This window comes from Ranitomeya variabilis, chromosome 8 (genome assembly GCF_051348905.1).
Source record: "Ranitomeya variabilis isolate aRanVar5 chromosome 8, aRanVar5.hap1, whole genome shotgun sequence".
In the NCBI taxonomy this organism is placed as follows: domain Eukaryota; kingdom Metazoa; phylum Chordata; class Amphibia; order Anura; family Dendrobatidae; genus Ranitomeya; species Ranitomeya variabilis.
In genome coordinates this window covers 147005988-147078076 of record NC_135239.1, presented here as the reverse complement: position 1 = coordinate 147078076, position 72089 = coordinate 147005988, and the positions used below count along the sequence as shown (strand labels likewise).

At 44.7% G+C, this 72089-nt stretch overlaps 2 long non-coding RNA genes across 2 annotated transcripts; one reads left to right on the top strand and one right to left on the bottom strand.

Moving 5' to 3' along the window:
* Window positions 1-37319: 37319 nt before the first annotated feature.
* LOC143788733 (uncharacterized) lies at window positions 37320-45328 on the top strand. Its single transcript, XR_013218722.1, has 4 exons — window positions 37320-37391; window positions 38717-38860; window positions 44369-44531; window positions 45204-45328. It is a non-coding gene; the product is annotated as an uncharacterized LOC143788733 (long non-coding RNA).
* On the bottom strand, window positions 38379-45244 carry LOC143788734 (uncharacterized). Its single transcript, XR_013218723.1, has 3 exons — window positions 45085-45244; window positions 38669-38843; window positions 38379-38494 (listed from the first exon to the last, which is right to left on the bottom strand). It is a non-coding gene; the product is annotated as an uncharacterized LOC143788734 (long non-coding RNA).
* Window positions 45329-72089: the final 26761 nt, after the last annotated feature.

Here is a 72089-nt window from a genome sequence, read left to right as displayed (position 1 = left end):
AAATGGATGCTCAGCCAAACAGAGCATGCAAGTGTATGTTGTGGCCGAGGAGATATAACCAGCTATAACAGGTACACAGACTATGATCACTACAGGCAATTATTCCTCCATTTCCAGACCTTTCCAGCCACAATCACAGTGATTGTATGTGTATCAGGGCTGAATTAGCCGTGTCTGCCCTATGTGCCCAGAATGGACTGTGCATTACAGCCTATTTGTGTAGGCACTGGCAATGTCACTGTTTCTTTGTTTAGCAGGAAAGAGCACACAGCTGCTGCTCTGCCAATGGAAGGGGCTGGATAAAACCGGTTTCACCCGGCTCAGGCAATTTCGTCAGCTTAAACAGCCGCAGCAGACGGCCACAATATGTGGGGCAGACTGACTAGAAGCTGAAGTGGAATGGGACCGATGTGTAGCAAGGCCTGTAGTCTGCAGAAAACTCTGCTATGGATCCAGGACACATCATTGCTCTCCGACACAAATGATGTTATGTGAGAGAGAAAATGCCATACAGAAAGGCAAAACTACCAAACCATGACACCACTATACCAGAGCAGACTAATAGCTCCACAATGCTGCAGCAGCATGTTACAGAATTGCACACATAGCAGTTGCTTCATATAGAATAGTTTCAGAAAATATTCACTCCCGGCTGCAGTTCGATATAAAAAATGATCAGTCCTTTACTCACTGTCTCCAGGTTCAGCACTGAGTGTCTCGAGCTGCTCCCGATATCCTGTCCCGGTACCCACTGTCTGCCATTATTATCTATAACCGCCACACCATCTGCCCCTATAAACCAAGGCCTATACCACATACCTCCCAACCGTCCCGGATACAGTGGGGCTGTCCTGATTTTGACAGTCAGCCCCACGATCCCGGGCGAGACATTAGTTGTCCCGCAGTGGTTGGGAGGTGTGCTGCAATATCGGGTGGTCAGCCTCATCCCTGCACCCGCAGAGCTGCCTGAGCACAGCACACCACATATTGACTGCTTCATGGCCACAGGACCCGTGATGACGTCACAGGGGGAGGAGTCAGGGGTTACATGATTGGGACCTCGTGGATTGCAGGACTCGGCTCTGTGCTGGTTGCCAACTTGCCATGGTGCTGGATAAGGTAAGCTGCCGTTTGTGGGGTCAGGAGGTGTACAGTGTGGATGTAGTGGAGCTGTGTGTGTACGAGGTGTACGGAGCGGAGCGCGTGTGTGTACGAGGTGTATGGAGCGGAGCCGTGTGTGTACGAGGTGTATGGAGCGGAGCCGTGTGTGTACGAGGTGTACGGAGTGGAGCGCGTGTGTGTACGAGGTGTATGGAGCGGAGCCGTGTGTGTACAAGGTGTACGGAGCGGAGCCATGTGTATGAGGTGTACGGAGCGGAGTCGTGTGTGTATGAGGTGTATGGAGCAGAGCTAAATGTGTACGAGGTGTACGGAGCGGAGCAGGCTTGTGTACGAGGTGTATGGAGCGGAGCGCATGTGTACGGAGTGCAGCCGCATGTGTAGGACTAGCTATGTGTGGCCATTATACGGTACGAAGTATCATGTGCGGCCAATATACAGTATGGAGCATCATGTGTGGCCATTATACAGTATGGAGCATCATGTGCAGCCAATATACAGTATGGAGCATCATGTGGGGCCATTGTACAGTATGGAGCATCATGTGGGGCCATTATACAGAATGGAGCATCATGTGGGGCCATTATACAGTATGGAGCATCATGTGTGGCCATTATACAGTATGGAGCATCATGTGTGGCCATTATACAGTATGGAGCATCATGTGTGGCCATTATACAGTATGGAGCATCATGTGGGGCCATTATAGAGTACTAGATGGTGGCCCGATTCTAACGCATCGGGTATTCAAGAATATGCATGTCCATGTAGTATATTGCACAGTCCACGTAGTATATTGGTCAGACACGTAGTATATTGCCCAGTGACTTAGTATATTGCCCAGTGACGTAGTATATTGCCCAGTGACGTAGTATAGAGCACAGAGCCACGTAGTATATTGCCCAGTGACGTAGTATATTGCCCAGTGACGTAGTATACAGCACAGAGCCACGTAGTATATTGCCCAGTGACGTAGTATATTGCCCAGCGACGTAGTATATTGCCCAGTGACGTAGTGTATTGCCCAGCGACGTAGTATATTGCCCAGCCATGTAGTATATTGCCCAGCGACGTAGTATATTGCCCAGTGACGTAGTGTATTGCCCAGCGACGTAGTATATTGCCCAGCCATGTAGTATATTGCCCAGTGACGTAGTATATTGCCCAGCCACGTAGTATATTGCCCAGTGACGTAGTATATTGCCCAGCCACGTAGTATATTGCCCAGTGACGTAGTATATTGCTCAGTGACGTAGTATATTGCCCAGTGATGTAGTATATTGCCCAGCCACATAGTATATTGCCCAGCGACGTAGTATATTGCCCAGCAAAATAGTATATTGCCCAGCCATGTAGTATATTGCCCAGCCACGTAGTATATTGCCCAGTGACGTAGCATACAGCACAGAGCCACGCAGTATATTGCACAGCGATGTAGTATACAGCACAGAGCCACGTAGTATATTGCCCAGCTACATAGTATATTGCCTAGCCACGTACGTCACAGGTTAAAACATAAAAAATAAACATACTCACCTTCCGATCCGAGGGCCCCTTGTAGTTCTAACATAGTTCTGTCGCCTGTGCGAGGTACAGGCGGCAGCTTCCGGTCCCAGCCTGCTCGCGCAGGCGTGCAGGCCCTGTGATGACTTCACAGTCACATGACCATGACGTCATGGCAGGTCCTTCTGCCAGACCATCCGTGCCAACGGAACGTGGCGGTTGCATCGCGAGGAGCGGGAAAGGCGGCGTAGGTGAGTATATAATCATTTTTTATTTTTTTTAAATTATTTTTAACATTAGATGTTTTTATTATTGGCGCTGCATAGGCTGCGTCAATAGTAACACAGGGTTAATAGCACAGTGTGACACAGGGTTAATAGCAGCGGTAACGGAGTGCGTTACCCGCGGCATAACGCGGTCCGTTACCGCCGGCATTAACCCTGTGTGAGCGGTGAGCGGAGGGGTGTATGCGGGCGCCGGGCAGTGAGTGCGGGGAGTAAGGAGCTGCCATTTTCTTCCGGACTGTGCACATCGCTGATTAGTCGCGGCAGCCATGACAGGCAGCTGGCGAGACCAATCAGCGAACGAATAACCGTTACAGACAGAAGGACAGACGGAAGTGACCCTTAGACAATTATATAGTAGATGGAGCATCATGTGAGGCCATTATACAGTATGGAGCATCATGTGCAGTCATTATACAGTATGGAGCATCATGTGTGGCCATGAAACAGTATGGAGCACTGTGTGGCCATATTTTTTTGTTTATAATTATTCTTTATGAAACAGTGTGATCAGCAGTGCTAAATGGGTGTGGTTGGGACGTGGATATGGATGTGGCTAGTTATGAATGGGTGTGGTCAGAGGCGTGGCCTAAAATTTGCCGTGGCGTGCTTCGCGCGCCGCAAACTTTGTCCCTCTTTCCCATCTTCAAAAGTTGGGAGGTATGATACCATGGCTGTCCCCTCTCCACTGTTTTCCTTTACACTCTCTATAGCTCCACACTGTCCCACTGCCATGCTAGCCTATCTCCATACTGTGCCCCTATTTCAGGCTACCCCCTGTCCATATTCATACTGTGCCCGTTTTTCACACTATGTCCTCATCTTGCCCACCACACTGTCCTGTACAAACTGTACACCCTCCTCACATTGTCCTCTTACACAGTATGATTGTCACCACAGCCGCCCATACAGTATGATATCCACAACAGCCCCCAATATACATTATGAAGGCCATCACAGCCCCCATGCAGTTTGATGTACACCACAACCCCCATTATATAGTATATTATTATTATTTATTATTATTATAGCGCCATTTATTCCATGGCGCTTTACATGTGAGGAGGGGTATACATAATAAAAACAAGTTCAATAATCTTTAACAATACAAGTCATAACTGGTACAGGAGGAGAGGGGACCCTGCCCATGAGGGCTCACAATCTACAAGGGATGGGTGAGAATACAGTAGGCGAGGGTAGAGCTGGTAGTGCATCAGTTTGGTCGATCGGTGGTTACTGCAGGTTGTAGGCTTGTCGGAAGAGGTGGGTCTTCAGGCTCTTTTTGAAGGTTTTGATGGTAGGCGAGAGGCTAATATGTTGTGGTAGAGAGTTCCAGAGTAGGGGTGATGCGCAAGAGAAATCTTGTATGCGATTGTGGGAAGAGGAGATAAGAGGGGAGTAGAGAAGGAGATCTTGTGAGGATCGGAGGTTGCATACCGGGAGATGAGGTCACAGATGTATGGAGGAGACAGGTTGTGGATGGCTTTGTATGTAATGGTTAGGGTTTTGTACTGGAGTCTCTGGGCGGTGGGGAGCCAGTGGAGGGATTGACAGAGGAGAGAGGCTGGGGAATAGCGGGTGGACGGGTGGATTAGTCAGGCAGCAGAGTTTAGAATAGATTGGAGGGGTGCGAGAGTGTTCGAGGGGAGGCCACAGAGCAGGAGGTTGCAGTAGTCAAGGCGAGAGATGATGAGGGCATGGACTAGGGTTTTTGCAGATTCTTGGTTTAGGAATGTACTGATCCGTAAAATATTTTTGAGTTGAAGGCGGCAGGAAGTGGAAAGGGCTTGGATATGTGGTTTGAAGGAGAGATCAGTGTCAAGGATTACCCCAAGGCAGCGAGCCTGTGGGACTGGGGAGAGTGGGCAGCCGTGTACTATATGAGATGGGGGAAAGATGATGAATTCTGTTTTGTCCATGTTAAGTTTTGGAAATCTAGCTGAGAAGAAGGATGAAATAGCAGACAGACATTGAGGAATTCTGGTTAGTAGGATGGTGATATCTGGTCCAGAGATGTAGATCTGTGTGTCATCAGCATAGAGATGATACTGAATGCCGTGAGATTCTATGAGCTGTCCCAGGCCAAAGGTGTAAATAGAGAAGAGCAGGGGCCCTAGGACTGAACCTTGTGGGTCTCCGACAGATAGGGGGTGAAGTGAAGAGGTGGTGTGTGAGTGGGAGACGCTGAATGTCCGGTCTGTTAGGTATGACGAGATCCAGGATAGGGCCAAGTCTGTGATGCCAAGGGATGAGAGGGTCTGTAGTAATAGGGAATGGTCTACTGTGTCAAAGGCAGAGGACAGGTCCAGGAGGAGGAGGACAGAGTATTGTCGCTTGCTCTTGGCGGTTAATAGGTGATTGGTGACCTTAGCTGGGGCAGTTTCAGTAGAGTGGTGTGACCGGAAGCCAGATTGTAAGCAGTCGAAGAGGGAGCAAGAAGAGAGATGGGAGGACAATTCAAGATGGACGTGTTGTTCCAGTAGTTTGGAGGCATAGGGGAGAAGTGATAGAGGGCGAAAGCTAGATACAGAGGGTGGGTCAAGAAAGGGCTTTTTGAGGATAGGTGTGATTGAGGCATCTTTAAAGCTTGAGGGGAAAACACCAGTTGTTAGTGATAGGTTGAAGAGATGGGTTAGGGTTGGGATGAAGACTGTGGGAGGTTTGGGATGAAGTGGGATGGGATCGGGTCAAGTGCACAGGTGGTGAGATACAATCTTGAGAGTAGAGTGGAGAGTCAATCTTCTGTAATGATGGAGAAGTTGATTTTGGAGGTGGAGGGCTGGGAAGTTGGGAGGAAGGGCTCTGGGGGTTGTTGACCAAAACTGTCTCTGATGTTGTCAATCTTCTGCTTGAAAAATGAGGCAAAGTCTTCAGCTGAGATGAGTGGTGAGGGAGGAGGTGCTGGGGGACAGAGGAGAGAATTCAAGGTGTGGAATAACTGTTTAGGATTGTCAGACAGGGAGGATATGAGAGATGAGAAGTATGTTTGTTTAGCTGTGGCGAGTGTGGTCTTGAAAGTAGTGAGGGTCTGTTTGAATGTGATGAAGTGCTCGTTGGAGTGGGATCTTTTCCATCTCCGCTCAGCAGCCCTGGAAGCTTGCCTCAGTTCTTTGGTCTGGCTGGTGTGCCAGGGCTGTCTGTTGATTTTGCGAGCTTTGGTATGTGTGAGAGGGTACAACAGATTCCAAAGCTACAGCTATTGTGGTGTTATATAGAGTGACAGCGTCATCCGCATTGTGTAGGGAACTTATTTCTGTGAGAGGGAGGAGGGATTCAGAGAGTGAGTGTAGATCAAGATGTTTAAGATTTTGGCCAGGGTGTGCAAGTTTGTGGGGTGGGGATTGTAGATAAGGATTGGAGAGTGAAGAGAATGTGACTAGGTTATGGTCAGAAAGAGGAAGAGGTGACTTAGAGAGGTGAGATAGGGAGCAGAGGCGGGTGAAGATGAGGTCCAGTCTCTGACCATCATTGTGGGTGGCTGTAGAAGACCATTGATGGAGGCCAAAGGAGGAAGTGAGAGATAGAAGTTTAGTGACAGCTGAGGGGGAAGTGTCAATGGGGATATTGAAGTCACCCAAGATGATAATGGGGATGTCAGTGGAGAGGAAATGAAGTAGCCAGGTGGTGAAGTGGTCAAAGAAGGTGGTGACTGGCCCTGGGGGGTGCTAAATGACAGCCAGTTGGAGGGGGAGTAGATGCGCACAGAGTTCACCTCAAAGGAAGGGAGGGTAACAGAAGGAGGCAGTGGGATTGGGGTGAAGGAGCAGTTATCTGACAGGAGAAAACCAACTCCTCCGCCATGCTTGGTGCTGGGGCAGGGTATGTGAGAAAGGTGGAAGCCACCATACGACAGTGCAGCAGGAGAGGCTGTGTCAGAAGGGGTGAGCCAGGTTTCGGTGATGGCGAAGGAAAGTTTGGTAGTAGCAAAAAGATCATGGATGTAGGAAAGCTTGTTGCAGACAGAGCGAGCGTTCCACAGAGCAGAGCTCCTGTTATTGGGACAGGGGAAGCGGGGGCTGGGCAAATGGGTATAAGGTTAGAGAGTTTACAGAAGTTTGTGATAGAGCGTGGATGGGAGGTAGAAATGACTGTGGGGATGTGATGAGAAGGACCAGGATTTGGAGAGATATCACAAGCAATGAGAAGGAGCAGAGAAATTGTTAGCAGGTGGGAGCAGGAGAGGGCATAAGGTGGCTGTCTGTGCTTGGAGACAGAGGATTGTATGTTGAGGAACAGTTCAGAGGAGGAGGTGAGATGGATAGGGAGGATTGAAGAGATGAACAGTTCCTTACTAGGAGTAGGGATTAGGGGAGTTAGCAGAAAGTGAAGGATTATAGGGGTAAGAGTGAAAACTAACAGAAACATTGTTTACAGTGACTGTGTCCAGTTACCCTCAGTTCCCTTCTGGTTCAATTCTAGTTTTAATTCTACAGTAATCTTCACACTTCTATGACACACTTTTATAGGATACACACTGCAGACTAAAGTCTTTGCAGACTTGAGCTATGCAACATATGTGCTACAAAGTGCATTCAGGTGTGAAACAGAGAGGAGTGGTCTCAGTTCATATATGTATATAGTATATGATACAGTATTATGCCCTCCCTGTCACTGATCCAGAATAATTTCCCGACAGTTTCGTATATTCAGTATAATGTTCCCACAACATCCCACACAGGCTCCAACATACAGTATAATGTCCTACACAGCCCCCTTTACATTATGGTCACCACAGCCCCCAATATAAGATCCCTAATAGCACCCAAAACAGTATGGTCACCCTGATCTTATGTCCCCACAGCCCCTCTTATAATATCCTCATAGCCAGCCCCCTCTTGTAATGTCCCTACAGCCAGCCCCTCTTGAAATGGGCCCACAGTCCCTAGGTATAATAGCCTCCATTCATTAGGAAAATAATAGAATAAAACTAAAAAAAGCTGGCGTCAAGTCTGTGCATCTGAGTTCCCGGCAGAGCAGGGAATTGATTTTAGCTCCCCTGCTCCTGTCCCAGGTGGCAACAACATCATTTATATTTGCGTCTTTCAGACACAAATACAAATGAGTGTTGGGAATGAGTGATGGCTGGGGTGCAGACAGAGAGAGAGGCGAGTGACGTCAGTGACCGACACTGCTCACGTGTGCCCAAGCCCCGGCCATCACTGTGCTAAATGCCTATGGAAGGTGAAAGCAGCCGCAGGCATTCAGCAATGTCAGGGTTTTATTTTCTCTGAAATGTGCCCTCTTCCGGTAGGCATAAGGTAGCACCCTAAGCAGGTGCCTACAAAGCCTACCTCTTGTCCTGACACGGCTGATAATAAATCTGCAGTACATACCACTGATAATACTATAGTAATGAAGATAAATATACTGGTCTGCACCATAGCATGGAAAATTAGGGTGGTCACCTTCGCCAACTCATCCTGCTCCTGATGTCTAAATTAATTTGGGTAAAAAAAAAGGTCTTGTAAATGATATTCATTAGGATGTCTGAAAGCTTTCCTAATGCATGTTTACAATGGGGAAACTTGGCAAAATATTTCATAAAATTAGTATACATTACTAATGGTGCTAGTAATGTTAAATCCAAGTTTATAGTGTTTCTGTTAATAAAAATCCAATGTTTCTCTTTGCAGAGAGTGACATGTCAAACCTAACATGCCAAGGTCAGGAGACTTTTAGGCCTTGCAATCCTCCTCTGGGAAATATGCAGTCTGTCATAAGTTTGTCGATAGTGCAAAGGATGTACTTGAGCCGTCTTCTGAACTTTGGTCATGCGTAAGTGTGCCTTTGAAGTTGGGACGCGTACACCTAGCTTTGGAGGTGCAAATGACGCTGACAAATAGAGCCGCACGAGATTTGCAGACAGCTGTCATTAACCCCGGCTTTTGCAAATAATCTTATTACACCGACAGGAGCGCGATAACATGCAAAGAGGGACGACTAGTCTGATGAAACTAATGCCCTATTGACTATTCAAAGGCCTAATTAGCAAAAGAAAATCGGAGGTTATAAATACTTTTTTAAAACATGGCTTTAACCCCTTCACCCCCAAGGGTGGTTTGCACGTTAATGACCGGGCCAATTTTTACAATTCTGACCACTGTCCCTTTATGAGGTTATAACTCTGGAACGCTTCAACGGATCTTGGCGATTCTGACACTGTTTTCTCGTGACATATTGTACTTCATGATAGTGGTAAAATTTCTTTGATATTACCTGCGTTTATTTGCCAAAAAAATGGAAATTTGGCGAAAATTTTGAAAATTTTGCAATTTTCCAACTTTGAATTTTTATGCCCTTAAATCACAGAGATATGTCACACAAAATAATTAATAAGTAACATTTCCCACATGTCTACTTTACATCAGCACAATTTTGGAACCAAAATGTTTTTTTGTTAGGGAGTTATAAGGGTTAAAAGTTGACCAGCAATTTCTCATTTTTACAACACCATTTTTTTTTAGGGACCACATCTCATTTGAAGTCATTTTGAGGGGTCTATATGATAGAAAATACCCAAGTGTGACACCATTCTAAAAACTGCACCCCTCAAGGTGCTCAAAACCACATTCAAGAAGTTTATTAACCCTTCTGGTGCTTCACAGGAATTTTTGGAATGTTTAAATAAAAATGAACATTTAACTTTTTTTCACAAAAAATTTACTTCAGCTCCAATTTGTTTTATTTTACCAAGGGTAACAGGAGAAAATGGACCCCAAAAGTTGTTGTACAATTTGTCCTGAGTACGCCGATACCCCATATGTGGGGGTAAACCACTGTTTGGGCGCATGACAGAGCTCGGAAGCAAAGGAGCGCCATTTGACTTTTCAATGCAAAATTGACTGGAATTGAGATGGGACGCCATGTTGCGTTTGGGGAGCCCCTGATGTGCCTAAACATTGAAACCCCCCACAAGTGACACCATTTTGGAAAGTAGACCCCCTAAGGAACTTATCTAGAGGTGTGGTGAGCACTTTGACCCACCAAGTGCTTCACAGAAGTTTATAATGCAGAACCGTAAAAATAAAAAATCATATTTTTTCACAAAAATTATTTTTCGCCCCCAATTTTTTATTTTTCCAAGGGTAAGAGAAGAAATTGGACCCCAAAAGTTGTTGTACAATTTGTCCTGAGTACGCTGATACCCCACATGTGGGGATAAACCACTGTTTGGGCGCATGGGAGACCTCGGAAGGGAAGGAGCGCCGTTTGACTTTTCAATGCAAAATTGACTGGAATTGAGATGGGACGCCATGTTGCGTTTGGGGAGCCCCTGATGTGCCTAAACATTGAAACCTCCCACAAGTGACACCATTTTGGAAAGTAGACCCCCTAAGGAACTTATCTAGAGGTGTGGTGAGCACTTTGACCCACCAAGTGCTTCACAGAAGTTTATAATGCAGAACCGTAAAAATAAAAAATCATATTTTTTCACAAAAATTATTTTTCGCCCCCAATTTTTTATTTTCCCAAGGGTAAGAGAAGAAATTGGACCCCAAAAGTTGTTGTACAATTTGTCCTGAGTACGCTGATACCCCATATGTGGGGATAAACCACTGTTTGGGCGCATGGGAGACCTCGGAAGGGAAGGAGCGCCGTTTGACTTTTCAATGCAAAATTGACAGGAATTGAGATGGGACGTCATGTTGCGTTTGGAGAGCCCCTGATGTGCGTAAACATTGAAACCCCCCACAAGTGACACCATTTTGGAAAGTAGACCCCCTAAGGAACTTATCTAGAGGTGTGGTGAGCACTTTGACCCACCAAGTGCTTCACAGAAGTTTATAATGCAGAACCGTAAAAATAAAAAATCATATTTTTTCACAAAAATTATCTTTTCACCCCCAATTTTATATTTTCCCAAGGGTAAGAGAAGAAATTGGACCCCAAAAGTTGTTGTACAATTTGTCCTGAGTACGCTGATACCCGATATGTGGGGGTAAACCACTGTTTGGGCGCATGGGAGAGCTCGGAAGGGAAGTAGCACCGTTTGACTTTTCAATGCAAAATTGACAGGAATTGAGATGGGACGCCATGTTGCGTTTGGAGAGCCACTGATGTGCCTAAACATTGAAACCCCCCACAAGTGACACCATTTTGGAAAGTAGACCCCCTAAGGAACTTATCTAGATGTGTTTTGAGCGCTTTGACCCACCAAGGGCTTCACAGAAGTTAATAATGCAGAGCCGTAAAAATAAAACAAAAATTTTTTCCCACAAAAATTATTTTTCAGCCCCCAGTTTTGTATTTTCCCGAGGGTAACAGGAGAAATTGGACCCCAAAATTTGTTGTCCAATTTGTCCTGAGTGCGCTGATACCCCATATGTGGGGGGAACCACCGTTTGGACGCATGGAAGGGCTCGGAAGTGAAGGAGCGCCATTTGGAATGCAGACTTAGATGGAATGGTCTGCAGGCATCACATTGCGTTTGCAGAGCCCCTAATGTACCTAAACAGTAGAAACCCCCCAGAAGTGACACCATGTTGGAAAGTAGACCCCCTAAGGAACTTATCTAGATGTGTGGTGAGTGCTTTGACCCACCAAGGGCTTCACAGAAGTTTATAATGCAGAGCCGTAAAAATAAAACAAAAATTTTTTCCCACAAAAATTATTTTTCAGCCCCCAGTTTTGTATTTTCCTGAGGGTAACAGGAGAAATTGGACCCCAAAAGTTGTTGTCCAATTTGTCCTGAGTGCGCTGATACCCCATATGTGGGGGGAACCACCGTTTGGACGCATGGAAGGGCTCGGAAGTGAAGGAGCGCCATTTGGAATGCAGACTTAGATGGAATGGTCTGCAGGCGTCACATTGCGTTTGCAGAGCCCCTAATGTACCTAAACAGTAGAAACCTCCCACAAGTGACACCATGTTGGAAAGTAGACCCCCTAAGGAACTTATCTAGATGTGTGGTGAGTGCTTTGACCCACCAAGGGCTTCACAGAAGTTTATAATGCAGAGCCGTAAAAATAAAACAAAAATTTTTTCCCACAAAAATTATTTTTCAACCCCCAGTTTTGTATTTTCCCGAGGGTAACAGGAGAAATTGGACCCCAAAAGTTGTTGTCCAATTTGTCCTGAGTGCGCTGATACCCCATATGTGGGGGAAACCACCGTTTGGATGCATGGGAGGGCTCGGAAGGGAAGGAGCGCCATTTGGAATGCAGACTTAGATGGAATGGTCTGCAGGCGTCACATTGCTTTTGCAGAGCCCCTAATGTACCTAAACAGTAGAAGCCCCGCACAAGTGACCCCATTTTGGAAACTAGACCCCCCAAGGAACCAAGGAACTTATCTAGATGTGTTGTAAGAACTTTGAACCCCCAAGTGTTTCACTACAGTTTAGAACGCAGAGCCGTGAAAATAAAAAATCTTTTTTTTTCCCACAAAAATTATTTTTTAGCCCCCAGTTTTGTATTTTCCCAGGGGTAACAGGAGAAATTGGACCCCAAAGGTTGTTGTCCTATTTGTCCTGAGTACGCTGATACCCCATATGTTGGGGTAAACCCCTGTTTGGGCACACGGGAGAGCTCGGAAGGGAAGGAGCACTGTTTTACTTTTTCAACGCAGAATTGGCTGGAATTGAGATCGACGCCATGTCGCGTTTGGAGAGCCCCTGATGTGCCGAAACAGTGGAAACCCCCCAATTATAACTGAAACCCTAATCCAAACACACCCCTAACCCTAATCCCAACAGTAACCCTAACCACACCTCTAACCCTGACACACACCCTAACCCTAATCCCAACCCTATTCCCAACCGTAAATGTAATCTAAACCCTAACCGTAACTTTAGCCCCAACCCTAACCCTAACTTTAGCCCCAACCCTAACTGTAGCCTTAACCCTAGCCCCAACCCTAGCCCTAACCCTAATGGGAAAATGGAAATACATTTTTTTTATTTTTCCCTAACTAAGGGGGTGATGAAGGGGGGTTTGATTTACTTTTATAGCGAGTTTTTTAGCGGATTTTTATGATTGGCAGCCGTCACACACTGAAAGACGCTTTTTATTGCAAAAAAATATTTTTTGCGTTACCACATTTTGAGAGCTATAAATTTTCCATATTTTGGTCCACAGAGTCATGTGAGGTCTTGTTTTTTGTGGGACGAGTTGACGTTTTTATTGGTAACTTTTTGGGCACGTCACATTTTTTGATCGCTTTTTATTCCGATTTTTGTGACGCAGAATGACCAAAAACCAGCTATTCATGAATTTCTTTTGGGAGAGGCGTTTATACTGTTCCGTGTTTGGTAAAATTGATAAAGCAGTTTTATTCTTCGGGTCAGTACGATTACAGCGATACCTCATTTATATTATTTTTTTATGTTTTGGCGCTTTTATACGATAAAAACTATTTTATGGAAAAAATTATTATTTTTGCATCGCTTTATTCTCAGGACTATAACTTTTTTATTTTTTTGCTGATCATGCTGTATGGCAGCTCGTTATTTGCGGGACAAGATGACGCTTTCAGCGGTACCATGGTTATTTATATCTGTATTTTTGATCGCGTGTTATTCCACTTTTTGTTCGGCGGTATGATAATAAAGCGTTGTTTTTTGCATCGTTTTTTTTTTTTTTTCTTACGGTGTTTACTGAAGGGGTTAACTAGTGGGCCAGTTTTATAGGTCGGGTCGTTACGGACGCGGCGATACTAAATATGTGTACTTTTATTGTTTTTTTTTTTTTTTATTTAGATAAAGAAATGTATTTATGGGAATATTTTTTTTTTTTTTTCATTATTTTGGAAAAATTTTTTTTTACTTTTTTACTTTGCCCCAGGGGGGGACAATACAGATCGGTGATCTGCCAGTTTGCATAGCACTCTGACAGATCACCGATCTGAGAGAAGTGCAGGCTGCTTCACAGTGCCTGCTCTGAGCAGGCTTCTGTGAAGCCACCTCCCTCCCTGCAGGACCCGGATCCGCGGCCATCTTGGATCCGGGTCTGGAGCAGGCAGGGAGGGAGGTAAGACCCTCGCAGCAACGCGATCACATCGCGTTGCTGCGGGGGGCTCAGGGAAGCCCGCAGGGAGCCCCCTCCCTGCGCGATGCTTCCCTGCACCGCCGGCACATCGCGATCATGTTTGATCGCGGTGTGCCGGGGGTTAATGTGCCGAGAGCAGTCCGTGACCGCTCCTGGCACATAGTGCCGGATGTCAGCTGCGATAGGCAGCTGACACCCGGACGCGATCGGCCGCGCTCCCCCCGTGAGCGCCGCCGATCGCGCTGGACGTACTATCCCGTCGGCGGTCATACGGGCCCACCCCACCTCCACGGGATAGTACGTCGGATGTCAGGAAGGGGTTAAGTGAATAACATTATATAGTGTAGATTGTAAGCCTTCACAAGCAGGGTCATCTTATTTTGCTTTAATTATTGTATTGTTAACGTTGTTACTTATGACTGTTGTGTTTGAAACTGTTAAACTGTAAAGCGCTGTGGAATATGTTGGCACTATATAAATAAAGATTATTATTATTATTATAGTGCTGGTTAGGCAGGGAATTTAGTAATACATATGTTTATGCTGCTAGGTTGGAGGGCATGGGGGACCTGACAGGTACTCTTTAATGCAGGGGTGTCAAACTGCATTCCTCAAGGGCTGCAAACAGGTCATGTTTTCAGGATTTCCTTGTATTGCACAGGTGATCATTTAATCACCTGCACAGAATGATTCCAGCACCTTGTGCAATGAGAAGGAAATCTTGAAAACATGCATGGTTTGAGGCCCTCGAGGAATGCAGTTTGACACCCCTGCTTTAATGCCAGTTTCCTTGATTATGCAGTGAAGTGAAGGAGTTAGTTAGTGTGATGCAGTGATAGAGGAGTTAATGTCAGTTTCCGAATTTATTTGGGCTAGAAGTTAATACTTGATACCCTGTGGTCTAGAGGAGTAGAAGGTTTAATATGTGTTTTCCCGGTGGTTTAACACCTTCACAACCTTACACGTATCCATATGTTTGATAGTGACTGACAACAACCACTCCCATCATCTCTTTACTATTGTTAAGAACATACTGGGAGTTGTAGGTTCATGAAATACTAATAAATATGGGCCTGACTTGACATTACAATTGATTGCTTTACTAAACATGGTGATGTATTCTTGTACTGATGGTGATTCTGGTGATGTATTCATGTACTGGGCATACCTCACTGGGCACTACAATGTAAGAGCACTACAATATGCAACAACTCTGCCTGCATCACTGCATGGCCTCCCATCCCCGACCTGCATTACACATCAACTTACTCACTACTCCGGGCCATGCTGTGAGTTCGGTCTGCTGCCAGCTCCATGCTGTGTGCCTCATGTCTCCTGCTTGCTCTATGCATGCTTCCTTGCTGTGTACTTAGGGCGGCGGCACTTCCTGATACGTGTAGTGTCAGTGTGCACCTTCCTAAGGTGTCTCCAGCCAATTGCCAAGAGGCCTCAAGTACTTAAGGCATTCCCACCCCTGGGGGAATGCCTGAGCAACTTACTTCCTCAGTCAGTGTCTTGCTGCTGAGGTGCCAGGCCCTGTCCCGCTATTACTCTTGTGTCAGCCACCCAAGGGGGCTTTGTACTCTGGCCTGTACCTGTGTCTCTTGTGTCAGCCACCCAGTGTGGCTTAGTACCCTGGTCTGAGTCCTTGTTCCTTTCCTTATTCTGTTCCCTGTCTGTACTTAGTCCTATTCCTGTGTCCGTTCGTATCCCTGTCAGTAGCCTTTCCTATTCCGCTGTGTTTTCCCTTGTGTTCATTCCTTCCTGCTCTGCCCTGTTCTGCTCTGCTGCTCACCTTGCAGCTCTGCTCTCGCTCTGCAGCTCCGCTCTGCTCTTTGCTCTGCTCCCTGTGGCTCTGTTGTGCTCTTTGCTCCGCAGCTTTGCTCTTCTCTTAGCTCTGCACTCTGTGGCTCTGCTCTGCTCTCTTTGTTCCGCTCCCTGTGTCTCTGCTCTGCACTTTGCTCTGCACTCTGTGACTTTGTTCTGCTCTCTGCTTTGCACTCTGGCTCTGCTCTCTGCGGCTTTGCTCTGCTCTTGGTTTCGCATTTTTACAGCTCTGCTCAGCCATTTGCTCTGCTCTTTTCTCCGCACCCTGCGGCTCTGCTCAGCTTTTTGCTACACACCCTGCGACTCTGCTCCGCACCCTGCGGCTCTGCTCAGCTCTTTGCTCCGCACCCTGCGGCTCTGCTCAGCCATTTGCAACCCCACCAAGGACAACATCTGCAAAGGGTTTGTATGTTCTCTCCGTGTTTGCGTGGGTTTCCTCTGGGTACTCCGGTTTCCTCCCACATTCCAAAGACATACTGATAGGGAATTTAGATTGTGAGCCCCAATGGGGACAGCGATGATAATGTGTGCAACCTGTAAAGCGCTGCGGAATATGTTAGCGCTATATAAAAATAAAGATTATTATTATTATTATTTGCTCTGCACCCTGTGGCTCTGCTCAGCCCTTTGCTCCGCACCCTGTGGCTCTGCTCAGTCCTTTGCTCTGCACCCTGCGGCTCTGCTCTCTGCTTCGCACTCTGCGGCTTTGCTCTGCTCTTTGCTCCACACCCTGCGGCTCTACTCAGCTCTTTGCTCCACACCCTGCGGCTCTGCTCAGCTCCTTGCTCTGCACACGGCGGCTCTGCTCAGCTCTTGGCTCCGCACCCTGTGGCTCTGCTCAGCTCTTTGCTCCGCACCCTGCAGCTCTGCTCTGCCATTTGCTATGCACCCTGCAGCTCTGCTCAGCCCTTTGCTCCGCACCCTGCGGCTCTGCTCAGCTCTTTCTCCACACTCTGCTGCTCTGCTCAGCTCTTTGTTCATCCAGTCTGAACAGGTTCTTACTTGTTTCCATATATCACTCATACCTGTCCGTGTTCCTGTCCCCCCTGAATCAGTCGGCTCCCACAACCTGAACAGGTCCCTACCTGTTCTCATATATCATTCACACCTGACTGTGTTCCTGTGCCTTCCGAGTCAGTTCCTGTCCCTTCTGTCTCAGCCGTGCCTGCCAGTGTCTCAGCTGTGCCCGCATGCCAGTGTCTCAGCCATTCCCCCCCTGCCTGCCGGTGTCTCGGCCATACCCGCCTGCCTGTCGGTGTCTCTGCCGTGCCCACCTGCCATTGTCTGGGCCATGCCTGCCGGTGTCTCGGCTGTGCCTGCCAGTGTCTCAGCGCCCACCTGCCTGCCAATGTTCCATCCCCCAGTGGGATCAGCAGCCACAGCCAGACACCACCCTGGAGTAATACCTGGCAGCTACCTGCCGCACAAGCCTGACTTCACCATCAGAGGCTCCAGTGAACACCAAGGTAGCTGCTTAGTCATGCCCCTTCCAGGGTAGTCTGGTTTGTGGCACAGTGGGACCACACCCCTATGCTCGCACCACCCAGTCAAGGTGCGAGCGTGACAGTTTGCTCAGGCCATGGTTCCCGCTGAGTCAAATGTACTTTCGCTCCCGGAGCAAGATGCACCTGTGACGCCCCAGGGTCCTGATCATCACAGTGGCATTGCTTTCCTCACAGGGAGAGTGAGGTCACGCTTGGAAGCGATGAAGGATATCTTTCACCAGGTAATCACATACACACAACACGTTCATACTCCAGGTCAGAAGGGGGAGCTCTAAACCTGGTTTAGGGTGAAAGGGAACCTGTCACCCCCTCAGGCATTTGTAACTAAAAGAGCCACCTTGTGCAGCAAAAATGCTGCATTCTGTTCTGACAAGGTGGCTCTTTTAGTTATGCTCCCTGCCCACGCTGAAATAAACGTTTATAAAATGTGCCCCCTCATACCCTGAAATCGCCAGGGAGGCAGGTCTTTCCTTCCTATGGCTACTTTCACACATCAGGTTTTTTGTTTCAGGCACAATCCGGCAATTTTGGCGAAAAACGGATCTGTTTTTTTTTTACGCCGGATCCGTTCTTTTCCCATAGAGTTGTATAAGCGCCGGATTGTGCCTGATGGCCAGACGTTTCATCCGTTTTTTTCCAGATCCGTCCAAATAGTCGTTTTCGGCGGACGGAGAAAACGTCCACTGCAACGTTTTTTTGTCCAGCGGAAAAAAACGAACAGTGACAGAATCGTCCAAAAACACATGAAACGGAGGAGTGAAACAATGAATCCGGCACCCGGATCCGGTTTTCAAAGCATTTCCCATACAAATCATGCAGTTTTCCCTGTTCTGGGGTCTCTCTCTCTCTCTCTCTCTCTCTCCCCGGAACCAGGAAGTCAAAAAATCCATGCACATTAAAGAACACCGGATCCAGCTAAAGAACGGATCTGGCGCATCAGTTTTTCACAATTTACGTCGGATCCGTTTTTTAAAAAATTAGCCGGATTTAGCCTGAAAACAAAAAACTGATGTGTGAAACTAGCCTTAGCCAGACGCCTCCCAGCCATCACTCCGGGCCTGTGCGCGCCGGGCGCCACCTCCTCTAGCTTCATTATCGTCCCCGGCGCCTGCGCATTAAGTTTTTTTCGGGCATGCGCACTTGCGCTGCCCTTTGTACTTACAACGCAGGTGCCGGAGACAATAATGAAGCAAGAGGAGGCGGGGTCCGGCGCGCACAGGCCCGGAGTGACCGCTGGGAGGCATCTGGCTTAGGAAGGAAAGATCTGCCTCCCTGGCGATTTCATTGGGTGCGAGGAAAACACAGGAGACACAGGTTTGGTTATGACTTGCTTGTATTACTTCATACAAGTATGCCACAGAGAATAAAAAAGTCGGCAAAACGCCGTAGCCAGCTCACCAAACGAACCATCAGGAATTGAGCACGGAGATTCGTCCTGACTAAGACGCCAAGCAGCTGCAATCCATAAAAACGTAGATACTCCAGCTCCAATAAAATGGTAAATTTCTTTATTAGTCCAACTTGTAAAAAACGGACAATCCTTACATCAATAAGTAGACAGGTGATTATGTGGATGAAGGCAACGCGTTTCGATCACGCAGGATCTTATTCATGCCTATATGGTTTCACTACTCCAATGTTTCATTTATAGCAACCCCGGACCAATCAAAGAGAAATCAGAAAATCACATGACATCTTGAAAGGTCCTGAGGTGTCAAATGCACAACAATTTTGTGAAACATAGAGTGAAACTCAGAGAATATTACTTAAAATTACATTGCATATACTATTAAAATATCAACAAAATTGATTAGCAATAATGAAAAATTTCATTCCATTTGTTTAGACCTGAGGGGAAACAAGTATTCAAATTATACATCCAGAACGCCTCTCGGGTGAGTAGATGCCTTTTTGTGTCTCCCCCACGTTTATTATGATAGACTCTCTCAATACCCTGGACTTTTAGAGTTGCGATATCACCATTGTGTATTAGACTGAAATGTTTAGAAACCATGGAGATATTTCTATTTGTAATATTATGGTTATTGGCGTCCCTAATGTGTTCCGTGATACGTGTTTTTAATTTGCGTGTTGTACAGCCTACATATGACAAATTGCAAGCTGTACAGTCCACCTTATAAATTACATTTTTTGTGTGACAATTTATAAAGCTTTTGATATTATAGTTCTTATTTTCTTCTGAATTTGAAAAAACATTGCCCAATTTAGAGTGTGCACACGTACTACAAGCTGTTGTACCGCACTTAAAAAAAGCTTTGTATTGTAGCCATGTGTTTGTATTTGATTTGGGTATGTTTGTATTAGGGGCTATAATATCTCCTTATGGACATTTTAAAAGATGGAATAAATATAGTGGCAAGAAGGGCACAAACCATTGGAGATATTATAGTGCAGCGCCCCAGAGTCCTGGTCGTTGCAGTACTGTGGCTCTGCCACTAAGGGGAGCCATGGTACGTCTGATGGCACTGAAGGAGTTCATCTGAGCAGGTATCACAGACACCAATACATTTCACCGCCGGGCCTCCAGGGGAGAGCTAAGGGTTCTATTTACTAGGCCACTCTCCACAACACTGGTAAAACTGGGGGTCAGGCAGGAAGTTAGACAGAAAGCTGACTGGGTTGGAGCCAGGCAACACCTTGTGGCAGAGGGTGTTGCAGGAGAAGATTCAGTAGGGTCCCTGTCAGGGGTGGGATCCTGACAGAGGCTTGGCAACTTGAGCGAACGTAACGGGACCGTGCCTGCTCAGTATAGCGGCGGTGCCCAAGGAGGGATTGGAAGCGAGATAGATTGTGCTGAGTGAGAAACGAGATCAAAGCAACAAGGAGAATACCAGTAGGGGTCATGCTGTAAGACCGAGGCAACATCCTACTGAGGCGCAAACAACCCGGTGGCCGGAACGCCGAAGGAAGTATTTCTATATACAGCTTCAGGCAATACTTCGAACCTACGGCAGGACAGTCAGTCTCAGGCGGGCTGTCTCACCTAAATCACCTATGCAGTCTTGGGGGGCAACTTGTGGAGAGGGGCGACTCTAGGGTCCCGGAAGAGCTCCGAGCCTACCCGTCAAACGGGTGCCGTCCTAACCGTAACATCAGGGAGGGACGGAGGATTAGCAGAACATCATCTAATCGTGTTGTGAGGGAACTTAAGAAACAGACACAACAGTTGTGGGGACTTTCCGTAAGCACAGCAGGGAAGGACCGCAACACATAGCGCTAGAAGGAAGGCACAGATTTCCACCTGTAAAGAGAACTCTGGAGGTGCCATTGGACCGGCCGGACTTGCGCAGCTTGGTTATCCAGATTCCGGACTGATGACCCAGAGATCTTCAGTAAAGAGGTAAAGAGACTGCAACCTGGTGTCCTCGTTATTTATTGCACCGCACCACCACCACTATCATCATATCTATCACTGTACGCCCCTCAGCAGGGTCACGGACCGGGCCTAGCCACCGTGACAACCCCAGAGCAGAGACTCAGAGGCCCGGTACCGGGTAACCCTTGGCCCTGCGGCAGTGGGGGCGCTACAATAGCCCCTAATACAAACATACCCAAATCAAATACAAACACATGGCTACAATACAAAGGTTTTTTTAAGTGCGGTACAACAGCTTGTAGTACGTGTGCACACTCTAAATTGAGCAATGTTTTTTCAAATTCAGAAGAAAATAAGAACTATAATATCAAAAGCTTTATAAATTGTCACACAAAAAATGTAATTTATAAGGTGGACTGTACAGCTTGCAATTTGTCATATGTAGGCTGTACAACACGCAAATTAAAAACACGTATCACGGAACACATTAGGGATGCCAATAACCATAATATTACAAATAGAAATATCTCCATGGTTTCTAAACATTTCAGTCTAATACACAATGGTGATATCGCAACTCTAAAAGTCCAGGGTATTGAGAGAGTCTATCATAATAAACGTGGGGGAGACACAAAAAGGCGTCTACTCACCCGAGAGGCGTTCTGGATGTATAATTTGAATACTTGTTTCCCCTCAGGTCTAAACAAAAGGAATGAAATTTTATATCATTATTGCTAATCAATTTTGTTGATATTTTAATAGTATATGCAATGTAGTTTTAAGTAATATTCTCTGAGTTTCACTCTATGTTTCACGAAATTGTTGTGCATTTGACACCTCAGGACCTTTCAAGATGTCATGTGATTTTCTGATTTCTCTTTGATTGGTCCGGGGTTGCTATAAATGAAACATTGGAGTAGTGAAACCATATAGGCATGAATAAGATCCTGCGTGATCGAAACGCGTTGCCTTCATCCACATAATCACCTGTCTACTTATTGATGTAAGGATTGTCCGTTTTTTACAAGCTGGACTAATAAAGAAATTTACCATTTTATTGGAGCTGGAGTATCTACGTTTTTATGGATTGCAGATGCCACAGAGAAAAAGGTTTTACACAATAGCAGGTACAGAAGCAGGAGACACGGCTGGCGACACAGCAGGCCAGAGTAACCTTATGTTCAGCAATAAGCATAAAACAGGTTTAGAGTCTCTCCCTCTCTGTGTTACGTCCCTTGCAAATTTTGATTAGCACGCATCAGGGTTCCAGTGTCCACAAGTGTCCCAGAGATCCACAGTAGGAGATGGATGGAATACTAAGGCTAGTTTCACATTTGCGTTAGAATCCGCAGCGTTTAATCCGAATCCGCAAGTGCAGGAAAAAACGCATAGAAACACGTACAAACGTGGCATTTTTTAGTCGCATGCGGTTAAAAAAATGCCACGTTTGCACGCTTTTCCATGCGTTCTTTTCTGCGTTTGCGTTTTTGGTGCGCATGGTGACAAATTTTACTGGAGAAAAATCTAGATAACCAGACACCGCCAATGTGACTACAGAGGGCATGTATTATGGGATATCTTTATATAGACCCTTGAACAGCTGAAATCTTTAGATTTTGCTCCTGTATCCTGTGTCATGATGGATCTTCGCATGGAGAACTTTTATTTCAACCTGGATTTAAGCATCAAGCTGTTTCTTGCCTGTGCGTTTGCTTGGGAGCAAGACAGAAATCGCGAAAGATGGAGAAGGAGACGGCGTAGGCGTTTTTGGAGACACCCCATTATTGAACTACGTGAGAGCAGTGGAGCCTATCACACGCTGTATGGCAAGCTTAATGCCAACCCGGACAAATTCCCGGAATATACAAGGATGTCACAAGACTCGTTCCGGGATTTGCTTGCTCGTGTCCAAGGAGCCATATGGAGACAGGACACCCAGCTCCGTAAAGCAATTCCACCAGAGGAACGTCTGCTGGTTACATTAAGGTACGTAACAAATCTAAACAAATGCCAGTGCTAATTTGGGGTGTTCTGACATGTATTTTTTTGGTATTTTCCTTTATGACTTTAGCATAACAACACCATACATAGAATTGATTTTATTTTTTTTATTTATTTATTTTTCTTCCAGATTTCTGGCAACTGGAGAGAGTTTATCATCCGTCCACTTCCAATACCGGCTTGGAATTTCCACCCTGTCTGGAATAGTTGCGGACACCTGCCGGGCTTTGTGGTATGTTCTTCGGGATGAGTTTATACCCCTACCCACCGTGGACAGGTGGATGGCAATTGCTGAAAAATTCTGGAGTGTGTGTGATTTCCCCAACTGTTTGGGAGTGGTGGATGGAAAGCACATACGCATTATCAAATCAGCCAGAACAGGATCAGAGTACTTCAATTATAAAAAAATATTTTTCTGTTGTACTCATGGCAATAGCAGATGCGGACTGTCACTTCATCGCCGTGGACATTGGAGCTTTTGGTCGTGGCAACGATTCCCAGACTTTTAAAAACTCGGATATGGGCTACCGTTTGTATGGCAAAAATTTTAGTTTTCCACGGCCACGACCTCTCCCCAACACTCAAGGTCCACCAATGCCATTTGTTATGGTTGCGGATGAGGCCTTTCAGATGTGTGAAAACCTACTGAAGCCATATTCCAGTCGGGACTTGAACCACACTAAAAGGATCTTTAACTACAGACTGACCAGGGCCCAAAGAACTGTAGAGTGTACGTTTGGGATTCTAGTCTCAAAATGTCGCATTCTTGCATCTTACTGATTTTATAGGGTTCAATGTACTTATGTCCCAATTTGGATGATGGGATTCTCAATTTAAGATTTGTAGTTGATAGTCAGACCAAGTCACCTACCTTGAAAGGTGGTGCAGGTTTAAGAAACTTATCTGCTGCTCTCTTATACTTTTCCTGAGCCAATTCCAGATTTTCCATTAGAAAATCAATATTCCGTTGTAAAGACGTGATTCTTTCAGCCACAGCCGGCAAGAGTGTATCTATGGGAAATCGAGGAAGAATGTTAGGATGATAACCTAGATTGGCGTAAAAAGGAGACTGCTTAGTGGAAGCGTTCTGAGAGTTATTATAGGAAAACTCGGCTAGTGGAAGTAAATCCACTCAATCATTCTGTAGGTGGCAGATAAAGCAGCTGAGATACTGCTCCAGGGTCTGATTGGTCAATTCTGTTTGTCCATTAGTCTGGGGATGAAAAGCAGAAGAAAGGTTTACTTTAATGTCTAATGCGGCACAGAAATTCTGCCAAATCCTTGAAGTAAATTGCACCCCTAGATAAGAAATAACCTCAACTGGTACTCCATGCAAGCAAATCACATTTTGAATAATTAAATCTGATGTTTGTTTTGCAGTGGGTAAGCCGACACGGAATAAAATGAGCTGCCTTTGTTAACCGATTCACCACAACTAGAATGGTGCTCTTCCCTTGAGAGGTTGGAAACTCCACAAAGAAATCCATGGAAATGGATCCCAATGGACGGGATGAAATGGCATAGTTTACAATGTCCTTTCTGTAAGTGGGCCACCAAAAGAAAGGAGAAAGAAGTTCTTGTGTCTTTAGAACTCCTCTATGCCCAGCTATCTTAGAATCGTGGATGAGTTCCAATACTATAAATCTAACCATTTCAGGTATATACAGGCCTTGCCCCTGAAACCACACACCATTCTTATAGATAATACTTACATCCCTAGGAGGTTGTGCCAGCAAAGAATCCGAATGGTATGCTTCCTTGATGTCCATAAGTAGGTCTTGATTATGAATCACTCCCAGAAATCTAGAATCGGGAAGAATAGTCTTAGGAGGAGTAGATGGACGGGTCTCCGTTGAATGGATCCTAGAGAGTGCATCAGCCTTTTCATTGCATGAACCTGGCCTATAAGAGATTACAAAATTAAATTGGTTTAAAAAAAAGATTCCAACGAGCCTGGCGAGGAGTCAGGCACTTAGCCGACCTGATAAATTGCGGTGGTCAGTTAGAACTATTTGCTGTGTAGCACCCTGAAGAAGATGTCTCCATTCCTTGAATGAAGCAATAATGGCTAACAATTCTCTATTACGCACATCATAGTTCCTCTCAGCCGAAGATAACTGCCTTGAAAAGAAAGCACAGGGATGCAAGACATTCTTCTCACCTGTTCTCTGAGAGAGTATAGCTCCAATGGCACAGTCTGAGGCATCCACCCCTATTATAAAGGCAAGTTCAGGGTTGGGATGCACTAGGATAGGGGCTGTGGTAAATTTATCCTTCAGACTGGAAAATGCTTCTTGGGCTTGAGGTGTCCAAGTGAAGCTAGACTCTTTCCGGGTAAGTTGTGTGATAGGTGACACTACCTCCGAAAAATTTCTAATACAGCGCCTGTAGAAATTGGCAAACCTGATGAAGCGCTGCACTTCCATCACATTCTTAGGAACTGGCCAATTCTTGATGGCTTGGGTCTTGCTTCCATCCATACTAATTCTTTGTGTAGACATTACATACCCAAGAAATTGAATTTCAGTCTGATGGAATTCGCTCTTCTCAAGTTTAATGTAAAGATGGTTCTGTCTTAGGTGTTCTAAGACCATTCTCACATGTCCATGATGTTCCTCTGTGGAGTTAGAAAAAAGCGTAGTTACTCACCGATAACGGTGTTTCTCAGAGCCCATAACAGCACTACCAGAGAGAGGGGATCCGCCCTTCAGGGACAGGAAACCTACAGGATAAAAGGACGGTACCTCTCCCCTGCATCAGTTTTGTTTACAGAGCATCGGAGGTCCTCCAGGTTAATCACAACAACAAAAAAATATACAACTTTATCATATTGCTTAATAAGTGAACACCGTGTCTATATAGAAAAAAACACATTTTATACAAAAGAATGTGCTCACCGCACGCGATGAGGGGGGGAATAAGCAGGTGCTGTCATGGGCTCTGAGAAACACCGTTATCTGTGAGTAACTACGCTTTTCTCAGTCGCCCATGACAGCACTACCAGAGAGAATTGCAGAGATTATTGCTTAGGGAGGGAACACAGCCTGCAGAACCCTTCTTCCGAAGGTTAAGTCAGATGAAGAGGCTAGGTCTAAGCGGTAGTGTCTAAAAAAGGTTGAAGGTGATGACCAGGTGGCCAAATTTGATCTAATGGTACCTCCGACCTTTCGGCCCAGGAGGTCGCCATAGCCCTTGTAGAGTGGGCCTTCAGACCCTCTGGAACTGCGTTCCCGGTAGACGAGTACGCCAAGGCTATCGCATCTGTTATCCAACGTGCTATAGTGCCTTTAGAGGCTCTGAGTCCTTTCCTGGGTCCCTGGAAGCAGATAAAAAGAGACCCTTCCTTCCTATGCTGCTGGGTGGAATTTATATACTGAACTAGACACCTTCTCACATCTAGTGTGTGGAATTTTTCTTCTTTCTTCTTTCTAGGGTCTGGACAGAAGGAAGGAAGGATTATTTCCTGAGACCTATGGAATGTTGACTCAATTTTTGGTAGATAGGCAGGGTCTATTTTTAGTACAACCTTATCATCCAGGATTTGTGTAAAGGGAGGGTTTGCAGACAAGGCTTGGAGATCACTTATTCTGCGGGCCGATGTTAGGGCTATCAGGAGGGCCGTTTTAAGTGATAGAATCCTAAGGGATATTGATTCTATAGGCTCAAATGGGGATTCTGTTAAAGCTGACAAGACTAGGTTCAAATCCCAGGTTTGTAATCTATGTATAGTTACAGGTTTAGACCTTGCGGCTGCTCTGACAAACCGTATTACCCCCTAAGATAAACGGAGAAGTGGGAACCCCAATTACAAAAGTGAGCTTTCACAAAGATCACTCACCAATCTGATGCAGCCACAGGTACCGGTTCTGGAGGAGGGGTAGGATCCTGAAATGTGAGATCCTTAGGTGGTAGCTGGTTCACCACGCTGGAGCTCTTGCTTTGCTGCGTGGAATGGCTACCAGACCGAGAACTCCGGGTGCCAGCAGAAGTTCGTTTCTTCTGTGCGTCCGGTTTCGGTCGCTGGTGGTGGTGCTGCTGCTGCTGTGGCGGCTGGAGCTGCTGATCGCTGTCTTCGATGGTACTACCTTGGGATGGCATGCAGCAAGGAGCTTCCATATCCACCCTCTTTTTAAAGCTTGGCGCTTATTATCAGCCCCTCCCCCTATGGCTGCATTATTGAGGAAGCGCTCATCATTTTTTTTTTTTTAAATCTACTGCGCATGCGCGCGCTGTCAGGGACCCGGAAATGAAGAATTCCGGTTCCGGGGCAGCGCCATCTTGGTGCACCTCATTCACTGCGCTGCCCCTGAACCGGAAGTACCCTTACCACTTCCGGTGCAGCGCCATCTTGGAATGCAGGAGTCCTCTGCGCAGCAGAATGCCGGAAGCCCCTAACTCCTATCCGGAGTGGCGGTTGCGCTTCCCCCCACTCACGCTCCGGACCCATCGGTCGCAGCCGTGGCGGCCTCGGACACTGCACCAGCTGCAGCAGGGGCCTCCCCACTGCCAGAACTCGGACTGGCCGGCTCCGGATTACTCGGTCGTCTTCAGATTCTGGTCTTCGGCTTTAGCAGTTACCGTCCTAGAAGGTTCCCCGTCAGGGACAGGAAACCAAACTGATGCAGGGGAGAGGTACCGCCCTTTTATCCTGTAGGTTTCCTGTCCCTGAAGGGCGGATCCCCCCTCTCTGGTAATGCTGTAATGGGCGACTGAGAAAATTAAAATATCATCCAGATAAATCACCATGAATCTATCTAAGGCTACGTTCACATTTGCGTTGTGCGCCGCAGCGTCGGCGCCGCAACGCACAACGCAAACAAAAACGCAGCAAAACGCATGCACAACGCTGCGTTTTGCTCCGCATGCGTCCTTTTTTTCATTGATTTTGGACGCAGCAAAAATGCAACTTGCTGCGTCCTCTGCGCCCGGACGCGGGCGCCGCAGGGACGCATGCGGCGCAAAACGCAAGTGCGACGCATGTCCATGCGCCCCCATGTTAAATATAGGGGCGCATGACGCATGCGGCGACGCTGCGGCGCCCGACGCTGCGGCGCCGACCGCAAATGTGAACGTAGCTTAAGAGATCCCTCAAAATGTCATTCACTAAGTGTTGGAAAGCGGCTGGGGCATTACACAGACCAAATGGCATAACTAGATATTCAAAGTGTCCGTAGCTTGACCTGAATGCAGTCTTCCATTCATCCCCAGGCCTAATACGGACCAAATTATAGGCTCCACGGAGATCCAGTTTAGAAAAATTCTTGGCATGCCGTACGCTCTCCAATAACTCCGGGATCAATGGCAATGGATAACGGTTTCTAATAGTAACCTTACTGAGTTCTCGATAATCTATGCAGGGTCTAAGAGATCCTTCTTTTTTCTTCACAAAGAAGATGGGTGCGCCCACAGGAGATGAAGAGTGGCATATGAAGCCCTTGGCTAGATTTTCGTCAATATAGTCCTTCAAAGCCTTTAGTTCGGGCCCTGCCATAGGGTAGATCTTACCAAAGCGTATTCCTGCTCCGGGCAATAATTTGATCGGTCAATCGTATGGACGGTGAGGGGGAGGTTGGTCAGCATTCCTCTTATCACATACATCTGCATACTCCTGGTATACTGTATAGCTGGTAGTTCAGAGACTGACATGGGTCCCTTAGGAACTGAACAAGCTGAAACTTCTGGGCCTATCTGTTTCTCTGGAAAGTGCAGCTCCTTGGTCTCCCAGTTAATTGTAGGGTTCTGAGCCTGCAGCCATGGTAGCCCTAGAAAAATGGGGTAGTAGGGAGAAGAGATAAGCATAAAAGACAGTCTCTCCTGATGATCTTTACCCATAAGGACCTTCAAAGGCTCCTTTTCCTGATCCACTGGTCCAGAGTTTAGTAGGGAACGATCCACTGTCTCCATCTGTACAGGAGTAGCTTTCTTCACAAAACATATCTGGAGCGCCCCCACTGCCGCAGGGCCGAGGGGCACCCGGTACCGGACCTCTGTGTCTCAGTTCTGGGGTTGTCATGGTGGCTAGGCCCAGTCCATGACCCTGCTGAGGGGCGTCCAGTAAAAGTTGAGAATGTGATGATGTTGTGGTGTGGTGTAGGTCGCGGTGAATAACGAGGACACCAGGTTGCAGTCTCTTTACCTCTTTACTGAAGGCTTCAGGATCCTCAGTCCGGAATACGGTTAACCGGGCTGCCTGAGTCCGGCCGGTCCGATGGCACCAGAGTTCCCTTTGCAGGTGGAAATCTGTGCCTACCTTCTAGCGCTTGTGTGTTGTAGTCCTTCCCTGCTGTGCTTATGGGATAGTCCTCACAACTGTTGTCTGTTTCTGAAGTTCCCTCACAACTCGATGATGATGTTCTTCTTCGTCCCCCCAGATGATATGGCTAGGACGCACCCGTATGTTGGGTAGGCTCGGAGATCTTCCGGGACCCTAGAGTCGCCCCTCTCCAAATATTACCCCCTGTGTCTGCTTAGGTGATTTTGGGTGAGACAGCCCGCCTAGAACTGACTGTCCTGCAGTAGGTTTGAAGTAAGGCCTGGAGCTCAATACTTCCTCAGCGTTCCCAGCCACCGGCTGCGCGCCTCAGTAGGATGTTGCCTCGTCTTACAGCACGACTCCTACTGGTGTTTCTCCTTGTTTCGTTGATCTCGTTTCTCACTCAGCACAATAAACCTCGCTTCTTGTCCTTTCTTGGGGTACCGCCGCGATGAAGTGCAGGCTCGGTCCCGTAATGTTCTTTCTGTTCGCTAGGCCTCTGTCAGGATCCCACCCCTGACAGGGACCCCCTGAATCTTCCCCTGCAACACCCTCTGCCACAGATTACCAGATTGTGAGGAGTGGCCTAATACATAGCACCCTTAGCTGCCCCTGGAGGCCAGACTGTGAAGTGTATTGGTGTATGTGATACCTGGTCAGGTGAACTCCTTCAGTGCCATCAGAAGTACCATAGCCCCCCTTAGCGGCGGAGCATCAGTACTGCAACGACCAGGACTCTGGGGCGCTGCATATCCCATGTTTCTGAGCAAAGGAGAAGTCCATAAAATTGCCGCTTGCCCCTGAGTCAATCATAGCAGAGCTAGACACCCAGACCGAGTCAACCCGAAAAGTACAAAGTCACCTGCGATGATTACAGATTACAAAAAAGATTTTTTGTAGACCTGTGTAATCGGTGGCGGCGTTGGCATATTTTTTTGAGCAATGACCTGTGGAAAATGTGGTAGATTTTAAGAGTTATAGGAAGCTCAAGATAAAAGGCCACATGATTAATTACAGTAACCATCTTGTAAGGACCAATGAAACTAGGGTCTAATTTCAAGGAAGGAATTTTCAGTTTCATATTTCTGGTAGACAGCCATACTAAATCATTTACACCAAGGTCCCAAAATGACAATCCTTTCTTATCAGCCTTGCATTTGTATCTGTCCCCTATGATTTTTAAGTTGTTCCGAACTCCTTGCCTTACAGATGAGAGTGATGAAGAAAATTGTTCCTCCCTAGGAGCCCATGAAGACTACTCCTTACTGAAGGTACAGAACTGAGGATGAAAGCCATATGCACCAAAACATGGCGACTTACCAGTGGACTCATTGGGACAATTGTTTAAGCAAACTCAGCTAATGGTAGATAAGATAACCAATCCCCCTGGTTATCTGACACAAACACCTGATGTATGTCTCCAGACTTTGGTTAGCTGTTCAGTCAGACCATTAGTTTGTGGATGAAACACAGAAGAAAAAGGATAGATGGACCCTAGGCGAGAACAAAATGCCCTCCAGAATTTACATATAAACTGGGTCTCCCAAACTGACAGCACATCAGAGGGAATCCCATGAAGCTTCATGATCTCATTGACAAACACCTTAGCCAAGGTCTTAGCGTTAGGGAGAGCAGGCAAAGTAATATAGTGCGCCATTTTACTGAACCTATCCACCACAACTAAGATAACAGTCTTACCAGAGGAGGAAGGAAGATCTGTAATAAAATGCATGTATAAATGTGTCCGTAGCCAGTCGGGCATAATTAATGGTAGCAGAGCCCAAGACAGACGAGTATGCGGAGTCTTAAAATGCACACAGACATTATAAGAAGACACAAATTCGACTACATCCCTATGCAATCTTGGCCACCAAAAATGACAAGAAAGGACGTCCGAGGTTGCTTTACTACCTACATGACCAGTGAGAGCCGAACTATGATGTGCCCCTAAAACTTTGAGATGCAGACGCAATGGTACAAATAATTTTGCTGAAGAACAAGCAGGGGCATCCCCGTGAGCCTTCAATAACTCTCCCTCTAGCTCAGAACACACAGCAGAGACACCTATCCCTTCCTGCAAACTAGGGACAGAGTCATCCAAGCTACCACTCCCAGGGAGACTTCGAGACAAAGCATCATCTTTGACTTTCTTAATCTCAGGAGAGTAAGAGACAATAAAATTAAACTTGATAAAAACAAAAAGACTTAGCTTGTCTAAGATTGTGTAGGATTAAGAAGTGTAGCAGGTCCGAGGAACAACAGATTTTTATGATCAGTAATGACAGTGACAGGGTGGACTGCCCCTTCCAAAAAGTGAAGCCACTTCTCAAAAGCCAATTTGATGGCCAAAGGATCTCTATTGCCTACATCATAGTTTCTTTTTTAGAGAAGAAAGCAGATGGATACCACTTACCAGGGAATGACCCTTAAGGCAACACAGCCCCGACCTCCACCTCAGATGCATCAACCTCAACAATAAATGGTTAGGAAACATTGGGTTGAATGAGTACAAGCACAGTGGAAAAGCATTATTGCAAAGAAGAAAATGTCTGATGGGCACAGTGGGACCACCTCGAGAAGACCGTACCTTTCTTTGTCATGTCAGTGAGGGTTTTGACAATCGACGAGAAGTTTTTGATAAACTTACAATAGTACAGTAGTTACCAAACCCCAAAAACCATTGCAAAGCTTTCAGATTTTCACAGCAATGCGAAGTAAAATGGCCCCACAGTATGCATATCTTTTCATGGCCAAGCTTGAAAGCGACTTTTTGTCCTCATGTCCACTGGCCTACTACCGCTACATTGATGATATTTTAATCATCTGGACAGAGTCTGAGCCACAGCTAAAGATGTTCCATGAACAGTTTAATCAATTTCATCCCACCATCAACTTAATGCTCAAATACTCCAGCATTGAAATTAACTTTTTGGACACCATTATTAAGCTGTAGAACAATGAAATAGAGACATCCCTGTATCAGAAGTCAATCGACCACCCAACATACCTCAAATGGGACAGTTTCCATCCAAAACACATAAAAGACTCTATTGTCTACAGCCAAGCAATCAGATACAATTATATACTGTATGTTCCGTTCCAACCCCATGGATAGAGATGAACACAGGGCCGGCTCCAGGTTTTCATGGGCCCTGGACGAAAGAGTCCCAGTGGGCCCCTTTAACACATACCACAATTCATAATGCACCGATATGGCAGAGAAATATAGGTATAGTACACTGCCAAAGATTTCACTTACTTCTTACATTACATGAGTGATATCTATTGTACATTACATTCTACATTAGCTCAGAAACTGGACAGTATAGTTCTCTATACAGAATAATGAGCCCCATATATTGCTCCAAACAGAATATTGAGCCCCATATATTGCCCCATACAGTATAATGGCCCCATATAGTGCTCCATACAGTATAATTGGCACCACATAGTCCTCTATACAGAATAATGAGCCCCATATATTGCTCCAAACAGAATAATGAGCCCAATATTATGCTCCAAACAGAATAATGAGCCTCATATAATACTCCATACAGTATAATAGACACCACTGAGTTCTCCATACAGAATGAGCCTCATATATTGCTCCATACGGAATTGACCCCATATAATGCTCCATACAGTATAGTGAGCCACATATAATTCTACATATAGTATATGATGGGCCCCATCTATTGCTCCATATATAATGGGCCTCATATAATGCTCCATACAGTATATGATCGGCCCCATACAGCATACTGAGTCCCATATATTGCTCCATACGGAATGGGCCCCATATGATGCTCCATACAGAATAGGCCCCATATAATGCTCCTTACAGAACGGGCCCCATATGATGCTCCATACAGAATGGGCCCCATATAATGCTCCAAAAATAATTGGCCCCATAAGATGCTCCATGTATAATGGGCCCCATATAATGCTCCATATATAATTGGCCATATAAAATGCTCCATATATAATTAGTCCCATGAGAGGCTTCATATATTATTGGCCCCATATACTGCTCCATAGGTAATTGGCCCCATATACTGCTCCACATTGAATTGGCCCCATAAGATGCTCCATATTAAATTGGCCCCATAAGATGCTCCCTATAGAATTGGCTTCATAAGATGCTCCCTATATTATTGGCCCCATAAGATGCTCCATATAGAATTAGCCCCATATAATGCTCCATATATGGGCCCCTTCTGATGGTCCCCGTATATTGCTCCAAATATTAAAAAAAAATGAAATACTCACCTCTCGTTGCTTGACACTGCTCTGCTCTGGACTCCTCACCGTTGGTGTCTTCCTGCTCTCTGTGCTGCGACTGCTCAGGCAGAGAGTGCGCACAGGTGATGTCATCGCGCCCTCTGACCTGAACATCACAGTCAGAGGATGGAAGACGCTACAGCGCTGGAGAGGTAAGTATCGCAAGTGCCGGAGCCCGGAGCAGGTGGGGGGTCAACTCGCGGGGGCCGGCACTGTAGCGTGCAAGTGTCCCCGACGGCGAGTGGGCCCCCTGCCTGCTCAGGGCCCCGGCACTTGCCCGAGTGCACCGGGAGATGACGCCGGCCATGGATGAACACCTTGGTCACCTCAGAAAGACCTTTTTGAATCAGGGCTACCATCCAAGAACAATGCAAATCCAAATTACAAGAGCAACTAGAATATCAAGGAATCACCTGCTACATTACAAAGCTAAAGAAGAAAACAACAGGGTGCCTCTAGTAGTCACCTGCAATCCAAATCTGGAGGTGCTAAGGGGAGCTGCACGGAAATTACAACCTTTACTACTAAAAGATGCCTGCTCACAATCCATTTTTTCCAGACCCCTCACTACTTCTTTTTAGGCAGCCCCCAAATCTAAGAAATATCATTGTCAGAAGCTCCCTGTCCTCTCCAACAGCTGCAGGAACCTTTCCTTGCAACCAGAAAAAATGTACAACCTGTCCATTTATAATGATTACGGACAAGATAAAGATCCCCAACTCATATCAGGACTACAAGATCCTAGGTACTTTCAGCTGCATCACATCTAATGTGGTGTACCTAATTATTTGTACCAAATGTCCAACTGGGGGTCTGTATGTAGAGGAGATAGGGCAAAAGCTTAGAACAAGAATGAATTCTCATCGCCACACAATAAGAGAAAAAAGAATGGATCTACCTGTGGCAATACATTTTTGTTTCCCGGATCACAGCATTATGGACATGAAATTACTTGTATTAAAAGGTAATTTCAAATCTCAGAGAGACAGAAGAGTCTGGGAATATAAGCTGATGATGACCTTTGACACACTCAAAGGAATGAATGTGTGGCATGGATTTATGTCTTTTTACATCAATTAAGGAACTTGCTCCTCAGACCATGTGTGGGTCATCATAACAGAGAACCAGACCCATTCAGAGTACCATAAAACATTCAGACTCCTTATCTATGAACTGTTCCAATATTTCTGGACATAAACATTTTAGTTCTGCTTCACGTCACCTGTCTTATCAATGGCATTTTTTTCTGGGCTGTATTGTGCATAAATATGTGTTTTTTTCATAATTTGTATTAGCCTGATGAAGAGACCGGCGTAGTCTTGAAAGCTTGCAATTTGTTACCATCTTTTCAGTTAGTCATTAAAAGGTATCAACCACCAAGGACTCTTTTTTCAAAATATTTTTCTATCTTCTGGCTAACACGGTACCAAGATATATATCTTTCCTGTCACAGAATACAACAAATTTAACCAGTCCCCAAGAAAACCTATTTGGGAGGGCCACCTTGGGTTCCGATTTAGCCTGATTGCCCGCCAGACCAACAGTCTGCTGCTATGAGACCCTAGATTTAGCACACAGCACAGGAAGAAGAGTCTTTAGTCGGCAGCGATAAGAAGGTCTGACCAGTTTTTATAGTAAATGGTAATGACCAGATCAGAAGCAGCTGAAATGGAGCTGCATGTTTCATATCAGCGTAGAAGGGGTTGTTAACCTCTTCAGCACCAGAAGAAACTAAATCAATTTAATATGGGACACAAATCACACCATCTCTAAAGAAGACCTGCGATTTATTACCCGATGTGACTGTCTAACTCCAGATCTTAGAGGGGTACGTGTCACCCTTGTGACAGCTTCAGTTCCTGTGAAGCACTTGAAAGTTTAATAAACTTTTTGAATGTGACTTCAAATACCTAGAGGGGTGCAATTTTTAGAATGGTGTAAATTTGGGGTATTTTGTGTCATATAGGCCCCTCAAAGTTACTTCAAATATGATGTGGTCCCTAAAAAATAGTTTTGTACATTTTGTTGGAAAAATAAGAAATCCATGGTCAACTTTTAACCTCTTCTAACTTCCTAACAAAAATAATTGTGTTTAAAAAAGTGTGCTGATGTAAAGTAGACATGTGGAAAATGTAATTTATATACTATTTTGTGTGACATAACTTTCTGGTTTAACTGCATAAAAATTAAAAGTTTCAAAAATCGTGACATTTTCAATTTTTTTTACAAATTTCCATTTTTTTCACAAATAAACGCAAGTCCTATCGAACAAATGTTGCCACTGTTATGAAGTAAAATATGTCACGAAAAAACATTCTCAGAATCAGGGGGATCCGTTGAAGAGTTCTAGAGTTATAACCTCATAAAGTGACACTGGTCAGAATTGTAAGATTTGGCTTGGTCATGAACGTGAAAACAGGCTTGGGGGGTGAAGGGGTTAAGGTATTGGAGGAGTTAATGCCTTGTTTTCACTAGCTAATTGCCTTCACAGACATCAGCCTTTCCAATACCCTGTCTCTTGAAAAAGATAGATGTCATGTATTTATCACATTAAGTTTTCAATTCCAGCCCTGTACTGATTAATCACATTTTCTTCTTTCTAAAAGAAGCACCTTGTAGTAGGTATTTTTCAAAGCCATAATAACTCCTAGACTCTTTGCTTCCCACTCGTGGAGTATTTTTCTGAAAGAATATTGCATCACAATGGTCAGATCACCGCCGCTGCCCCTGCTGCGCGCTTATACTTACCATTCTACGGCGTTCCGGTGCGCTCCTGTTCTCCCTCCAGCGCCGGCTCCTCTGCTCGCACCTCCGGCTCCTGCTTCCTGTCAGGCGCGCGCGCACTAGGTTTCACTGCGCACACGCACACTGTCTTCTATGATCTGCCGCTCCTTCCGCTGTTCTCTATGCCCCTGGAGGACCTTGACCCAGAAGGTACGCTGCCGCTCTGCATATCAGGCCGCCTCTTCCTTTTGGCTGTGCCTGATTGTCATTTGTTTTCCTAGCAAGTGTCTCTGACCCTCACGCTTCTCTGCGTGCTCTGCATTTTCTCTGTGGCCTAGTCTTCCGTCTCTAGCTACCGTTTCCTGTGCTTAACCATTTTGTGTTTTTCCTTGTTCCCTTTCAGCTCCAGCCCTCCTGTGTCTCCGTTTCCCCGGTGCTCCTGTTCCTCAGTTTGTTCCTGCTGCCGTCGCCCTCCCCGCTCGTCCGTTGTCCTGTTTCCTCATCTATTCCTCTGGTTTGTCTCCCGTCTGTCTTTTGTCAGTCTCCCGTTTCCACGTCCCGTCCTCTTTCATGTTTTGTTTCCCGTCGTCCCTGTCTAGTCGTTTACCTTCCCTCCTTCGTTTGGTACCAGCTGCCGTACAGTAGTCTCCCCTGGGCCTGCTCCTAACGCTCCCTGTATTGGGGGTGGTCTACCTGGTCCACTCATCCTGGGGAGGTTCGCTGTCGCGGTCCAGAGGGTTCACCAATTTAGTTCTCTTAGCCCAAAATCGTAACAACAATAAAAAGCAAGATACAGGATATTAATGTGGTATGTTTCAATTATAAGGGAATGTATAGTTAGAAACTCATTTTTTTATTTACTTCCCATTATAATAAAAAATCTTTATTTTTATATAGTGCTAACATATTCCGCAGCGCTTTACACACATTATCATCGCTGTCCCCAATGGGGCTCACAATCTATTCCCTCCTATCAGTAGGTCTTTGGAATGTGGGAGGAAACCGGAGTGCCCGAAGGAAACCCACGCAAACACAGAGAGAACATACAAACTCTTTGCAGATGTTGTCCTTGGTGGGATTTGAACCCAGGACTCCAGCGCTGCAAGGCTGCTATGCTATCCACTGCGCCACCGTGCTGCCCATTATATAGCTTTATTATATTTTGCAGAAATTGTCACCATTAACCTCAGTCCCTGTCCCCATGGTGTTCACATTCTAATTTCCCTCAGACATTCAAGACAATTTTATCAAAAACAGGTCACATTTCGACCCATAGCCCCATTCCTGATGGGAAACAATGCAAACCACTGCTTCCAACCATATCACAGAGCAGAGCAGACATCAGTCTGCTATTTTTGGTGAATGGTTCATGTGATCCATGGTGCTTACTTACTTTTTGGTGGACCGGAATAAATATTGTGAAGGCCTGTTTCTAGATTTAAAACTTGTATATAATTTTATATATTTTTATTTAACATCTATTCCTTTCCTAATATGTACAGCAGATGGGTGGAGGAGAGGCTCATAGACTTTCCAAGTCCTGAGACTAGAGATGTCCTGCATGTTTGGAAGGTACTAAATGGTAAATAAATACGGTAATTATACTACAGATATGTCAGACATGTTTAGCATCACCATTTTATGGAGTTCTTTAGATTAAAAGAAGCTTCTTGATCTGATTTATACATGTATCTATTTATTACAATAACAACGTCTGTGCTGCTAAAACAATTGGCAACAATCAATAAAAATCCCCTTTTTTTTTTTTTTTAAATATCATTATTTTCTATCTGGCAGATTAAATTTATAGGACATCAGTTTACAGTTAAAAGATCAAAACTATTTTGAAATGATTATTATTCATTGGAAAAAAAGTTTGTTATGTCGATGTCTGGCCCGATAACTTATCAGCCAGACCTTTATTAAAAGGGAATCTGTCCACAGGTTTTTGCTATGTAATCTGAGGACAGCATGAGGTAGGGGTTAAAACACTAAACTCAATGATGTCCAGCTGTGTGGTGTCCAGTAATTATCAAACTCTGCCCCTCCTGTGATAAGCAGCTCACTGTCTATAGACATTATATATATAGCAGGTTTTCAGCTCTGCTGCATTGCGAAATCTAAAACCTCTGATTGTGTCACAACTGTCGTTGGATTCAGGGTCTCTTCACCAACATCATGCTGCTGATGGATTCCCTTTAAAGTTAACATATTTTGCTAAAATGTTGAAGTCTGGTTTGGATATTTTTATATGTTTATATTTAATTTTATTATTTTAATTATGAAAAAAAATTGTTTATAGAAAAAAATACTTGAATTTTGTCAGAACATTTTGCAAATTGGGAGCATCAATGCAAATTATGTTGTCCTACCGTATTTTTCACTTTGTAAGACGCACTTTTTTTCCCATCAAATTTTGGGGGGAAATGGGGGTGCGTCTTACAATGCAGATATACCTTATCTGTGCTGCTGCGGCGGGTGTCCGGTGCTTGCCGCCACGCTCTGTCCCCGGTGTATCTCCCGAGATCTCAGTGCCAAGATCTTCATCTGTGCATGCGCCGCCTCCCGGCGGCCATTTTCCCAGAAGGAATCCACCGCACATGCACAGGAAAGCATGGATGGAATGGCAGAGCCCCCCACACTGCACAGGACACTTTTTCCACCTTTAATGTCACCTATAAATTTCACAAATCCAATAAGAAACAAATTGAAATAATTTTGATGAGGAAAATAAAAATAACAAAACTATAATAATGTGCTGCATAAGTGTGGACTCCTTCTTTATAATAGGGGAAGTGACTGTATTAAGAATTACTTTGCACAAGAAAGTAGAAAAATGCGGCACTCACCCAGGTTGCAAAGTGAATATCTTTAATCTGTCTTTAATCCATGTACAGACTTTGCATAGAAGACAAGCGGAGACGTCGAGGGTGCGGGGAGAGTGAGCTGGATGACGGCCGTTTCACACAATTAGTGCTTCCATGGGTCAGGTTCGCTCATCCCTAATTATATGCCGCCTACATCCTTAAAAGAAAGAGAAGGTAGGTGCAGAACAGATACAGCAAGGAGATAAACCCTAGCTGGAATTTCATTGACTGGCTATAAACTACAATAGAATGGCTGAACATCCACATGAAACTATCACCAGCAGGGGAAAAGAATATAAAGCTGCACCCGAATGGGGATAGGGCAGACAAATGAAAACTCCTATGTTATGCTAAACAGACTGTAGCCAGAATAACAGAACCTACACCCAGAGAAAAGGTGTGTCTGCTGTGGCTAGGCAGATACAGAAGCTGACCACAAAATACAGGTTCAAGGGTTCAAACCTAGGAACATGACAGATGGTACTGTGTCTCAGGTTTCTTTGGATCACTAAAATCAATATCAAACACCTGTAATAATTAGTTTGCCAAGTGATGTAAATTAAAGGAAAACAAATTACTTAAAGCGGTTGTCTACCACTAGGACAACCCCTTCATGATCTGAATGTTTGGTGTCAATAAAATAAAAACGCTTATACGCACCTTCCATGCCAGCTCTGTTCGAACAGTGTCAGAAATTGCGTTCCTGGGCATCACATGAGGTTGTTGTGATGCTGGAGTCCAGTGCCCAATTTGTGCTAGCATAACTGTCTCCCCCTTGGTGGAGGAAGTGAAGGAGGAAGCAACATGGACAGTGAAACGTCCAGCAATTCTGTGTTGGTAGGTCGCCTTCTGCCTCTGTTCCAACCACCACTACATTTACCCCATAAACAGTTAGGGAAATGTAATGTCCCTGGCCATGCTCACTGGTCCACGTATGAGTGGCTATGTGAAACCTTGCCACTGATGCAGTTGAAGCAATCGCGTTCCTGGGGACCACATGAGGTTGCTATGACGCTTGAGTCATGTGTCCAATTAGTGCTAGCATAACTGTCTCCGCCTTTGGACAAATTGAACATCGGGAAATCAGGGCTATGGTTGCTCTCTGACTTGTTCTTAATGTTCAATTTATCCAAAAGTGGGAACAGTGACAACCCACAAGTTATAACAACCCCTCGAGATTTCCAGAAACGTGATTGCTGACATCTCACTCGCCAGCATGAAAGGTGATTATATGTGTTTTTATTTATTGGGGTTGTCCTAGTAGTGGACAAGTCCTTTAAGAAATATGTTCCACATTATTAAGCAGCCACAGGTTTCAAGGAATATGAAAAAGAAAAAGGATCCCTCTACTGCCTAAAAGTATCAAATAGTGGCATGCCTTAGACAAGGTATGAAAATATTAGATAGTTCACAAAAATTTGAGCGTGATCATCTCACTGTGAAGATATGTGTGCCCGATACACAGTTCAGATGGGTTCTTGCAGATAAAGGTGTAATGAGGAAGATTTCTACCAGACAAATTCATTTGATTAAGAGATCAGCTGCTATAGTATCTTACAAAGCAGCAAACAGGTATTTGAACCTGCTGGTGCCTCTGGAGTCCTGCAAACCTCAAGATGTAGGATCCTCCAGAGTCTTTCAGTTGTGCATAAATCTACAATTAATAAATAGTACTCACAAGCAGAAATGGTTTCAGTAGATCCAGACATAAACAACTCATTTTAAAACAGGCTTGTTTACTGATGAGTGCCACCATGCAATCATGAATGGTCCAGATGGATAGAGTAGTGAATGGTTGGTGGATGGCCATCATGTCCCAACAAGCCTGCGACATAAGCTAGGAAATGGCGGAGCCATGTTTTCTGCTGCAGTCATGGGGAGAAAGCTTGAAGGCTCCTTTAGGGACCCTGAAGGTATGAATATGATCTCAGCAAATTATATAGAGTTTCTGAATTACCACCACTTTCTTTTGTGGTACAAATAGAAGAACCATACAATCCATAGCAAAATCATCCTCATACAAACATGACAATGCACCATCTCATGTTGCAAAGAATATCTCTTGAGTTATTGGCTGCTATGGCCATAAAAGGAGAGAAACTCATAGGTAGCCACCATCCTCCCCTAACCTCAACTCTAATGAGAACCTTTGGAGTATCATCAAGCAAAAGATCTATAAAGATGGGTGACAGTTCACATCAAATCAGCAGCTCTGGGGAACTATTCTGACATTCTGAAAATATATTCAAGCAGAAACTATCCAAAAACTCAAGTGAAAGTGAAATCAAAGGAGTCCTATGTTAACATCAGGGCTGGACTGGGACTAAAATTCAGCCCTGGCATTTAAAGTTACACAGGCCCACTTCTCACATGGTGACTGTATAATATCTTTGTACTCTTGTAGGTTACAAGAAGTGAGGGGAGTGTAACACGACTATATAACATATAATTACAGCTGTATCCAGCATTACAGCTCGGTCCTATTTATTGCTTTTAGTTGCAGTACCAAGAAAAGCTGCTACTTTACCTACATAACTGGATCTTGTAGATAATGAAGGGATTGAGACGACCAAAGGCTGTGGAACTTCATTCTGATGCTCCATAAACTTTGCATACAGCCACTTTTGATTCAGCTGCGTAGCACGAGACACGGTGACTCTGAAGAGCGGTGACATCAGTAACGTCACCGCTCTTCAGATATTCCGGGTCTTGCGATGAGCTCGGCAATTGTGAAGAGCGGTATTATTACTACCGTCACCGCTCTTCAGAGTCGCTGGATCTCGCCAGGTCTGGGCTAGTAGTGGGGATATCTGATAAACACCTCTTCATTACTTACACCACGGATTGATAGCAGCTGACATTACGCAGCTGACATCAACCCTAAAAATCATTACACATACCAGAATTAAATGATTTGGCAGCTGGGAAAAGCATTAGAGTTAGCGCTATTCCCAGGCTCTGGGAGCTAACTACAACTGTCATCATCCTTGCTTGGTCTCCCTGCGAAGCATTTCTGCTGTATTTACATGCGCTGATCTCAGGCCACTAAACGAGTGTGATGACAATACTGAAGTCGTTCGCTTGTTTCCCGGCCTCTTTACACCAACTGAGAAAGAATGAAGGGAACAGAACAATCACAATTGATCAATCTGTCCCCATACAGGATCATGTTATCAACAGCACAACTACAGTTTACACCGGCGATGTGTTGCTGAGAACAAGGATTTCTGTTCCCACATAAACAATCCAATCACTCGATGAATAGGCAGCGTTTTGCTTGTTTAGTATAATACACACCATAGTCCTCCATATATTATAATGTGCACCTCAGTCCTCCATATAGTATAATACACTCCTCAGTCCTCCATATAGTATAATACACTCCTCAGTCCTCCATCTACTATATAATTGTCTAAGGGGTACTTCCGTCTTTCTGTCTGTCCTTCTGTCTGTAGCCCCCAGAGAATGTAATACAGCCCCCCATAGAATGTAATACAGCCTTCCCACATAGAATGTAATACAGCCCTCCCCCATAGAATGTAATACAGCCCTCCCCCACAGAATGCAATACAGCCCCCCATAGAATTTAATGCAGCCAGCCCTCATAGAATGTAATGCAGCCAGCCCCCATTGGAAAAAATGCATGAAAAACCAGATTCGGAGGCCGGATTTATCAATTCACATCTCAGTTTCATTTTCGCCAGATCCGTCGCTGTGCGTTTCTTTGCCGGACAGAAAAACCGTTCTTCTGTACGTTTTCTCCGTCCACTGGAAACAGCTTTTCTGACGGATCCGGTAAAAAATGGATGAAACGTGTGGCCATCAGGCGCAATCCGGTGCTAATACAACTCTATGAGAAAAAACGGATCCGGCGGGAAAAAAAAACAGATCAGTTTTTTCAAAACTCGCCGGATTGGACCTGACGGCAAAAATCTGATGTGTGAAAGTAGCCACATAGATATATGGATAGATATATCTATGTATAAATATATCTATAGATAGATATAGGCATGGTTATCCATCCATAGATATATCCATAGTTATATCTATACATATATCTATACATATATTCATAGATATATAATAGCAAGGCCTATTTTTCTTAAAGAACGTTTAATTTAAAAAAAAAAAAAAAAAAAAGGAAAAAAATGGCGTGGGCTCCCGCTCAATTTTCTGGGCCAGAGGGGGAAAGCCGATGGCCGGGGGCCAGTATTTGTAGCCTGGGAAGGAGGAGTTAATACCCATGGCCCCTCTCAGGCTATGAATATTAGCCCGCAGCTGTCTGCGTAGCCTTTACTGGCTGTTAATATAGGGGGACCCCCCCAAAAAAAATGACGTGGGGTCCCCCTATATTTTATAACCAGAAAGGCTATGCAGACAGCTGCGGGCTGATATTCATAGCCTAGAGATGGGCCATGGATATTGGCCCCCCCGGCTACAAATACCCACCCACAGCCGCCCCAGAAATGGCGCATCTGTAACATGCACCACTTCCGGCACTTAGCCCCTCTCTTCCCACTCCCGAGTAGCGGTGGGATATGGGGTAATAAGGGGTTAATGTCACCTTGCTAATGTAAGGTGACATTAAGCCCGGTTAATAATGGAGAGGCGTCAATAAGACACCTATCCATTATTAATCCAATAGTAGTGAAAGAGTTAAAAAAGAAATAAAGACAGCCAGAAAAAAGTATTTTATTATTCTTAATTTAACCATACTTACCATACTCGAGCGCCTGCAAAAAATTAAAAATAATAAACCGTTTACTCCCCATCCGATGCAGTCCAATTAATAACAAGTGTCCCACGACGATCTCCCCTATAGGACAGTGACATTGGTGATGTAACTGCTCTATAGACCTTCAGTGACACACTGACAGGAGACTATGGCTCCTGCAGTGCATCACTGAAGAGGTTACCTGAGTTCAGAGTCTCACTTTATAACAATGCTGAGTGGGAAATTTCTCACACAGCAGTGCCACAAGTGAGACTAGGGACTATTTTTTACAGTGGCGAAGGAATACAGTACGGAAGGATACCTTGTATTCCTGGAGCCCCTGGAGAGCGGTCGCATCAGTTGATGCTGCTGCTCTCCACAGGAGATCATCATGTAACCTTTCTACACATGTGCTTACACCAGTTCAAATAACAGTATTACAAAAAGGCCTAACTTTCTCCCCTTCACATCATTTAGATGCATTTACATCTGTGAAAGATGTCCATTTGTTTGCCAGAAAATTGGTACTAAAAAAGTTGCATTCCAAAAATCAAGATTATGACCCTTCACTTAGCCTGGTGGATAGAGAAATTCTGGATAATTTGATGGCTTTGGAGGAGGAAAATAATCTGGCAGAGGTTAGTACCATCCCTCCAAAACTTTTTTCCAAATCCAAAAAATTCCCTCCCCTTAGTATATGTCCATCAGTTGACACTTTTGTCAAATTGGTATCAAGAGACATTGAAGAACTAGCCAAAACTCAAAAAAGTGCTTCTAATCTAACCAAGTTAGAACGCCAAGCCATACAAGAACTCAGGGAGTGGTCAGACGTAGTATATAAGCCGGCCGACAAAGGTGGCAATTTAGTCATCTGGCCCAAAGAGCAATACGAGAGACAAGCTTACAAGCTACTCAATGATACATCTTGTTATAAACGGCTTACTTTTAATCCTTTGTCTTCTTTCCAGAAAACCTTACTGGACATCATTGACCAGGCTTTTATACAAGGAATTGTTTCTAAGAAATTGGTTGATAAGATACGGCTAAACTATCCCAAACTACCTACTTTTTACCTGATCCCCAAGCTTCACAAGAATGCTTTAGATCCACCCGGTCGACCTATAGTATCAGGTAATGATGGGCCGTGTGAATTAATTGCAAATATTGTGGATCATTTCTTGAAACCCTTGGTTACAAATTTACCCTCCTACATCAGGGATACCACGTCGGCCTTACAAAGATTAGATCAAATATACCTGGATGAGGGTATGATCATCGTAACGGCCGACGTGGAATCATTGTACACGTCTATCCGCCATCATGATGGCTTGAGGGCGGCTAAACGATTCCTCTCTTCAAGTTCTCTTGATGATAGGCTGATTGAATTTATTTTGGTACTTTTGGAGTTTTTATTAACCCATAATACCTTTATTTTCAATACTCACATATACCTACAATTGCAGGGCACTGCGATGGGGGCCTCTTGTGCCCCCTCGTATGCCAATTTGTTTTTGGGATCCTGGGAGATGGACATCTTCCATGATGACCTCATCCAGGGTATGTCCAAGGTTCATAACTGGATGAGGTACATCGATGATGTCCTGTTCCTATGGGATGCTACACCTGATGAATTAAATATCCTGATGAGCCAATTGAATGATAATAACTTGAACATAAAACTTACCTTTAAATCAGGGAGAGAAATGGAGTTTTTGGATATCAAGATGTGTGTTGATACAGATGGGCGAATTAATACGGATATATTTAGGAAGCCCACTTCTACGAACTCTTTTTTGTCCGCAGATTCATCGCATCCTCCATCAATTATTCGTGGGATCCCCATTGGTCAGTATCTTCGAGCTAAACGCATCTGTTCAAATGAGAAAAATTTTAATAAACAAGCCATTGACCTGACGGGTAGATTTCTGGACAGAGGCTATAGCAAAAGAGCCATAAAAAGAGGCTATCAATGAGCTGTTAAAGCATCCAGAGATCAACTATTATATCGGACGTCAAGATCTACAACTAGAGTGGATGGTAACCAAGTTCGGTTCATTTCAACATTTAATAAAGAATGGAAAAATTTGAAAGATATCGTTTATAAGCACTGGGAGGTACTAATGGTGGACCCAATCCTTAGAGGAATACTCCCATCACAACCATCAATTGTGGCTAGAAGATCCGCCAACTTAAAGGACCTATTGGTCCACAGCCACTATGAGTCTACGAGGACAGCTAATAAACAGGTGAATCTGAATGGATTGCCAGGCTTCTTTCCCTGTGGCTTTTGTAAGGGTTGTTATAATCACACTAAATCTACTACCTTCAAGAATTGGAATGGATCCAGAACGTATACCATTCGGCAACATCTCACGTGCGCATCGGTTGGAGTCATCTACCATGCTACCTGTCCCTGTGGGAAGGTTTATATAGGCCTGACCACTAGGGAGTTAAAGGTAAGAACTCGAGAGCACATTAGGGATATTGAAAAAGCGAAAACCATTAAAGAAATTTCCTCTCTCAAGAGCCTTCCTAGGCATTTCAAAAGTCATCACGAATGCAATGCAAGAGGCTTGAGGATTAAGGCTATAGATCAGGTCACACTTGGATCTCGGGGAAGGGATTTGGGTAAAATCCTAGCCAGAGTAGAAAGTAAGTGGATTTATAGGTTGGGGACTCTTAGCCCAGGAGGTCTTAATGAAAATTTGGGATTTGCAGCATTCCTGTAGAAGTGTTGGCCAATTATTATTCTATTATTTTTGTAATAGCAGTGAGCATCTTTTTAGGGATGGGTTATTTTATTTATTTATTTGGCAATTTTAGCTGTTATATGTATTGTATGTATCTGTACTGTTTATTAATCAGTGTCTTTTTATTTTAGTTCCTTACGGCTATTTAATGGGTACCTTCCAGGGAGATTTTTCACTCCAGGTCTATCTTGTGGCGGCAAAACAGGTGCTTCTATGGACACATAAAGCGCAATTCCAGTATTCCCCTTGGGACTTCTCTGAGGAAGACTTTTTCCATGGATTCTCATCACGTTTATTATGGACTTATTTATTACATACCACTCTGTTGAGTGAGGGATTTTTTTGAAAAATTTGGACTACTTTCATCCTTTTATAACACATGGACTTATGGTGTATTCTAATAATACGATATCGGGATGATTGCAAAATAATTTGTCCAACATTAATAATATTTAGCATGCGTTATGTCTTTTGAGTCAATATATGAGCTGTATTTGCACTTGTAAACTTTATCTTTATACACCTGCTGGACGGTTGTGAATTTACGTGTATTTAATTGTCCCGTTATATTATATTTTCACCCTTATACTTTTTTTGCATCTAGTTTCTCTTTTTTAGCACTTATTTAAGGTCAGGCATACTGAAATTCTAGTTTCCCATTTTATTAGCGTTTTACGTGGGATTTTTAATGATATTATATGTCTGGTAATTCATAACACCCTAACATACGCACTTTATACGTAATAAATTTTATTCTGCACTTTTGCAGTTCTTTTTTCACTTTGGCACTGTCATTACTATTTACTGTTCATGGTTTATAATGTACTTTTAGGATTAAGTACTTTTTAGTATCCAGTAATTGCACTTCTTTTCACTGGCTATCTGAGAGAGTGTGCGCATGCGCTATCAGTAGATCACCGTGCATTTCTTGGAATGCTCCATACTGAGCCTGCGCAAAATATTTGTGCCTGGTACAGAGAGAGTAACCAGAGAAGTGCGTTTACATGGTTGATGCTGCTGTACGCATGCGCCGTACAACCTACTCTCAGTGCGCTTACATCTTTTCACTTCTTTCATGAACACTATATAATCAGTACGGCATATGATTTTTACCAGCCGATCTCTTGTTGTTACTTCCGGGTATCGGTAACTTAGACACAGCACGGTGCACTATTCACCCATTGGTTATCGGGATATGACATCACGGTTTTACTTTCTGTCCTCGTACGCTCATTGGCCGTCACTTATTTAAATAGCCGCACCTTCCATCCCTTGGGCACGCCCCAGGAAGAAGCTAAGGGCGAAACGCGCGTCGGGGCGACAGGGGAACGCCGAATCACCTATACCAGGGATCTGCAGCCTTCATTTATCCACAAATCATTGCGGTGAGATACCTTATTTTCTGCACTTTAATTTCTGTAATTCCTGTGGTCAGCACATCCTGATAGCGTACATTATGTATTCCCTATAGGGGCATAGTTGATGTCTATATGCACAAAATTCGATGCATCAGGTGGATTTGGCTGTGCAATTTACCTTTCTACAGGTTATTAATATTGAAGTGTCTCATTTGCTCTCACCACATTTGGTAATGAATAGTATGGCAATGCATATTTTTCCTTAAGGTTGTTTTGGCCCCTTGGGTACTTTTGTGTAAAATAAGCTTTGTAACCTTGTTGTTTTTATTTTTTTGTTAACAATAAAATAGTCTTTTTAGCGATAATTCATGGTCCTCTTCTTTGGACTCAGGGGCTAATACCTCTGATTTTCCTATTTGTTGATATATATAATAGCAAGGCCTATTTTTCTTAAAGAACGTTTAATTAAAAAAAAAAAAAAAAAAAAAACGGAAAAAAATGGCGTGGGCTCCCGCTCAATTTTCTGGGCCAGAGGGGGAAAGCCGACGGCCGGGGGCCAGTATTTGTAGCCTGGGAAGGAGGAGTTAATACCCATGGCCCCTCTCAGGCTATGAATATTAGCCCGCAGCTGTCTGCGTAGCCTTTACTGGCTGTTAATATAGGGGGACCCCCCCAAAAAAAATGACGTGGGGTCCCCTATATTTTATAACCAGAAAGGCTATGCAGACAGCTGCGGGCTGATATTCATAGCCTAGAGATGGGCCATGGATATTGGCCCCCCCGGCTACAAATACCCACCCACAGCCACCCCAGAAATGGCGCATCTGTAACATGCACCACTTCCGGCACTTAGCCCCTCTCTTCCCACTCCCGAGTAGCGGTGGGATATGGGGTAATAAGGGGTTAATGTCACCTTGCTAATGTAAGGTGACATTAAGCCCGGTTAATAATGGAGAGGCATCAATAAGACACCTATCCATTATTAATCCAATAGTAGTGAAAGAGTTAAAAAAGAAATAGACACAGCCAGAAAAAAGTATTTTATTATTCTTAATTTAACCATACTTACCATACTCGAGCGCCTGCAAAAAATTAAAAATAATAAACCGTTTACTCCCCATCCGATGCAGTCCAATTAATAACGAGTGTCCCACGACGATCTCCCCTATAGAACAGTGACATTGGTGATGTAACTGCTCTATAGACCTTCAGTGACACACTGACAGGAGACTATGGCTCCTGCAGTGCATCACTGAAGAGGTTACCTGAGTTCAGAGTCTCACTTTATGGCAATGCTGAGTGGGAAATTTCTCACACAGCAGTGCCACAAGTGAGACTAGGGACTATTTTTTACAGTGGCGAAGGAATACAGTACGGAAGGATACCTTGTATTCCTGGAGCCCCTGGAGAGCGGTCGCATCAGTTGATGCTGCTGCTCTCCACAGGAGATCATCATGTGACACTCGTTTTAATTGGTTATCTGCGGATCAGGGAGTATAGTGTTTGTTTATTATTTTAATATTTTTTACAGGTGACACTGGCTTTGGGGATCAAGATGACAAGGTGATGGTGAGTATGTACTCTATGTACTGTATATATGTATGTATTGTATGTACCGTAATATATGAATGTACTGTATGTATTGTATGTTATATGTTCTCTTGTGTGTTGTATGTTGTATGTACAGCTATATGTTGCATGTTATTTGTTGTATGTTTTCTTGTATGTTATATGTTCTTTTGTATGTTATGTTGTATGTTCTGTTGTATGTTATATGTTCTGTTGTATGTTATATGCTATATGTTGTATGTTATATGTTGTATGTTTTGTTGTATGTTATATGTTATATGTTGTATGTTTTGTTGTATGTTATATGTTGTATGTTTTGTTGTATGTTATATGTTGTATGTTCTGTTGTATGTTATAAGTTATATGTTTTATGTTATATGATATATGTTCTGTTGTATGTTATAAGTTATATGTTGTATGTTCTGTTGTATGTTATATGTTGTATGTTTTGTTGTGTTATATGTTGTATGTTCTGTTGTATGTTATATGCTATATGTTGTATGTTATATGTTGTATGTTTTGTTGTATGTTATATGTTATATGTTGTATGTTTTGTTGTATGTTATATGTTGTATGTTCTGTTGTATGATTATATGTTATATGTTGTACGTTCTGTTGTATGTTATATGCTATATGTTGTATGTTATATGTTGTATGTTTTGTTGCATGTTATATGTTGTATGTTCTATTGTATGTTATATGTTATATGTTCTGTTGTATGTTCTGTTATATGTTGTATGTTCTATTGTATGTTATATGTTATATGTTCTGTTGTATGTTCTGTTATATGTTGTATGTTCTGTTGTATGTTATATGTTGTATGTTTTGTTGTATGTTATGTTATATGTTGTATGTTCTGTTGTATGTTATATGTTGTATGTTCTGTTGTATGTTATAAGTTATATGTTGTATGTTCTGTTGTATGTTGTATGTTATATGTTTGTGTTTTGTTTTTTTTACATTCAACACATTAGCCGGATGATGCGACTACTACTGTCCCATCATTGGCTAGTGTGTCAATCACTGTCACTGCAGCAGGCATAGCCCGATGGGACTTGTAGTCCCATCGGACGATGCTAGCACACACACACAGACCCCCCGACAGCCCGCACAGACCCCCGGCAGCCCGCACAGACCCCCGGGCAGCTCGCACAGACATCCGAGAGCCCCGCACAGACCCCCGGGCAGCCCGCACAGACATCCGAGAGTCCCGCACAGACCCCCGGCAGCCCGCACAGTCCCCCGGCAGCCCGCACAGACCCCCGGCAGCCCGCACAGACCCCCAGCAGCCTGCACAGACATCCAAGATCCCCACACAGACCCCCGGCAACCCGCATAGACCTCCGGGCAGCCCGCACAGACATCCGAGAGCCCCGCACAGACCCCGCCCGCACACACATACATGAACAGTCTCCGCCAACACTCTTCACTCCTCCCGATCTGCAGTGTTTCACCCGCAGCTAAACCACAGATCTTTTTTAGATCTGCGGTTATGCTGCGGATGTGCCCGACTCAATGCAAGTCAATGGGTGCAGAAACGCTGCAGATCCGCACAAAGAATTGACATGTTGCGGAAAAAACAACGCTGCGTTTCCGCACGTTTTTTCCGCAGCATGTGCACAGCGGATTTGGTTTTCCATAGGTTTACATGGTACTGTAAACCGCATGGGAAACTGCTGCAGATCCGCAGCGTCAAAAACTTTGCGGATCCGCGGTAAAAACCACAACATGTGAACATGGCCTAAAACTTGTAATATTGCAGGGATGATCAATCATATATTAGGAGGAGGAGCGTTGGTGTGCCAGGAATGCCGTGGGCTGTATAGTGTTACAATCCTTTTCTGTAAGCTCCTCCTGCTCTACTCGCTGTTTTGTAGCTATGGATATCACTGGGGCATGGCATGACTTAGTGCAATTCATATAAATAGAGATTCAAAAGAAATGCAGCACAGTATAAAGTGTAGACAGTAATATACTTAAGATGCAAAAAAATATATTTTAAAATTGTCAAAGTTACAAAATCATTTCCAGATAATGTTCAGAAACAGCTGCTTACGTAGAAGAATACAATTCTTTATTTAAAACCTTATAAAGGTTGTCCTCAACAATATCAGTACTAGTAATGAGTATTTATGCAACGCACAGCAATGTAACTTTCTATCTGGAATAGGACGATGACTTGATATTCTGAACAGTATAATGACTTTACAAATATATGACTGCAAAAAAACTTCTGATAAATCATATAACTGTGCAGACATCTATTATGATAGTTTATGTATCTTAAGCACCAATAAAACAAGGGAGTTGTAGATACAGTTGTGCTCAAAAGTTTACATAACCCAACAGAATTTATGCTTTCTTGTCCTTTTTTTCAGAGAATATGAATAATAACACCAAAGCTTTTTCTCAACTCATGGCTAGTGGTTAGGTGAAGCCATTTATTGTCAAACTACTGTGTTTTCTCTTTTTAAATCATAATGTCAACCCAAAACATCCAAATAACCCTGATCAAAAGTTCACATACCCTGGTGATTTTGGCCTGATAACATGCACAGAAGTTGACACAAATGGGTTTGAATGGATACTAAAGGCAACATCCTCACCTGTGACCTGTTTGCTTGTAATAAGTGTGTGTGCATAAAAGCGGAGTGAGTTTTTGGGATCCAGACAGACTGTTGCATCTTTCATCCAGCCACTGACATTTCTGGATTGTGAGTCATGGGGAAAGCAAAAGAATTGTCACGGATATACGGGAAAAGGTAAAAGGTAAAAAGGTTGCACTGTATAAAAGAGGAAAGGGATACAAAAAGATATCCATGGAATTGATAATGCCAGTCAGCAGTGTTCAAACTGTGATTAACAAATGGAAAATCAGGGGCTCTGTAAAAACAAAACCACGGTCAGTTAGACCAACAAAAATGTTACCACAACTGCCAGGAAAATTGTTTGGGATGCAAAGAAAAACCAAAATAACATCAGCTGAAATACAGAACTCTCTGAAAACTAGCGGTGTGGCTGTTTCAAGATGCACAATATGGAGGCAGTTGAAGAAAAATAGGCTGCATGGTCGAGTCACCAAAAAAAAGCCATTACTGCACAAAGGCCACAAAGTATCTCACATACAATACGCAAAACAGCACAAGCCTCAAAACTTCTGGAACAAGGTAGTGTGGAGTGATGAGACCAAAGTTTAACTTTTTGGCCACAACCATAAACTTTACATTTGGAGAGAGGTCAACAAGGCCTATGATGAAAGGAATACCATTCCTGTTGTAAATCACGGAGGTGAATCACTGATGTTTTGGGGATGTGTGAGCTACAAAGGCACAGTAAACTTGGTAAAAGTTGAAAGAAAGATGAATGTATTATGTTATCAGCAAATACTGGAGGCAAATTTGCACTTATCAGCCCATAAGCTGGGCATGTGACATACTTGGACGTTCCAATGTTACAACGATCAAAAACACAATGCCAAGCCGACCTATCATTGACTACAGAACAAAGTGAAGGTTCTGGAGTGGCCATCTCAGTCTCCTGACCTTAATATCATTGAGCCACTCTGGGGAGATCTCAAGCACGCAGTTCATGCTTGACAGCCCATGAATTTAAGGGAACTGGAGGCTTTTTGCCAAGAAGAGTGGGCAGCTTTACCATCTGAGAAAATAAAAAACCTCATCCACAATTACCACAAAAGACTTCAAGCTGTCTTTGATGTTAGAGGGGTAATACACAATATTAAGAAATGGGGCATGTAAACTTTTGATCAGGGTCGTTTGAATGTTTTGGGTTGTCATTATAATTCAAAAAGAGAAAACTCAGTAGTTTGACAATAAATGGCTTCACCCAACCATTAACCAGGAGTGGAGAAAAATTGTTGGTGTTACCATTCATATTCTCTGAAAAAAGGCCAAGAAAGCAAAAATTCTGCCGGGGTATGATGAATACGTCTGGGCACAACCGTAAAAAGGGATTCGTATAATATAATGTAATATAATATAATATAATATAATAGTGGCTGCAGAGTGAAATAAAACCTTTCTATTTGTTTTAAATTTTCCTCTCCATTGTGGAGATATTAGTAATTTGAATATTTGGCACCTAATATTTATAATAATATTTGGCACCTAATTTTTGTTAAGTGGGTGTTATCAGATAGTTTTCACTGGGGCGGGTACTTCTGCTGTGTTTCTGTCTGCTTATGATTGGTCACCATCATACAAGGAAAAGTACATGCCCCCCCAGTGAAAATCCTTATTACATTAACTTGGACATTGATTGAAAGGCAACGTTGCACAAAAAAAAGCTTTATTATTTATTCCGCTCTACATTCAGTATTTCATCCTGTGTCCAGTTCAACATGAAAAATTTGCTGAAAGGTCCCCTTTAACCCCTTCATGACCCAGCCTATTTTGGCCTTAATGACCTTGCCATTTTTTGCAATTCTGACCAGTGTCCCTTTATGAGGTAATAACTCAGGAACGCTTCAACGGATCCTTGCGGTTCTGAGATTGTTTTTTCGTGACATATTGGGCTTCATGTTAGTGGTAAATTTAGGTCGATAATTTCTGAGTTTATTTGTGAAAAAAACGGAAATTTGGTGAAAATTTTGAAAATTTTGCAATTTTCACATTTTGAATTTTTATTCTGTTAAACCAGAGAGTTATGTGACACAAAATAGTTAATAAATAACATTTCCCACATGTCTACTTTACATCAGCACAATTTTGGAAACAAATTTTTTTTTTGCTAGGAAGTTATAAGGGTTAAAATTTGACCAGTGATTTCTCATTTTTACAACAAAATTTACAAAACCATTTTTTTTAGGGACCACCTCACATTTGAAGTCAGTTTGAGGGGTCTATATGGCTGAAAATACCCAAAAGTGACACCATTCTAAAAACTGCACCCCTCAAGGTGCTCAAAACCACATTCAAGAAGTTTATTAACCCTTCAGGTGTTTCAGAGCAGCAGAAGCAACAAATAGGGGAAAAATTAACATTTAACTTTTTAGTCACAAAAATGATCTTTTCGCAACAATTTTTTTATTTTCCCAAGGGTAAAAGGAGAAACTGGACCACGGATGTTGTTGTCCAATTTGTCCTGAGTACGCTGATGCCTCATATGTGGGGGTAAACCACTGTTTGGGCGCACGGCAGGGCTCGGAAGGGAAGGAGCGCCATTTGACTTTTTGAATTAAAAATTGGCTCCAATCTTTAGCGGACACCATGTCGCGTTTGGAGAGCCCCCGTGTGCCTAAACATTGGAGCTCCCCCACAAGTGACCCCATTTTGGAAACTAGACCCCCCAAGGAACGTATCTAGAAGCATAGTGAGCACTTTAAACCCCCAGGTGCTTCACAAATTAATCCGTAAAAATGAAAAAGTACTTTTTTTTTCACACAAATTTTCTTTTAGCCTCAATTTTTTCATTTTCACATGGGCAACAGAATAAAATGGATCCTAAAATTTGTTGGGCAATTTCTCCTGAGTACGCCAATACCTCATATGTAGGGGTAAACTACTGTTTGGGCACATGGTAAGGCTCGGAAGGGAAGGAGCGCCATTTGACTTTTTGAATGAAAAATTATCTCCATCGTTAGCGGACACCATGTCAGGTTTGGAGAGCCCCTGTGTGCCTAAACATTGAAGCTCCCCCACAAGTGACCCCATTTTGGAAACTAGACCCCCCAAGGAACTTATCTAGATGCATAGTGAGCACTTTAAACCCTCAGGTGCTTCACAAATTGATCCGTAAAAATGAAAAAGTACTTTTTTTTCACACAAAATTTTTTTTAGCCTCATTTTTTTCATTTTCACATGGGCAACAGGATAAAATGGATCCTAAAATTTGTTGGGCAATTTCTCCTGAGTACGCCGATACCTCATATGTGGGGGTAAACCACTGTTTGGGTGCACGGCAAGGCTTGGAAGGGAAGGCGCGCCATTTGACTTTTTCAATGGAAAATTAGCTCCAATCGTTAGTGGACACCATGTTGCGTTTGGAGAGCCCCTGTGTGCCTAAACATTGGAGCTCCCCTACAAGTGACCCCATTTTGGAAACTAGACCCCCCAAGGAACTAATCTAGATGTATAGTGAGCACTTAAAACCCCCAGGTGCTTCACAGAAGTTTATAACGCAGAGCCATGAAAATAAAAAAATATTTTTCTTTCCTCAAAAATGATTTTTAGCCCGGAGTTTTTTATTTTCCCAAGGATAATAGGAGAAATTGGACCCCAAATGTTGTTGTCCAGTTTGTCCTGACTACGATGATACCCCATATGTGGGGGTAAACCACTGTTTGGGCGCACGGCAGGGCTCGGAAGGGAAGGCACGCCATTTGGCTTTTTGAATGGAAAATTAGCTTCAATCATTAGCGGACACCATGTCGCGTTTGGAGAGCCCCTGTGTGCCTAAACATTGGAGCTCCCCTACAAGTGACCCCATTTTGGAAACTAGACCCCCCAAGGAACTAATCTAGATGTATAGTGAGCACTTAAAACCCCCAGGTGCTTCACAGAAGTTTATAACGCAGAGCCATGAAAATAAAAAAATATTTTTCTTTCCTCAAATATGATTTTTAGCCCGGAGTTTTTTATTTTCCCAAGGATAATAGGAGAAATTGGACCCCAAATGTTGTTGTCCAGTTTGTCCTGAGTACGATGATACCCCATATGTGGGGGTAAACCACTGTTTGGGCGCACGGCAGGGCTCGGAAGGGAAGGCACGCCATTTGGCTTTTTGAATGGAAAATTAGCTTCAATCATTAGCGGACACCATGTCGCGTTTGGAGAGCCCCTGTGTGCCTAAACATTGGAGCTCCCGCACAAGTGACCCCATATTGGAAACTAGACCTCCCAAGGAACTAATCTAGATGTGTGGTGAGCACTTTGATCCCTCAAGTGCTTCACAGAAGTTTATAACGCAGAGCCATGAAAATAAAAAATTATTTTTCTTTCCTCAAAAATGATTTTTTAACCCACAATTTTTTATTTTCCCAAGGGTAACAGGAGAAATTGGACCCCAAAAGTTGTTGTGCAGTTTCTCCTGAGTACGCTGATACCCCATATGTGGGGGTAAACCACTGTTTTGGCACACGTCGGGGAGCGGAAGGGAAGTAGTGACGTTTTGAAATGCAGACTTTAATGGAATGCTCTGCGGGCGTCACGTTGCATTTGCAGAGCCCCTGATGTGCTTAAACAGTAGGAACTCCCCACAATTGACCCCACTTTGGAAACTAGACCCACAAGGGAACTAATCTAGATGTGTGGTGAGCACTTTGATCCCTCAAGTGCTTCACAGAAGTTTATAACGCAGAGCCGTGAAAATAAAAAATGTGTTTTCTTTCCTCAAAAATATTTTTTTAGCCCAGAATTTTTTAATTTTCCCAAGGGTAACAGGAAAAATTTGATCCCAAAAGTTGTTGTCCAGTTTCTCCTGAGTACGCTGATACCCCATATGTGGGGGTAAACCACTGTTTGGGCACATGGCGGGGCTCGGAATGGAAGTAGTGACGATTTGGAATGCAGACTTTGATGGAATGGTCTGCGGGAATCATGTTACGTTTGCAGAGCCCCTGATGTGCCTAAACAGTAGAAACCCCCCACAAGTGACCCCATTTTGGAAACTAGACCCCCCAAGGAACTTATCTAGATGTGTGGTGAGCACGTTCAACCCCCAAGTGCTTCACAGAAGTTTACAACGCAGAGCCGTGAAAATAAAAAATAATTTTTCTTTCCTCAAAAAAGATGTTTTAGCAAGCAATTGTTTATTTTCACAAGGGTAACAGGAGAAATTGGACCCCAATATTTGTTGCTCAGTTTGTTGTGAGTACGCTGATACCTCATATGTGGGGGTAAACCACTGTTTGGGCGCACGTCAGGGATCGGAAGGGAAGTAGTGACATTTGAAATGCAGACTTTGATGGAATGGTCTGCGGGCGTCACGTTGCATTTGCAGAGCCCCTGATGTGCCTAAACAGTAGAAACCCCCCCACAAGTGACCCCATTTTGGAAACTAGACCCCAAAAGGATCTTATCTAGATGTGTGGTGAGCACTTTCAACCCCCAAGTGTTTCACATAAGTTTATAACGTAGAGCCGTGAAAATAAAAAATAATTGTTCTTTCCTCAAAATTATGTTTTAGCAAGTAATTTTTTTTTTTTGCAAGGGTAACAGGAGAAATTGGACCCCAATAGTTGTTGCCCAGTTTGTCCTGAGTACGCTGGTATCCCATATGTGGGGGTAAACCACTGTTTGGGCGCACGTCGGGGCTTGGAAGGGAGGGCGCACCATTTGACTTTTTGAACGCAAGATTGGCTGGAATCAATGGTGGCGCCATGTTGCATTTGGAGACCCCTGATGTGCCTAAACAGTGGAAACCCCTCAATTCTAACTTCAACACTAACCCCAACACACCCCTAACCCTAATCCCAACTGTAGCCATAACCATAATCACAACCCTAACCCCAACACACCCCTAACCACAACCCTAACCCCAACACACCCGTAACCCTAAATCCAACCCTAATCCTAACCCTAATCCCAACCCTACCCACAACTGTAACCCCAACACAACCCTAACCCTATCCTTAACCCTAACCACAAGCCTAATCTTAACCCTATTTCCAACCCTAGCCCTAATTCCAACCCTAAGGGTACCGTCTCACATAACGATTTACCAAAGATCACGACCAGCGATACGACCTGGCCGTGATCGTTGGAAAGTCATTGTGTGGTCGCTGGGGAGCTGTCACACAGACCGCTCTCCAGCGACCAACGATGCCAAGGTCCCAGGTAACCAGGGTAAACATCGGGTTACTAAGCACAGGGCCGCGCTTAGTAACCCGATGTTTACCGTGGTTACCAGCGTAAAAGTAAAAAAAAAAAAAACGTACATACTCACATTTCGGTGTCCTTCAGGTCCCTTGCCGTCTGCTTCCCGCTCTGACTGAGTGCCGCCATACAGTGAGAGCAGAGCGCAGCGGTGACGTCACTGCTGTGCTGTGCTCTCACTTTCCGGCCGGCAGACAGTCAGAGCGGGAAGCAGACGGCAAGGGACCTGAAGGACACCGAAATGTGAGTATGTACGTTTTTTTTTTTTTTACTTTTACGCTGGTAACCACGGTAAACATCAGGTTACTAAGCGCGGCCCTGCGCTTAGTAACCCGATGTTTACCCTGGTTACAAGTGAACGCATCGCTGGATCGCTGTCACACACACCGATCCAGCGATGACAGCAGGAGATCCAGCGACGAAAGAAAGTTCCAAACGATCTGCTACGACGTACGATTCTCAGCAGGGTCCCTGATCGCTGCTGCGTGTCAGACACAACGTCATGGATCGTACCGTCGTAGCGACCAAAGTGCCACTGTGAGACGGTACCCTAACTCTAATTCCAACCCTAACCCTAAGGCTATGTGCCCACTTTGCGGATTCGTGTGAGATTTTTCCGCACCATTTTTGAAAAATCCGCAGGTAAAAGGCACTGCGTTTTACCTACGGATTTACAGCGGATTTCCAGTGTTTTTTTGTGCGGATTTCACCTGCGGATTCCTATTGAGGAACAGGTGTAAAACGCTGCGGAATCCGCACAAAGAATTGACATGCTGCGGAAAATACAACGCAGCGTTTCTGCATGGAATTTTCCGCACCATGGGCACAGCAGATTTGGTTTTCCTTAGGTGTACATGGTACTGTAAACCTGATGGAAAACTGCTTCGAATTCGCAGCGGCCAATCCGCTGCGGATCCGCGGCCAATCCGCTGCGAATCCGCGGCCAATCCGCTGCGTATCTGCTGCGTATCCGTGGCCGATCCGCTGCGTATCCGCTGCGTATCCGCTGCCGATCCGCTGCGTATCCGCGGCCGATCCGCTCTGTGTGCACATGCCATAACCCTACCCCTAACCCTACCCGTAACCCTAACCCTACCCCTAACCCTACCCCTAGTTCTAACCCTAGTTCTAACCCTAACCCTAGTGGAAAAAGAAAAAAAAAAATTCTTTATTTTATTATTGTCCCTATGGGGGTGATAAAGGGGGGGGTTATTTATTATTTTTTTTATTTTGATCGCTGTGATAGAACCTACCACAGCGATCAAAATGTACCTGTAAGGAATCTGCCGACTGGCATATTCGGCGGGCGCACTGAGCATGCGCCGGCCATTTTCCAAGATGGCGGCGCCCAGCGAGGAGACGGCCGGACACCGGGAGGATCGGTAAGTATGAAGGGGTGGTGGGGGGGGGGTGTCGGAGCACAGGGGGGGTGATCGGACCACAGGGGGGCTTTATTCACACAAGGAGGGAGCGGACAGGAGGACGGGGGAGCCGGCAGGCGGACGGAGGGGACCGGAGGACTAACGGAGGACTGGGGGGGCGATCGGTGGGGTGGGGGGGGTCCACTTAAGTATTTCCAGCCATGGCCGATGATATTGCAGCATCGGCCATGGCTGGATTGTAATATTTCACCAGTTTTTTAGGTGAAATATTACAAATCGCTCTGATTGGCAGTTTCACTTTCAACAGCCAATCAGAGCGATCGTAGCCACGGGGGGGTGAAGCCACCCCCCCTGGGCTGAAGTACCACTCCCCCTCTCCCTGCAGATCGGGTAAAATAGGAGTTAACCCCTTCACCCGATCTGCAGGGACGCGATCATTCCATGACGCATACGCTGCGTCATAGGTCGGGAAGGCACAGACTTTCATGACGCAGCGTATGCGTCAAAGGTCGGGAAGGGGTTAATGAATGACAGACTGGTACAGAAAAATGAGCATCCCCTTCCACAATTGCTTAAAATCAACAAAAAAAGAGGAGATTATAGATACGGGTAAAAACTGCTCAAGTGGTCATTTACTGGCAAGCTTTTCTGAAGAGGTTGGTTTTCTGGTTGTTTTCGAAGATTTCGAATGTTGTGAAAAGTCTGTTGTTCTGGTGTAGAACGTTTCAGTGTAAGAGACTCATAAGAGAAACATCAGAGAGGACTGTGTGAGGAGCAGGCAAGGGGAGAGCAAAGAATGAATTTTTGGAGCATCGAGAGATGAGGTCAGAGATATATAAAGGGGAAAAGTTGTAGAAAGCCTTGTCATTGTTAATATTGTGAACTACATTTACTGGAAAATGGATAGCCAGTAAAGCGACTGATATAGTGGAGAGAGATGGGGGTTTGTTATGATCCGGTGACCTTGGAGCCGCATGAAACTTTCTCTGGAGTAGGTGGAAACTATACTGACTGCAGATCCTGAACTAACACCGCAACTAGAAGTAGCCGTGGGGTGTGCCTAACAAACCCTAGACACCTCGACACAGCCGGAGGACTAAATACCCCTATAGATGGAAATAGGAATACTACCTTGCCTCAGAGCAGAACCCCAAAGGATAGGCAGCCCCCACGAATATTGACTGTGAGTAGGAGAAGAAAAGACACACGCAGGCAGAAAACAAGATTTAGCAAAAGAGGACACTCTAGCTAAATAGGAAAGGATAGGACAGAATACTAGGCGGTCAGTATTAAAACCCTTCAAAAAATATCCACAGCAGATGATACAAAAAATTCCACAATCTAACTAAAGATGTGGAATGAATATCTGCAACCCCAGAGAATCCAACAAGACTGAGAAAATACTGACACAATCTAAGCTGGACAAGAAAACACAAAAGAATAGCACTGAATCATGAAGCACACAGCATGTGTGCCACAGAAAAAAAAACAGACACTTATCTTTGCTGATTTGGCAGAAAAGCAGGAGGAACCAGGCAGAGGTCCAACACCTCCCAACAACAATTGACAACTGGCAAGGACTAATGAATCCTGCACACCTAAATACCCCAGTCAGAACTGCAATCAGCAGAAACACCTGACCAGGACTGCAACTCAGGGACAACTGCATTACCACCTACCACCACCGGAGGGAACCCAAAAGCAGAATTCACAACAGGGGTTGTTGGTGAGTACCAGTGTTAGATAAGAGTCCACAAAGAAGAGTGCTGCAGAAACATACTCAGGAGGTGGAGGACAGAGCAGATTTAAGAAATTTTGGGGAGACAACAGGAAGTGGTAAGATGTTGCTAATGTAGTTTGAAAGACAAGGAGGTACATTTACTAAGCAGAAAAACTAAACTGTGGATCTGTTAACTGAGATTACTAGTTCTGGTGCAGTGACTAAAAATGATGAATTCAGAGCCCGTCATTTTGAGAGAAAATCGATACATGGAATATTTGCGCAAATACACAACTGTCATGTATTTTGTGTATATTCTAGTGGTTGAAATAAGTTTTAAACACGTAATCAATTTTCTAAGTAAATATATTTCTAAAGGTGCTATTGACATGAAATGCTCACCAAATGTCAGTAACAACCCTTCTAATCCACTCAGGCAAAAAAATCAAACCAAAGATGTCTATAAATTATGTATAATAAATGAAATGACACAGGAAAAAAGTATTGAACAAGCTTAGGGTGCTTTCACATTGCATTAGACATTCATGGGTCCTGTCGGGGTCTTGCGTCCAAACTCCCTGGCAAAATGGAAATTGGACGTATGTGCTGAAGGGGTCATGGACTATAACGGTGTCAGCAGAGCGAACGTGCTTGCTGACGTGCATCATTTTCGGGCATATACGCATACTGGAGTCGGACATCCAGACGCAGTCTTCTACGTCTGAGTGTCCACCTCCAATAGGCATACATGCCTGAAAATGATGCATGACAGAGTGCATGTTCACTCTTCCCGCATAATTATAGTCTATTGCCCTTTTGGAGAATTTGTCCTCATCCAGCTTTTGTGGGGGTTCGGATGCAAGCCTAACTAAATGCAATGTGAAAACACCCTTACTGAAATTTATTTATACTTAGTACAAATGCCTTTGTTGGTGATGACCGCATCAAGACTAGAATTGAGCGACTTTTACTTTTTTTGGATCGAGTCGGGTTTCGCGAAACCCGACTTTGTCAAAAGTCGGGTCGGGTGAAATCGGCCGATTATTGCGAATAGTCGGGGGCCAACTGAAACACGAAACCCAATGCAAGTCAATGGGGAATAAAAGTCGGCAGTGAGTGGAGGACAGGAAAACACCTACAGTGCCCATTTTAATGCCCAAAACATCAATTCTTATTACTGAAGCTTGTCAATCTTAATTTACTTTATAATAATAGTTAGGCATTGAAAACTGGGGGTCATTTGGCTAAAGTTGTGGGGGGGTAGGGCTCGCTCAAGATTTTCGTGGGCCCAGGAAACGCGGAATACGTCACGGCGGTGGAGCAGGGAGAGGTAGGTATTTCAACTTTGCAAGTGCTGTGATCCTGAGCAAGCAGGGGGGCCCACTCGTTGGCATTGGCACTGGCACAGGGCCCCTCATAGTATGGCGGTGTGTTTGACGGCGGGTGGCGCCTCCCACTGGCAGAGACACTTTTGCGTACTATGAGAGGCCCTGTGCCAGTGACGTCGCCAACGAGAATGCCCCCCCCACCTGATGAAGGAAAATCTAACCAAAATAACAACCGTTATATGGACTGTAAAACAAGGTAGAAGGTGTATCTAAACTTGTTGAGAATTTAAATCTCCCTTTTTTTTGGGAGACTGAACCAAAACTCAGGCCCAGTGTATAAAACAACACAATGTAAGTGGCAGAAAGTGGCTGGCTGATATACGACAAACTAACAGGACAGAAGTATATCCACTTTGTGAGAATTTGAATCTCACTGTTTTGGGGGGAGACTGAACCAAAACTCAGGCCCAGTGTATAAAACAACACAACGTAAGTGGCAGAAAGTGGCTGGCTGATATACGACAAACTAACAGGACAGAAGTATATCCACTTTGTGAGAATTTGAATCTCCCTTTTTTTGGGGGGGGGAGTGTTGTGAATTCTATTTTTGGGCTCCCTCTAGTGGTCACAAGCGGTACTGTGTAGTGTTGTCTTTCTGCAGGTTGGCAGCATCAGCTGGTTCGTTATCCTTGGTTGGTTTCCTATTTAGCTCACCTGGAGACTCAGTTCCTTGCCTGCTATCAATGTATTCAGTGCTCTTCAGATTCCTTGTGACTACCTTGCTCCCAGTCTCTCCAAGACAAGCTAAGTTTTTGTTTGTTCATTTTTTGATTATCAGCATTCATTATGTTTCTTGTCCAGCTTGCTAAAATGTGATTTCCTCGCTTGCTGGTTGCTCTAGGGGACTGAGTTTCTCCCCCCACACCGTTAGTTGGTGTGGGGGTTCTTGAAATCTCAGAGTGGATATTTTGTAAGGGTTTTTTACTGACCGCATAGATTCCCTTTTCTATTTTCTGCTATCTAGTATTAGTGGGCCTCATTTGCTGAATCTGCTTTCACCCCTGTGTATGTGCCTTCCTCTTACCTCCGTTATTATTTGTTGGGGGCTTCTATATCTTTGGGGATTATTTCTCTGGAGGCAAGAGAGGTCTTTCTTTCTCTCTAGGGGTAGTTAGTTCCTTAGGCTGGCTCGAGACGTCTAGGATTTTTAGGCACGTTCACCGGCTACTTCTAGTGTGTTTGGATTGGTTCAGATTTGCGGTCAGTCCAGTTTGCCACCTCCCTAGAGCTTGTCCTATGTTTGTTACTTAGCTGGAGTAATTTGTGATCCTCAACCACTAAGGATCATAACAGGGGAGACTGAACCAAAACTCAGGCCCAGTGTATAAAACAACACAACGTAAGTGGCAGAAAGTGGCTGGCTGATATACGACAAACTAACAGGACAGAAGTATATCCACTTTGTGAGAATTTGAATCTCCCTTTTTTTTGGGTGGAGACTGAACAAAAACTCGGGCCCAGTGTATAAAACAACACAATGTAAGTGGCAGAAAGTGGCTGGCTGATATACGACAAACTAACAGGACAGAAGTATATCCACTTTGTGAGAATTTGAATCTCACTTTTTTGGGGGGGGAGACTGAACCAAAACTCAGGCCCAGTGTATAAAACAACACAATGTAAGTGGCAGAAAGTGGCTGGCTGATATACGACAAACTAACAGGACAGAAGTATATCCACTTTGTGAGAATTTGAATCTCACTTTTTTTGGGGGAGACTGAACCAAAACTCAGGCCCAGTGTATAAAACAACACAATGTAAGTGGCAGAAAGTGGGTGGCTGATATACGACAAACTAACAGGACAGAAGTATATCCACTTCGTGAGAATTTGAATCTCACTTTTTTTGGGGGGAGACTGAACCCAAACTCAGGCCCAGTGTATAAAACAACACAATGTAAGTGGCAGAAAGTGGCTGGAAGATATATGAAAAAATACAAGGACTGTAGTACAATTTCAATCTCCCTACAGTGATCTCAGGACAAGTATAGCAGCAATAACAAGGACTGCTGCATAGGGTTGAGCGAAACGGGTCGATCATTTTCAAAAGTCGCCGACTTTTGGCTAAGTCGGCGTCTCATGAAACCCGATCCGACCCCTGTGCTTGTCGGCCATGCGGTACGCGACTTTCGCGCCAAAGTCGCGTTTCAATGACGCGAAAAGCGCCATTTCTCAGCCAATGAAGGTGAACGCAGAGTGTGGGCAGCGTGATGACATAGATCCTGGTCCCCACCATCTTAGAGAAGGGCATTGCAGTGATTGGCTTGCTGTCTGCGGCGTCACAGGGGCTATAAAGGGGCGTTCCCGCCGACCGCCATCTTACTGCTGCTGATCTGAGCTTAGGGACAGGTTGCTGCCGCTTCATCAGAAGCAGGGAGAGCGTTAGGCAGGGTCCACTAACCACCAAACCGCTTGTGCTGCAGCGATTTCCACTGTCCAACACCACCTTCGGTGTGCAGGGACTGTGGAAGCTATTTTTTTTTTTTTTTCCCCTCAGCGCTGTAGCTCATTGGGCTGCCCTAGAAGGCTCCGTGATAGCTGTATTGCTGTGTGTACGCCACTGTGGAAACCAACTGCTTTTTTCAAAGCACATATCCTCTTGTTCCTTCCTTTCTGCACAGCTATCTTTTCTGTTTTTCCACACTTTTTATTTAATTTGTGCATCAGTCCACTCCTATTGCTGCCTGCCATACCTGGCTTACATTACTGCAGGGAGATAGTAATTGTAGGACAGTTTTTTTTTTTTTTTTGTTTTTTTTTTTTGTGGGAGATTAAGATTGGCATTTCTGCTACAGTGCCATCCCTGTGTGTGCCATCTCTCACTGAGTGGGCCATAGAAAGCCTATTTATTTTTTCCGTGATTTGTGTTCTAAAATCTACCTCAACACAAAAACAGTACATCAATCAGTGGGAGAAAAATATTGGCCTCAGTCAGGGCTTGTGTGCCACTGCTGTGTGTGCTATCTCTCATTCAGTGGGCTATAGCAAGCCTATTTTTTTTTTTTTTTTTTAATATTATTTGGTTTCTAATTCTCCCTGAAAAAAAAAAAAAAAACCTAAAAAAACAGTGGGAGAATAATATTGCCCTTTCAGCTTGTGTGCCAGTCTTGACTCCTGGGTGTGCCACCTCTCTCCCTCTCATTCAGTGGGCCATAGAAAGCCTATTTATTTTTTTTTTTAAATATTATTGGGTTTCTAAAGTCTCCCTGAAAAAACAAAAAATACATAAAAAAACAGTGGGAGAGTAATATTGCCCTTTCAGCTTGTGTGCCAGTCTTGACTCCTGGGTGTGCCACCTCTCTCCCTTTCATTCAGTGGGCCATAGAAAGCCTATTTATTTTTTCCGTGATTTGTGTTCTAAAATCTACCTCAACACAAAAACACTACATCAATCAGTGGGAGAAAAATATTGGCCTCAGTCAGGGCTTGTGTGCCACTGCTGTGTGTGCTATCTCTCATTCAGTGGGCTATAGCAAGCCTATTTTTTTTTTTTTTTTTTTTTTTAATATTATTTGGTTTCTAAAGTCTCCCTGAAAAAAAAAAAAAAACATAAAAAAACAGTGGGAGAGTAATATTGCCCTTTCAGCTTGTGTGCCAGTCTTGACTCCTGGGTGTGCCACCTCTCTCTCTAATTGTGGGCCATAGAAAGCCTTTTTATTTTTTTCCTTCATTTGTGTTTTAAAATCAACCTCAACACAAAAACACTACATCAATCAGTGGGAGAAAAATATTGGCCTCAGTCAGGGCTTGTGTGCCACTCCTGTGCGTGCCATCTCTCATTCAGTGGGCCATAGAAAGCCTTGTTTTTTTGTTTTTTTTTTAAATATTATTTGGTTTCTAAAGTCTCACAGAGAAAAAAAAAAAAATAAATTAGGTGGGAGATTAATATTGACATTAGTGCTTGAGTGACAGTCCTGCGTGTGTGTCATCTCTGTGATTTGGTGTCACAGAAAACAGAGTGTGTAACATTGTGCCTGATTTTCCTTGTGGTCTCACCAACCTGTTAAGGGATATTGAAATCATACTGAAGTTATAGCTCACCGTGTAAGTTGTTTGACAGCAACAAATAAAGTTAGTTTGGTTACGATTTTTAAACAATGAGGAAGTCTGGTGCAAGAGGTCGTCGTGGGCGTTCATTGTCAGCTGGTAATGATGGTAGTGGTAGTGGAGCATCAGGTGGTCGTGGGGATAAAAATATTCCACCTAAGTCTGGAGCTGTGGAGCCAGTTTCGTCGTCAGGCTACACAAGGCCTCGAACGCTCTCTTTTCTGGGAGTAGGAAAACCGCTTTTAAAGGCTGAGCAGCAACAGCAAGTTTTGGCTTACATTGCAGACTCAGCCTCTAGCTCTTTTGCCTCCTCTTCCGAAACTGGTAAATGTAAAAGCAGCGCGTCGCTTGTGGATGTTCACGGTCAGGGACAAGTCGCTTCCTTGTCCTCCTCAGCAAAAACTACAACAAGAGAGAAGGATGCAGCAGGCGACACAACGGGTCACTCCATGGAGCTCTTTACACATACCGTCCCTGGCTTAGAAAGTGAAACATTTAACAGGCCATGCCCATTACAAGTAGATTCTGACATGGAGTGCACTGATGCACAGCCACAGCCAGAGTACTATGCTGCTCCTTTGACTCAGACCACCACATTGCCCTCTCAGGGTACAGATCCACAATCAGACCCTGATGAGACTATGTTGCCCCGCCACGAACGCTATACCACCGACCGACACAGTGACACAGACGAAGTTGCACACGAGCTCGAAGAGGAGGTAATAGATGACCCAGTTATTGACCCCGATTGGCAGCCATTGGGGGAACAGGGTGCAGGCGGCAGTAGTTCAGAAGCGGAGGTGGAGGAGGGGCCGCAGCAGGCATCAACATCGCAACAGGTTCCATCTGCCGGGCCCGTATCTGGCCCAAAACGCGTGTCAAAGCCAAAACCTGTTGGAGGACAGCGTGGCCATCCGGTTAAAGCTCAGTCTGCAATCCCTGAAAAGGGATCCGAGTCTAGGAAGAGTGCAGTCTGGCATTTTTTTAAACAACATCCAACTGATCAGCGCAAAGTCATCTGTCAAAAATGTTCAACTAGCTTAAGCAGAGGTCAGAATCTGAAAAGTCTAAATACTAGTTGCATGCATAGACACTTAACCACCATGCATTTTCAAGCCTGGACTAACTACCAAACGTCCCTTAAGGTTGTAGCACCCTCGGCCAATGAAGCTAGTCAGCAACGCAACATCCCTTCCGTCACTGTAAGGCCACCATTTTCCGCACCACCGGCAGTATCTGTGCAGGTTTCTTTGCCAGCCAAAAGCAGTCAGGGTCAGGGAATCACCAGTTTAGTAGGAGGAAATATTGCATCTAGGGCACCGGCGGAAACAATACCGTCTCCAACCGTCTCTCAGTCTGCCATGTACACCGGCACACCCGAAAGTTCCACGATCTCCTGCTCTCCAGTCCAGCTCACCCTACATGAGACTCTGGTTAGAAAAAGGAAGTACTTATCCTCGCATCCGCGTACACAGGGTTTTAACGCCCACATAGCTAGACTAATCTCGTTAGAGATGATGCCCTACCGTTTAGTTGAAAGCGAAGCTTTTAAAGCCCTGATGGAGTACGCTGAACCACGATACGAGCTACCTAGTCGACACTTTTTTTCCAGAAAAGCCATCCCAGCCCTGCACCAGCATGTTAAACAGCGCATCGTCCATGCACTTAGGCAATCTGTGAGTACAAAGGTGCACCTGACTACAGATGCATGGACCAGTAGGCATGGCCAGGGACGTTATGTGTCCATCACGGCACACTGGGTGAATGTGGTGGATGCAGGGTCCACAGGCGACATCAATTTAGGGACAGTTGTGCCTAGCCCACGGTCTAGGAAACAGTTGGCTGTAGGCGTTCGCACCCCCTCCTCCTCCTCCTCGTCCTCCTGCAGAAGCTACAGCTCTTCCACAGAACGCAGTCGGCCAACCACTCCATCGGCAGATGACACTGTTGCACACCAGTTGTCCCATTATGGGCCAGCTACTGCCAAGCGTCAGCAGGCTGTATTGGCTATGAAGTGTTTGGGCGACAACAGACACACCGCGGAAGTTCTGTCCGAGTTCTTGCAACAAGAAACGCAGTCGTGGCTGGGCACAGTAGATCTTGAGGCAGGCAAGGTAGTGAGTGATAACGGAAGGAATTTCATGGCTGCCATCTCCCTTTCCCAACTGAAACACATTCCTTGCCTGGCTCACACCTTAAACCTGGTGGTGCAGTGCTTATTGAAAACTTATCCTGGGTTCTCCGACCTGCTCCTCAAAGTGCGTGCACTTTGCTCACATATCCGACGTTCGCCTGTACACGCCAGCCGTATGCAGACCTATCAGCGGTCTTTGAACCTTCCCCAGCATCGCCTAATCATAGACGTTGCAACAAGGTGGAACTCAACACTGCACATGCTTCAGAGACTGTGCGAACAGAGGCGTGCTGTTATTTATTTGTGGGAGGATACACGGGCAGGCAGTAGGATGGCAGACATGGAGTTGTCAGGTGTGCAGTGGTCGAAGATACAAGACATGTGTCAAGTCCTTCAGTGTTTTGAGGAATGCACATGGCTGGTTAGTGCAGACAACGCCGTAATAAGCATGAGCATCCCCCTAATGCGTCTGCTGATGCAAAGTTTGACGCACATAAAGGAGCAGGCGTCTGCACCAGAGGAAGAGGGAAGCCTTGATGACAGTCAGCCATTGTCTGGTCAGGGCAGTGTACAGGACGAGGTAGCGGGCGAAGAGGAGGTGGAGGACGAGGAGGATGATGGGGATGAGTATATTTTTAATGCGGAAACTTTCACGGGGGCACAGGAAATTGGTTGCGTGTCACGGCCGGGTTCTGGTTTTTTGAGGGACACAAGTGACGTAGATTTGCCTGCAACTGCCCCTCAACCAATCACAACCGGAGATTTGACAACTGGAACTTTGGCCCACATGGCGGATTATGCCTTACGTATCCTAAAAAGGGACACACGCATTACGAAAATGATGAACGATGACGATTACTGGTTGGCCTGCCTCCTTGATCCACGCTATAAAGGCAAATTGCAAAATATTATGCCACATGAGAACTTGGAACTAATATTAGCAACCAAACAATCAACTCTTGTTGACCGTTTGCTTCAGGCATTCCCAGCACACAGCGCACGTGATCGTTCTCACACAAGCTCCAGGGGGCAGCAGACTAGGAGTGTTAGGGGTGCACACATCAGAAGTGGCGTTGGACAGAGGGGTTTTCTGACCAGGTTGTGGAGTGATTTTGCTATGACCGCAGACAGGACAGGTACTGCTGCATCAATTGAAAGTGACAGGAGACAACATTTGTCCAGTATGGTTACTAACTATTTTTCATCCCTTATCGATGTTCTCCCTCAACCGTCATTCCCATTTGATTACTGGGCCTCCAAATTAGACACCTGGCCAGAATTGGCAGAATATGCATTGCAGGAGCTTGCTTGCCCGGCAGCAAGTGTCCTATCAGAAAGAGTATTCAGTGCTGCAGGTTCAATATTAACCGAAAAAAGGACTCGTCTGGCTACCCAAAATGTTGACGATCTAACATTCATTAAAATGAACCACAACTGGATTTCGAAATCTTTTGCCCCACCTTGCCCGGCCGACACCTAGCTTTCCTATGAAAAGCTCTTGCCTGTGAATTACTTTTCTAATGTCTAATTTGCTGCAGCTGATTGTACAGCATACGACATGTTTACACCTCCCTAAATGGCAAAACTCCCCACACGGGGCCGTGGTATCGCGACTTGGCGCAAGCACCCGTGAGACTGCTGTTTGTCTGAAGAGGTGGGTGTGCTCGCTTTTGGTTGACGGCATTGCTACTGGGTCCCTCATAGTACAATGTAGTGTCTCTGGCGGTGGTGGTGCGCACCCAACGTCAGACACACCGTTGTAACATGAGGGGCCCTGGGGCGGTCCCGCCGGCCTCAAGAGAGTTCCCCCCTACCCCAGCTCAAAATGTGCTCTACCACGTGCAAAATTATGTCGCACAGCTCCACCAATCTTTAGTCTATTCGCTGACATCATTCAATGTCTGGCACTGACAATACAAATTTGTAGACATCTATGATGCAACTTAAAGTAGTCTGTGTCTGTGTCCTATATTGGCACCATTAAATAGTTACTGCCAAATTACAATGTCAGAAACTCAGTAGATGAGCCCACCCCTGTACCTAAGTATGCCACCTTTTTTTTTTGTTTTGGTTGTTTTGCGAGACATTAACATCTATTTATATTTTGGGAGTACTGGGACAGACACTCCTTGCACTACTCCTCCACTCACCACCAAGCTGCCTGTGTATCCATGTAACCGCTGTAAAACTGCCATGAGCCTATTGTTTGTTATTTTAGGCCTTTGATAGCCTGTCTGCGGTCCCTACTTTAAATACTCCTCCACTGACCACCAAGCTGCCTGCCCGTGTATCCATGTAACCGCTGTGAAACTGCCATGAGCCTATTGTTTGTTATGTTAGGCCTTTGATAGCCTGTCTGCGGTCCCTACTTTAAATACTCCTCCACTGACCAGACCACTGCTGCCCGTGTACCCCTGGAACCAATTATAAAGTGCCTACAGCCAGCCCATTTTCTTATGTTAGGCCTTTGAAGCCTGTCTGCGGTCCCTACTTTAAATACTCCTCCACTGACCAGACCACTGCTGCCCGTGTACCCCTGGAACCAATTATAAAGTGCCTACAGCCAGCCCATTTTCTTATGTTAGGCCTTTGAAGCCTTTCTGCGGTCCCTACTTTAAATACTCCTCCACTCACCACCACCAAGCTGCCTGCCCGTGTATCCATGTAACCGCTGTGAAACTGCCATGAGCCTATTGTTTGTTATTTTAGGCCTTTGATAGCCTGTGTGCGGTCCCTACTTTAAATACTCCTCCACTCACCACCAAGCTGCCTGCCCGTGTATCCATGTAACCGCTGTGAAACTGCCATGAGCCTATTGTTTGTTATGTTAGGCCTTTGATAGCCTGTCTGCGGTCCCTACTTTAAATACTCCTCCACTGACCAGACCACTGCTGCCCGTGTACCCCTGGAACCAATTATAAAGTGCCTACAGCCAGCCCATTTTCTTATGTTAGGCCTTTGAAGCCTGTCTGCGGTCCCTACTTTAAATACTCCTCCACTGACCAGACCACTGCTGCCCGTGTACCCCTGGAACCAATTATAAAGTGCCTACAGCCAGCCCATTTTCTTATGTTAGGCCTTTGAAGCCTGTCTGCGGTCCCTACTTTAAATACTCCTCCACTCACCACCACCAAGCTGCCTGCCCGTGTATCCATGTAACCGCTGTGAAACTGCCATGAGCCTATTGTTTGTTATTTTAGGCCTTTGATAGCCTGTCTGCGGTCCCTACTTTAAATACTCCTCCACTCACCACCAAGCTGCCTGCCCGTGTATCCATGTAACCGCTGTGAAACTGCCATCATGAGCCTATTGTTTGTTATGTTAGGCCTTTGATAGCCTGTCTGCGGTCCCTACTTTAAATACTCCTCCACTGACCAGACCACTGCTGCCCGTGTACCCCTGGAACCAATTATAAAGTGCCTACAGCCAGCCCATTTTCTTATGTTAGGCCTTTGAAGCCTGTCTGCGGTCCCTACTTTAAATACTCCTCCACTGACCAGACCACTGC